At 36.7% G+C, this 72,089-nt stretch overlaps 1 protein-coding gene across 4 annotated transcripts; it reads right to left on the bottom strand.

Moving 5' to 3' along the window:
• Nucleotides 1-47,880: 47,880 nt before the first annotated feature.
• LOC103500073 (transmembrane 9 superfamily member 5) lies at nt 47,881-65,577 on the bottom strand. 4 transcript variants are annotated; one of them, XM_008463271.3, is made up of 7 exons: nt 65,029-65,577; nt 64,415-64,455; nt 63,500-64,091; nt 63,258-63,389; nt 49,140-49,296; nt 48,540-49,024; nt 47,881-48,446 (listed from the first exon to the last, which is right to left on the bottom strand). In XM_008463271.3, exons 1-7 carry the CDS (start codon nt 65,187-65,189, stop codon nt 48,230-48,232), a joined length of 1,785 nt encoding a protein of 594 aa, XP_008461493.2. In that variant the 5' UTR covers nt 65,190-65,577; the 3' UTR covers nt 47,881-48,229. The 4 variants fall into 4 exon arrangements, with proteins under 4 accessions (XP_008461493.2, XP_008461519.2, XP_008461510.2 ...); XM_008463297.3 differs by having other exon boundaries at nt 63,827-64,091; nt 65,029-65,576; XM_008463288.3 differs by having other exon boundaries at nt 63,500-64,098; nt 65,029-65,178.
• Nucleotides 65,578-72,089: the final 6,512 nt, after the last annotated feature.

Below are 72,089 nucleotides of genomic sequence, written 5' to 3'. Positions count from 1 at the left end.
AAGTATAACCCTAAGACATTTGATGGGTCCTTGGAAGATCCTACCAAGGCCCAAATGTGGTTGGCTTCTACGGAGACTACCTTTTGGTATATGAAGTGTTCTAACAACTAGAAGGTTCAGTGTGTCGTATTCTTTTTATTGGACAAAGGCACAACCTAGTGGAGTCTACAAAGAGGATGTTGGGTGGTGACGATAATCAGATGACCTGGAAGCAGTTCGAGGAGAATTTCTATGCAAAATTCTTCTTTACTAGCTTGAGAGATGCCAAGCAGCGAGAATTTCTAAACCTACAGCAAGGCAATATGACTGTGGAGCAGTATGATGCAGAATTTGATATGTTGTCCCACTTTGCTCTTGAGATAGTAATGAATGAGGCTTTCAGGGCCGACAAGTTTGTTAGAGGTCTCAGGTTAGATTTTCAGGGTTTCGTTCGAGCCTTTAGGCCAACCACCCATGCTGACTTACTGTGCCTAACAGTGGATATGAGTTTAAGGGGGTTGGGCTGTAGGGAAAGGGTCAACCCCAGGTTAGAAGTGGAAGGCCGAGTTGCAGCCTGCTCTAGTGCCGCAGAGGAATCTAAGCTCAGGTGGTGTATTTCAGCGGCATTGTCAGAAGATTGCTGAAGTCGGTAAGACCTTGAAAGAACTACCTTCCTCATAGTGGTGGGAGGTCTCATGGAGTATGTTATAACTGCAAGCAACCAGGGCATATAGATGATTTTTACCCTTAGAAACTATTTGGAACTACCTCGAACCAGACTTTCACTTTCCAACAGGGAAGAATATTTGCCACTACTCGTTATGAGGCAGACCACGCTAGCATAGTGGTGATAGGTACACTCCCAATCTTAGGACATTTCACATTTATGTTGTCTGACTTTGGGTCTTCTCACTCTTTTATATCCTCAGTATTTGTTTATCATATGTGTTTAGAGGTAGAACCATTGAGTTGTATGTTATCAGTTTCTACTCCATCTGGAGAAATTATGTTGTCCAAAGAAAAGATAAAAGTATGTTGAATAGAGATAGCAAACCATGTGTTAGATGTAACTTTGCTAGTTTTAGACATGTGAGACTTTGATGTAATTCTATGTATGGATTGACTATCTTCTAACCATGCAAGTATAGATTATTCCCACAAGGAGGTAGTTTTTAACCCTCATTCAACGACTAGTTTCAAGTATAAGAGGGAAAGGACTGTGGTCCTACCTAAAGTTATCTCAGCTATGAAAGCCAGTAAGCTACTCAACTAGGGTACTTGGGGTATCTTGGCTAGCGTAGTAGACACCAGAAAGCCTGAAGTTTTCTTGTCATTTGAACTAGTGGTAAGGGAATACTCTGACATTTTTCCTGATGAGCTTCCAGGACTTCCACCTCACATGGAGATTGATTTTGTTATTGAGTTAGAGTTAGATACCGTTCTCATATCTAAAGCTCCTTATAGAATGGCCCCAACTGAGCTGAAAGAGCTGAAGGTCCAGTTGTAGGAATTATTGGACAAGGGTTTCATTTGATCTAGTGTGTCACCTTAGGGAGCACCAATACTGTTTGTGAAGAAGAAAGATGGGTCGATGTACCTTTACATTGATTATAGAGAGCTGAATAAAGTAAAAATTAAGAACCGATATCCGCTACCCAGAATTGATTACTTTTTTGATAATTTACAAGGAACTACTATATTCTCTAAGATTGACTTACGTTCAAGCTATCACCAGTTGAAGATTAGAGACAGTGATATTCCTAAGACTGCTTTTCATTGTAGATATGGGCATTATGAGTTCATTATAATGTCTTTTGGCTTGACAAATGCTCCTGCTTTATTTATGGATCTAATGAACACGGTGTCTAAGGATTTCTTATACACTTTTGTGATAGTTTTTATTGATGATATCTTGGTTTACTCAAAGATAGAGACTGAACATGAGGAGCATTTGCATCAAGTTTTGAAAACTCTTCGAGCCAATAAGCTATATGCTAAGATTTCTAAGTGTGAGTTCTGACTGAAGAAAGTGTCTTTTCTTGGCCATGTAGTATCTAGTGACGGGATTTCTGTAGATCCAACAAAGATTGAAGTTGTTACCAGTTGGCCTCGATCTTCTTGTAACGACCCAACTCCTTATGCTGAATCGAAGTCGTTACTAAATATAGAACAAGTGGTTTAAGTCTAAAAATTTTATTAAAAGCATACGGTTCAAGAAATTCATTTATAAAAACATAAACAAGGTAGTCATGCAAAAATGTAAAAACGTTCTGAAATCCTACTCGGGCCCTATCTACATAAAAGATAGTGAAAAATAAAAAGTACTCAAACTCAAATGCTAAAATCTGAAATAAGAAATAAGCGGAAGCGGTAGTCCCTATGGCCCTCCTCGGTCTCACTTCGGGTCGCTCGCCAGCTTGCCCTTGCCCTTGCCTCGTCCTCTACCTGAAAACATGAAATGGAGAGAATGAGTATAAAAATACTCAGTAAGGGACCCACTACTAGTCCCACTAGGTGCCTGTTAACTTCCTGTTAGAGTCCTGATAACTGGTACCCAATCTCTGGCACGTTCCCGAACACGTGCAATCATGCGCTCCCGTAGGAACGTAACTCTGGTCTTCGGTGCCCGGGGGACACCTAGGACAGTCGGGATGCGAGGACCCCGTCGAGTCACTCGAGTCATGTCTATATCATGCTGGACTGGCGTCCCGTCGGACCACACAGTCCTCAATAGGTGGTGATCCCGAAGGACACCCATGCAGGTACGACTCTAACAGAATCGAGCTAACAGGTACCCTAATTGCAGTATACATACACATGGCATCAGCATATAACATGTCACATAAATCATTTCTACACTCTCCGTCCCGACATTCGTCGTAACCATAATAAATCTTGCCACACATAACAGGCTATAGCACAACTATATCGTCATTTGCATCATACTAACATTTATTTCAGGCATCATACTGTCAAATTCTCAATATGCAACATAGGGCATACACAGTCTCATACTTCAAACATGAAACTAGTAGTAGAATCTCTTACCTGGAGATCTACTTGTCGAGTCCTAACCGCGAGGCAGTACGCTTTCCAAGCGACGAAGTCCTAACTGTTTAATAAGTCAAAATTCGTAAATAGGTCGCCAACGACCAACGGTTCGAGACTCAATTGAATTTAACTTACCCTAGAAGGAGGTTGCAGTGCTCGAGCCCCTACTGAAGAAATCCCGCGCTGCAGTAATTTCTTGGTCCAAGACGTCCCTTGAGGAAAATAATATAATTTAGATCCTAATTAATTTAACTAACGTCCGAGCATGGAGTCTTACCGGAAAAACCACAATAATTAATTAGCTTACCAAAATATAGGTGGATGGAGCCAATTTAGTCCTGGCGGCTCGGCTGGAAGAAGACAGGACCGGCTCGGCTTGGGCAGACGCGGCTCGGCTCGGTACAGGGATTTCGCGTGCGGCTCGGCTTGCAACAGGGGGAGACGCGGCTCGGCTTGCAACAGGGGAGACGCGGCTCGGCTACACAGAAGCGCGCGGCGCGGCTTCACACGCGGACGCGGCTCTTCGGTTTCGGCTTCGGGCGCGCGGGCGTGGAGCGGCTCCGGGTTCGTTCGTCGGCTGGAGGCACGCGCGGCGGATCGGCTTCGAGTGGCGGCTGCGGGAGACGGCTGGGCGCGGATCGAAGTGGCTCCCTTCGGCTCGATCGGAGCGACGCGGCTGACGGAGCTTCTCGGATCGACGCGGCTGACGGAGCTTCTCGGCTACACAGATCGGCTCGATCGAAGCGACGCGACGCGGCTCGGCTATCCGCCTGATCGGAGCGGCGCGGCGTCGGCGGTCTTCCTTAGGTCGAAACGGCGCGGCGGGTTCCGGCTCGGCTGGCGGCTGCGGATTCGGCTGCAGACGCGCGGAGGATGGCTCGGCTTCCACTCGGCTTGCAGACGCGCGGTGGGTCGGCTCTACTACGGCCGGCTCCGAGGGTTATTCTTTCAGCTGGCGGCGGCGGCGTGCGGCGGCGTGCGGCGGCGTGCGGCGGCGGCTAGGGTTTCCTCTTCTATTATTTTTTTTTTCTTTCTTTTCTTTGGGAAGGTGAAGAGTCTCACACTTCCCCATGCCTCTTTTTAAAAGAAATAAAAAAAATAATTAAAAGAAAACCCTAAAACCCTCTTTCCTCTCTCCTCCATTAACCACCTTTGACCCTTTCCAAGGCCATTTATTTGCTAAGCCATTAATTTATTTCACCCCCTAACTTCAAAATTAATCCATAAAAACTTTAGTTTAATACTAATAATAAACACACTTAGTATTAACATTAATGGTCAAAACAAAAAGGAAACCGAAATTGTCGGGCGTTACAATCTTCCCTCCTAAAAAAAAACTTTCGTCCTCGAAAGTTCTAATCCTCGAACAGCTCGGGGTACTGGGCTCTCATATCCTCTTCTTTCTCCCACGTGGCCTCTTCCACTCCATGGTTCTGCCAAAGGATTTTGACCAGTGGAATTTCTCGACTGCGAAGCTTCTTGACCTCCCTTGCCAGGACCTCGACAGGCTGCTCCTCGTAGCTCAGGTTCTCGCTAACCTGCAGTGGCTCGAAGTCCACCACATGTGTTGGGTCTGCGACATATTTCCTCAGCATGGAGATATGGAATACGTCGTGCACTGCAGCAAACGATGGGGGTAGCGCCAAGCGGTAAGCCACGGGGCCAATCCGCTCCAATATCTCGAACGGCCCTACGAAGCGTGGGCTCAGCTTCCCCTTCTTCGCGAACCTCAGAACACCCTTCATGGGTGCAACCTTCAGAAAGACCATATCTCCCACTTCAAACTCGAGGTCCTTACGTCGTACATCAGCGTAACTCTTCTGTCTGCTCTGGGCTGTCAGCATACGAGCTCGGATCTTCTGTATGGCTGCGTTGGTCGTCTGCACTAATTCGGGGCCTAGCATCCTCTGCTCTCCAACCTCGCCCCAGCAGACAGGGGATCTACAGCACTTGCCATACAGAGCCTCGAACGGTGCCATACCGATAGTAGCCTGGTAGCTGTTGTTATAGGCAAACTCCATCAGATGCAGATGGGAGTCCCAACTTCCTGAAAACTCTAGTACGCAGGCTCGGAGCATGTCTTCCAAAATCTGGTTCAATCTCTCTGTCTGACCATCAGTCTGAGGGTGGAATGCCGTGCTGAAGTCCAACCTTGTACCTAGTGCAAGTTGAAGTCCTTTCCAGAACTTCGATGTGAAACGGGCGTCTCTGTCTGAAGTGATGGATACGGGTACTCCATGTAGTCTCACAATCTCTGTCATATATAGCTGCCCCCACTTACTGGCAGTGTAAGTGGATTTCCCTGGCACGAAGTGGGCCGACTTCGTGAGTCTGTCGACCACAACCCAGATCACCGTGTAGCCCCTTAGGGTCTTGGGCAGTCCCGTAATAAAATCCATCGACACACTCTCCCACTTCCACCCTGGCACACTCAAGGGTTGCAACAACCCTGCTGGATGCTGCCTAGGTGCCTTCACCTGCTGGCACACCAAGCATCTACTGACAAAGTCTGCCACATCCCTCTTCATGCCCCTCCACCAATAGACACTCCTTAAGTCCTGGTACATCTTCGTACTCCCAGGGTGCATGGTAAACGGGGAACTGTGAGCCTCAGTCAAAAGCTCCGTCTTAACTGCGCCGTCTTCCGGCACACACAGGCGTCCCTCAAACATAAGGCCATCGTCAGAGGATATGGAGAAGTCTTCACCTTGCTCTGTCTCTACCACACGACGCTTCTCTGCCAAGTAAGGGTCATTCAGCTGAGCAGCAATGATCTTTTGCCTCAAGGTTGGCTGAACTGTCAACTGAGCCAACTGTGCGGTAACCTCACCTACTGAGACTGCAATCTCTGCCCTCTCAAAGTCCCTGAGTAAGGGGGTCTGCTTGGTGATTAGCGCTGCTGAATGTGCAACTTTCCTACTCAGCGCATCAGCCACTACGTTTGCTTTACCTGGGTGGTATAGGATCTCGCAGTCGTAGTCTTTCACCAACTCAAGCCACCTCCTCTGCCTCATGTTCAACTCCTTCTGGGTGAAGAAGTACTTCAGGCTCTTATGATCGGTGTAAATCTGAATCTTCTCACCGTACAGATAGTGCCTCCATATCTTCAGTGCAAAGACTACAGCTGCCAACTCCAAGTCATGGGTAGGGTAGTTCTGCTCATGGATCTTCAACTGGCGGGAGGCATAAGCAACTACCTTACCCTGCTGCATCAGGACACAACCTAGTCCCTTCTTGGAGGCGTCACTATAGATTACAAAGTTTCCCGAACCATCGGGCACTGTCAGGACCGGTGCAGTCACTAGCTTCTGTTTGAGCTCCTGAAAGCTCCTCTCGCAAGCTGGGCTCCAGACAAAAGGGGTTCCCTTCCTGGTCAACTGGGTCAACGGGCTGGCTATACGTGAGAAGTCTTCCACGAACCTCCTGTAGTAACCTGCCAAGCCCAGAAAACTTCGAATTTCACTAACCGTGGACGGTCGGGTCCAGTTGGTCACCGCTTCAATCTTTGCGGGATCTACTGAAACTCCCTCACTGGAAACCACATGGCCAAGAAACGTCACCTTCCTTAACCAGAATTCACACTTGGAGAACTTGGCATACAACTTGTTGGCTCGAAGGGTCTCCAAAACTTGGTGTAAGTGCTCCTCGTGCTCAGCCTCAGTTTTTGAGTAAATGAGGATGTCGTCAATGAAGACTATGACGAACGAGTCTAGAAACTCCTTAAACACCCTGTTCATCAGATCCATGAATACTGCAGGAGCGTTAGTCAAGCCGAAAGACATCACAACGAATTCGTAATGTCCGTACCTCGATCGAAAGGCCGTCTTGGGGATGTCACCGTCCCTAATCCTCAACTGGTGATAGCCTGATCGCAGGTCGATCTTGGAGAAGACGGTGGCTCCCTGCAACTGATCGAACAGGTCATCAATCCTGGGCAAGGGGTAGCGGTTTTTGACTGTCACCTTGTTCAGCTCTCGGTAGTCAATACAAAGGCGCATTGACCCATCCTTCTTCTTCACGAACAATACTGGGGCTCCCCAAGGCGACACACTGGGCCGGATGAAGCCTTTGTCCAGCAACTCCTGTAACTGGACCTTTAACTCCTTTAGCTCAGCTGGAGCCATTCTGTAAGGGGTCCTCGAGATAGGAGCAGTGCCCGGCTCTAACTCGATGGCGAAGTCTACCTCTCTGGGAGGCGGAAGTCCTGGGAGTTCGTCTGGGAAAACGTCGGGGTACTCTCTTACCACTGGTTCGGAAGATAGGGAAACTTCTGGCTCTCTCACATCCACTACGCTTGCCAAAATACCCCAAGTACCCTGGCTGAGTAGTTTACTAGCCTTCATGGCTGAGATGACCTTGGGTATACATACCATGCCTGCCCCCCTGAATTTGAAACTAGCCTCGGAGGGAGGGTTGAAGACAACTTCCTTGCCATAACAGTCTATATTGGCATGGTTGGCTGACAGCCAATCCATGCCTAGTATCACATCAAAATCCTGCATGTCTAACACTAGTAAGGTCACGTCTAACATACGATTCGCTATCTCTACTCGACATGCCTTTATTTGTTCCTTGGATAACAGGACCTCCCCAGATGGAGTAGAAACCGACAAAACACTACCCAAAGGCTCTACCTCTAAACCCACATGCTGAACGAAAACGGAGGATATAAACGAGTGGGATGACCCAGAGTCAAATAGCACAAAAGCATAGTGCCCCAAAATTGGGAGCGTACCTGTCACCACAGTGCCAGCTCGCTCGGCCTCCTGCCGGGTAGTGGCGAAAACTCTCCCCTGCTGGGCCGCAGAAGGCTGGGGCGGTGTCGTCTCAAAGGGTTTCCGAGGACACATATCAGCAGTGTGCCCCGGCTGTCTGCACCTAAAGCAGACTCCACTTCCAGCCAAGCAACGACCTCCGTGGACTCTCCCGCAGGTAGTACAAGCGGGTAGCTCTCTCAGAGTCCTCCCGGCTGCTGCAAGCTCCCGTCGGTGTCTCTGGAAGACACCTCCTGACCTCAGTGTTCGCTGCGGTGCTACGTCAGGCTGCGTCTCAACCTTTCTCTTCTGTCCCAAGGCTGACCCTCTGCCGGCAGCCTTAGACGCATCGGCTCTCTCAGGCAGGCTCAAATCCAGTGCTATACGTAGTGCATCAGCATGCGTGGCTGGGCGGAGGGCTCTGACAATGCCCTGAAGGTCTAGCCTGAGTCCTCTAACAAATTTCTCCGTCCTGGCAGCCTCATCTCTTACCATATCGGGAGCAAAGCGGGACAGCATATCGAACTCGGCGTCGTACTGCTCCACCGTCATGTCGCCTTGCTCCAAGTTTAGGAACTCTTGCAGCTTGGCGTGCTTCACATTGGCGGAGAAAAACTTAGCATAGAAGTTCTCCTTGAACTGCTCCCATGTTATCTTGCTTACATCGCCCCCTAGCATTCTCTCCGCGGTCTCCCACCAGGCGGTGCCCCTGTCCTCCAAGAAGAAGACTGCACACTGCACCTTCTGGTCTTCTGGGCACTTCATGTACCGGAAAATAGTCTCTATGGACGTCAACCACATTTGGGCCTTTGTGGGGTTGTCCATGGATCCGTCAAAGGTCTTGGGATTATACTTCCTGAAATCCCGTAAGTGTTTCGCCTCGGCCGACAGTTGAACTGGTACTGGTTGAGCTTCCTCAGGGGCTGGAGGAGCGACGGCCTGAGCCTGAACAGGGGCGGCCTGGGCCTGAGCAGGGGCGGCCTCGGCCTGAACAGGGGCGGCCTGGTTCTGCTGGGCGGCAAGGAAAGGCGCCAAAGCGGCTTGCAGCATGTCCTGATAACGCTGCTCCATCGCGGCGAGATCCGCCTGGGTGACCGGTGCGTTTGGGTCGACTGCCGGTGCAACAGGTGGCGCCTCCGGCTGGCCACGACCGGCTCCTCTGCCTCCCCTACCACCTCCTCGGCGTGTACCTCTACGTGGCGGCATTCTCCCTAAAATTCACCAACAAACTTTTCACCACAAGAACTTAACACCCTATATCTAGGTCTTAGACTATTCAGGCAAAATTGTAATCTTAACATTAGCAAGGCTTTAGACATACCTGGCGAGTGCCGAAGGACCGTATAGCCATAGGGTGAAGTAAAAACCAAAACAAAAATGACTTACATCGTAGGTCAGTCTACAGAACCTAAAACACTGTGCTCTGATACTAACTGTAACGACCCAACTCCTTATGCTGAATCGAAGTCGTTACTAAATATAGAACAAGTGGTTTAAGTCTAAAAATTTTATTAAAAGCATACGGTTCAAGAAATTCATTTATAAAAACATAAACAAGGTAGTCATGCAAAAATGTAAAAACGTTCTGAAATCCTACTCGGGCCCTATCTACATAAAAGATAGTGAAAAATAAAAAGTACTCAAACTCAAATGCTAAAATCTGAAATAAGAAATAAGCGGAAGCGGTAGTCCCTATGGCCCTCCTCGGTCTCACTTCGGGTCGCTCGCCAGCTTGCCCTTGCCCTTGCCTCGTCCTCTACCTGAAAACATGAAATGGAGAGAATGAGTATAAAAATACTCAGTAAGGGACCCACTACTAGTCCCACTAGGTGCCTGTTAACTTCCTGTTAGAGTCCTGATAACTGGTACCCAATCTCTGGCACGTTCCCGAACACGTGCAATCATGCGCTCCCGTAGGAACGTAACTCTGGTCTTCGGTGCCCGGGGGACACCTAGGACAGTCGGGATGCGAGGACCCCGTCGAGTCACTCGAGTCATGTCTATATCATGCTGGACTGGCGTCCCGTCGGACCACACAGTCCTCAATAGGTGGTGATCCCGAAGGACACCCATGCAGGTACGACTCTAACAGAATCGAGCTAACAGGTACCCTAATTGCAGTATACATACACATGGCATCAGCATATAACATGTCACATAAATCATTTCTACACTCTCCGTCCCGACATTCGTCGTAACCATAATAAATCTTGCCACACATAACAGGCTATAGCACAACTATATCGTCATTTGCATCATACTAACATTTATTTCAGGCATCATACTGTCAAATTCTCAATATGCAACATAGGGCATACACAGTCTCATACTTCAAACATGAAACTAGTAGTAGAATCTCTTACCTGGAGATCTACTTGTCGAGTCCTAACCGCGAGGCAGTACGCTTTCCAAGCGACGAAGTCCTAACTGTTTAATAAGTCAAAATTCGTAAATAGGTCGCCAACGACCAACGGTTCGAGACTCAATTGAATTTAACTTACCCTAGAAGGAGGTTGCAGTGCTCGAGCCCCTACTGAAGAAATCCCGCGCTGCAGTAATTTCTTGGTCCAAGACGTCCCTTGAGGAAAATAATATAATTTAGATCCTAATTAATTTAACTAACGTCCGAGCATGGAGTCTTACCGGAAAAACCACAATAATTAATTAGCTTACCAAAATATAGGTGGATGGAGCCAATTTAGTCCTGGCGGCTCGGCTGGAAGAAGACAGGACCGGCTCGGCTTGGGCAGACGCGGCTCGGCTCGGTACAGGGATTTCGCGTGCGGCTCGGCTTGCAACAGGGGGAGACGCGGCTCGGCTTGCAACAGGGGAGACGCGGCTCGGCTACACAGAAGCGCGCGGCGCGGCTTCACACGCGGACGCGGCTCTTCGGTTTCGGCTTCGGGCGCGCGGGCGTGGAGCGGCTCCGGGTTCGTTCGTCGGCTGGAGGCACGCGCGGCGGATCGGCTTCGAGTGGCGGCTGCGGGAGACGGCTGGGCGCGGATCGAAGTGGCTCCCTTCGGCTCGATCGGAGCGACGCGGCTGACGGAGCTTCTCGGATCGACGCGGCTGACGGAGCTTCTCGGATCGACGCGGCTGACGGAGCTTCTCGGATCGACGCGGCTGACGGAGCTTCTCGGATCGACGCGGCTGACGGAGCTTCTCGGCTACACAGATCGGCTCGATCGAAGCGACGCGACGCGGCTCGGCTATCCGCCTGATCGGAGCGGCGCGGCGTCGGCGGTCTTCCTTAGGTCGAAACGGCGCGGCGGGTTCCGGCTCGGCTGGCGGCTGCGGATTCGGCTGCAGACGCGCGGAGGATGGCTCGGCTTCCACTCGGCTTGCAGACGCGCGGTGGGTCGGCTCTACTACGGCCGGCTCCGAGGGTTATTCTTTCAGCTGGCGGCGGCGGCGTGCGGCGGCGTGCGGCGGCGTGCGGCGGCGGCTAGGGTTTCCTCTTCTATTATTTTTTTTTTCTTTCTTTTCTTTGGGAAGGTGAAGAGTCTCACACTTCCCCATGCCTCTTTTTAAAAGAAATAAAAAAAATAATTAAAAGAAAACCCTAAAACCCTCTTTCCTCTCTCCTCCATTAACCACCTTTGACCCTTTCCAAGGCCATTTATTTGCTAAGCCATTAATTTATTTCACCCCCTAACTTCAAAATTAATCCATAAAAACTTTAGTTTAATACTAATAATAAACACACTTAGTATTAACATTAATGGTCAAAACAAAAAGGAAACCGAAATTGTCGGGCGTTACACTTCTACAGTCAGTGATGTTTGTAGTTTTCTAGGTTTAGTAGGTTATTATAGAAGGTTCATGGAAGATTTTTCTCGTATAGCCAGTCCTTTGACTCAGTTTACCAAAAAAGGGACTCCTTTTGTTTGGAGCCCAACATGTGAGAGTAGTTTCCAGGATCTTAAGTAGAAGCTTGTTATTGCACAATTTACAGTGCCAGATGGATCTGGAAGCTTTGTGATTTACAGTGATGCCTCTAAGAAAAGACTGGGTTGTGTTTTAATGCAGCATGGTACGGTGGTTGCTTAAGCCTCTCGTCAGTTAAAGATTCATGAGCAGAACTACCCTACCCATGATTTAGAGTCGACAGTAATGGTCTTTGCACTGATGATATAAAGACACTATTTATATAGCGAGAAGATAAAAATCTGTACTAAACATAAGAGCCTGAAATACTTCTTCACTCAAAAGGAGTTAAACATGAGAAAAATAAGATGGCTTGAGTTAGTAAATGACTATGATTGTGAGATTTTATACTACCCAAGAAAGGCGAATGTGGTAGTTGATGCTCTTAGTAGGAAGGTATCACATTCAGCAGCACTTATTACTAGGCAGGTTCCTTTGCACAGAGACTTTAAGAGAGCTGAGATTGCAGTTTCAGTAGGTGAGGTCACCTCATAGTTGGCTTAGTTGTCAATGCATCCGATTTTGAGACAGAGGATTATTGTTGCTCAGCTAAATGATCTATATTTCGTTGAGAAGCGCCGCCTAGCAGAAGCAGGGCAAGATGAGGAGTTCTCCATATCTTCTAATGATGGACTTATGTTTAAGAGACGATTGTGTGTGCCAGCAGACAGTGAAGTTAAGACAAAGCTTTTGACTGAGGCTCATAGTTCTCCATTTTCAATGCATCCTGGCAGTACAAAGATGTATCAGGACTTGAAGCGAGTTTACTGGAGGCAAAATATGAAGAGAGAAGTGACAGACTTTGTTAGTAGATGTTTGGTATGACACCAGGTGAAGGCACCAAGACAGAAGCTAGCAGGTTTGTTACAATCCTTGAGTGTGGTAGAGTGGAAGTGGGAGAATGTGTCTATAGACTTCATCGCAAGACTGCTTAGGACCCATAAGGGTTATCCCATTTCAATCTAGGGAAATCCACTTATACTGCTAGTAAGTGAAGATAATTGTATATGACGAAGATAATGAGGCTACATGGAGTACCTGTATCGATTGTTTCTGACAGAGATTCTCGTTTCACTTCAAAGTTCTAGAAAGGACTTCGATTTCCTTGGACACAAGATTAGATTTCAGCGCAACCATTCATCCTTAGACCGATGGTCAAATAGAGCGTTTGAACTAAATTTTGGAGAATATGTTGCAAGTCTCTGTGCTAGAGTTTTTAAGAAGTTGGGACTCCCATTTGCATTTGATGGAGTTCTCTTATAATAACAAATATTAGGATACCGCTGGCATGGCACCGTTTGAAGTTCTGTATGGTAAGTGTTGTAGATCCTTTACTTGTTAGGGTGACGTTGGTGAGTAGAGAATGTTAGGCCCTAAGCTAGTTTAGACCACTAATGAAGCCATACAGAAGATTAGAGCCTGTATGTTGATAACACAGAGCCGAAAGAAGAGTTACGTTGATGAATGGTGTAAGGATCTCGAGTTTGATATATGAGACATGGTTTTTCTGAAGGTAGCACCTATAAAAGGTGTTTGGAAATTTGAGAAAAAAGGAAAGCTAAGTCCATGTTTTGTGGGACCATTTCAGATACTTGAGTGGATTGGCCCCGTAGCTTATCGTTTGGCATTGCCTCCGTCATTCTCCTCAATTCATGATATACTCAATGTCTCTATGTTGAGGAAGTATGTAGCAGACTCGACACATATAGTTGACTTTGAGCCATTGAAAATTTAATGAGAACTTGGGTTATGAGGAGCAACCCATTGAGATTTTGGCAAAAGAGGTCAAGATGCTCTGTAGTAAAGGAATTGCACTAGTTAAAGTTCTTTGGTGAAACTACGAGGTTGAACAGGTCACATGAAAAAGAGAGGATGACATGAGAGCCCAATATCCCGAGTTGTTCAAGGATTAAAACTTTCGAGGACGAAATTTTTTCAAATGAGGGAAGATTGTAATGCCCAAAAATAAGGTAATTTTAAAACTTAATTATCTTAACTTTGATTTAATTATGTTGGAATTATTGGGATGTTATTTTGAGGTATTTGCGGAGAATTATTAATTTAGTGGAAGTTAGAATTAGTTAAATGTTTTTAGAAGAATATTTAATTAATTGTTGTAATTTGGAACTTTTGGTGTTGTAAAGTTTTGATTTAGGTTGTTTGATATTGATTAATTTAAATTGGTGAGATTATGGGTAGTTATATATATATATATATGTGATTATATAATTAATTAAGTTATGAAGGTTAAGGATAATTATATTATGAATATAATATAATTATTTAAGGAAATATATATTATTTTGGTAGAAGAGAAAAAGAAAATAGAAAGAAGATTTGATAGGAAGAGTTAATGAGGAGAGAGGATATTTGATTTTTGAAAGGAATGATTTGATTGGTATTTAAGTGAAGAGAGAGAAGATATGACTAGATTTATTTAGAAAATGTTAAGGATAAAAATAACAGTGAAAATAATAATAATAATAATAATAATAATAATAATAATAATAATAATAATAATTATTATTATTATTATTATTATTATTATTATTATTATTATTATTATTATTGTTATTTTTATTCAAATACATCCCTTGACGAGCGTGTCCATTCATCCTCTTCATTGTGAAACCTTAGTTTTACCTTCACCAAAACCCTAGTTGTCATTCAATCGTTGCCCTTTCTTTTTTGTCAACCCCTCTCCACTGTTCTCTTTGTTTGCTTTACCGTGAAGCCGTCGCAAAAATCGAGTTCTCCCTTGCATCGTGCGTCCCAAGTTGGAATGGTCTGGATTGAAGTTCGTCGCGCATCACATTCTCTGTCGTTTCATCGCCTCTTCGTCTTGTAGTCGTCGATCATCACGTGTTGTCAGCCATCCATTCTTTTCATCAAAGTCGTCCTTCGTCCAAGCCATGTGTGTGTAAGCAAGCCACCCTTCATCCCTTGATTCGAAGCCACGTCCTAGTCGAATTGCCAACCGAGCTGATCAACTTAGATTTAAGCCGCACGCGAGTCGCCACCCCTTAACAAACGCTTTCTCTAACCACCCGAGTTGTTTTCCTTAAGTCGAGCCGCACCTTGTTTTAGTCATTTTTCACCTATTTTGGTAAGTTTTTGTAAGTTTTAAGAGGTTTTGGATAATAAATTTTAAACCCTAAATAATCTAATTTTGGGATTTTAAGATGGAATTTCATTTAAGTTGGATTATATTTTTATGAAGGCTCAGTTAGAGTTTATTGGAGGAACTGAGTACTTTGATTTTTCTCCAATTAAGGTTGAGTTGGAATTCAATCTCAACTTTGGGTAAGTTGAATTAAATGGATTTTTTTTTTTAATCCTTAAACAACTATTAAGTTATTAAACTTAGTTATTTTTTCCCCTTACTGTTTAGGATTTATTCTTGGGAAGCTTGACTGTTGCTGTTAGGAGTATTTTTGGTTAAGCTAATCTCCAGGTAAGAGATTATCCTACTAGACCTTCGTACTAAAGTTAAGGGTGTACATGTGATTTCTCTATTATACATTGATGTAGCTAAACTACATAATGTATTGATGACATATGTTGATGACTGATAGTTATGACTGAGTTATGTTGATAATGATGACTAATTCATGTTAATGATGATGAATGAAATATTACTCTCCTGATTAAGAGCGTTATGATTAATATTCATGCCAAGTTTATGATGTGTGCTACATGCTGTGGATTGGATGTTCTGTTAACTTTGTATGTTAGGGTCGTACCCATATAGGTGTCCCTTGGGATCACCACCTTTTTATGATGTGTGGTCTGACGGGTTTACCAGTCTCATGAGATGTTATGTATATGAGTGGTCCGACGGGTCACTTACAGCTCGATTGTCCTAAGTGTTCCTTCAAGTTCACTGAAGATCAATTTGTCCTACGTGTTCCTTCGAGTTCACCGAATACCAGTTTTGTCCTAGGTGTTCCTTTGGGTTCACCAAAGATCAGAGATGTTTCTACGAGATCATTAGATTGCGTGTGTTTGAGAACACGCCAGCTTAGGGGTACTTCTTTACAGGACCCTAACGGGAAGTTAACAGACACCTAGAGGAACTAGTAGTAGGCTACTAAGTATACTCACTTTTTCTATGTTTAATTTTTCAGGCAGAGGTAGAGGAAAGCTGGTGAATGACAAGAAGTGGTCGTGACTTGCCATAAGGAAACTTTTTTCTTTCGCTTTTACTCTGCAGTTATGATTTCAGTATTTTTTTTTCTTTTTTTGTATTATTTAATTATTTTTCTTTTACAACTAGATAGGGTTCGAGTAAGATTTTATTTTTAGAGATTTATTGCTACATACTTTTATTTATTTAAAATGTTAATGAGTATTTGAGGTTTTGAGTTAAAGTAAATGTTATTTTCCATTTTGGTTAAGAAAGTTTTTATTTTCTTTTAGTAGTAATGACCTCAGCTTAGTATAAAAAGTTGGATTGTTACATTATTAATAAGAGTTTCAAAGCTCATCTCATCCTTGGTTTATTAGATCATCTAAAGTAATATGTAATCTAGCCTATCTTAATAGTTCTGATCAATTTGGTCTTGGATGTTATTCTTCGTATTGAGTTCTTTGGACCTTGTTTTTTCAACATGGTTCTTAGACTACCCGAAATCTAAGGTATGCTTAACATTTCGATACCTTCATCCAATAATTTCTTGTGTTTTTGACGACTCATTGTAGATATGACGATCAGAGACCAACATTCTACACAAGAAGTTCATATTTCATTCAATTGATATTGTTACAATCCATGTGTGTTTAAACAAAATCAAGGTGACGATTAAAAAGTTGTTCTACAAGAAAATTTAGAGAACGAATCTTCTTAAAGAATGGGAAAATGATAAAACAAATAATTTGTAATGATTAACTGAAACACTAAATAAGCTACTTTCAAACTAAGCTTCCAACACATGGTGAAAAGTTGCAACCCTGGAAGCTCCAAAAGTCCTTGGACATGTAAAAGTCATAATGAATTTGAACATTAAGATATATATTTACATAGTTAACACTAGAAGGATTAATTTATTTCAATGTATTTTATATTTATTAATATTTATGTATGAAATTGAATAATTTTTATGAATCTAGATAATTTAATAGGATGAAAGATTGTATCCTTTAATAGCTTCTTTTCTATTAGTTTAAATAAAGTTATAATTCCACGTTTCCAGAAGAGACAAAGAATCTGAATGAAGTTTCGGCCCCATTTGATTCATGGGAGTTGAGTTGGGTTCTGCCAAGTTTAATAACCGGAGATCTCTACATTAATGGAATAGTTATACACCAAATTATACAAGAATTACAACCTAATAATAGTTACAACCTAATATGTTACAATATACAAAAAAACCAATCCCATAAATTATACCATATTACAAGACCAACTTAATTTCACCCTTTTTTTTATGAATAACCTAATATATTACAATGTTACATAAAAATCTAAGCCCAAATGTTCATAATTTTCCATTAATTTCTAGCTTCTTATCAAATAATCGAAAAATAAATTATGGAAAAAAAAGAGTACGGAAATCATTTGTCTTAAAAGTAGGTAGTTCTTAGGTTAATTTTCATAAATATAACAAACCACTAAAATATTTGAGGACCGTGTAACAAAGCCCATAAAAGTCAGCTATTTTTTAAATATTTCAGTTTGCGCTTCCATTTATTTTCTCCTATTCGCGGCCATTTATTTCTATCGCCTTTCTTCTTTTCCTTTTCTTTTTTTTTCAATGTGATTTCTTTCCATCATCTTTCTTTTTTCCTCTTCTTCTTTTTTCCTTTGTGATTTCTTTCCAAATAGCAAAGTCTAAACAATTGTGTACAAAAAATAGCAAAATCTACAAAATCGTGTAAAGAATCTTAAAAAAAATCGTTTAAATTGGAGTAGCTAAATGTAAACGATCATATAAAAAAAATAAACCATCGTGAAAAAAATGATCATGTAGACAAATCTAAACGATCGTGTACCAAAAGAATTAAAAAAAAAATCGTTTAGCAAAATCTAAACGATTGTGTATCAATGAATCTTAAAAAAATAAATGATCTTGTAAATAAATCTAAACGATCGTGTAAAAAAAATAAACAATCGTGTAGACAAATCTAAATGATTGTGTACCAATTTTGAAAAAAAAAATCGTTTAGATTTGACTACCCAAATCTAAACAATCAAATCTAAGCGATCATGTAACCAAATCTAAATGATCGTGTAACCAAATTTAAATGATCGTGTAACCAAATTAAACAATAAATTGAAAAAAATAAATCGTTTAGATTTGACCCAAATATAAACGACCAAATCTAAACAACAAAATCTAAACGATCGTGTATAAACAATAGTCAAATCTAAACGATCGTGTACCAAATATATTACGCATGTTGTTGATGGCGTGGTTGACGGAACATTTTTTATATTTTTTATTATAGACTTGTGGATTTTTTCTGTTTTCAAAATTGTTTTATACAATGTAAATATTTTGCTACTTTATTTTTTAAATACACTAGTTTTTATTCTAAAATATTTAAAACTCAACATAAAAAGAAATTTTCAATACCATTAAATTTAGGAATTTTTTTCATTTTCTTACTTTGTCTTACAAAATTTTCTTTTTAAAAATTTTGAATTTTGACTTAAAATTTAAAATCTAAAAATGTAGTGGATTGCATTTAATACGTAATTACAATAACAAAATTTGGTTCTCATCTGCAATTCTTTACCATGTTTATTTCAAAAATATATACATTGCACTTACTTTATCACATATATATCCATGTATATTTAGTCCTTTTGCAAATATATATGCCATATTATATAATAAATATGCTAAGAAAATTTGCAAAATTTATCATTAACCACCCTAACATATTTAGTGATACATAACATATTTGTTAACGAATAAAACAATAAAGAATTAAATGGAAACCATTCATTAATGATGATTAGTAAAAATATAAAGAAAAATTGTAATTACTAACCTTTTAAAATATGATATAACAAATATACCCTATTGTTTCATAATTTTATAAATATGGAAAAATTTTACTTTTAAAATACTCCCCATCTTAAATTTATTATTATTCGCAAAGTACCGTTCAATAACCTATTTCTTCACCCATTTTTAATGTCATAATCATCCTATATTTTTCGCCCATTTTTAAGGTTCTAATCATTCTTTTTCTTAGAAAAAAAAACAATTCGTTTCTTCAATAACGTATGTATTTCTTCTCCCCTTTTTGAAACCCTAATCATCTTTTCTTGTACAGGAGAAACAATTTGTTCTTCCTCGTTCTTCCTCATCTATAGATTACAATTGGTTCACAAATTGGTAAGGGAGTTTTCATAATCATTTTTTCCTTCTTCTTCTTTTGCAAATCGCTCATATGAAGATTTTCTAAGTTTTTTTATTGTTTTGTTTTTTTTTCTTGGCTTTGTAGTGGGTGTACTGCTATTATGCATCCACAAATTCTTCTATTTTATGTTGTATTAATCTTGATTTTATGATTTAAATGTTACATTAATTGCAATAATAAATATAATGGTTGTTGATCGGAGTAATTTAACTTCGTTTGTGATTATTCTCTACTTTCTTCCATGTGTATTTTGGAGTTGAATCTAATTTCAAATGATTTTGTTTTATTTTTCTACATTGGTTTTGTTTTGGTTTACTTTGTATATTAGTTTTGTATACCGGTATTATATGTATTAGTTGTGATGTACTTATATTATATGTATTAGTTGACTGAAACACTTACTACTTGTTTTTCATTTTCCCAAAATTTTTGTAGTTTATTGTAGTTATGTTTAAGCTTGTACTAATTGTTTTTCATAGTGGTCAATGGGATGAGCGACAGTGCTATGTGGATTACAAAACAAATTGTGTTTTGGTTGATGGAGTGATGTCTTTTGATTCTTTTATGAATTTGATACGTAATGAAATTGAGCTTAACGATTGAATCTATTATTGTCAACTAATTTGCATAGTAATGAACTCTATTTCCAAGGTTCTCTTCAATATTAATCTATTTAAATAAATTGGAGCACAATTCATTCAATCAAGTTGATCATGTATACAAATCAATGCATCATCAACATATATGATATCAAGTGTATCAAATATATAATATGTATCAAAGTGTACTAGCGATGATATCAAGTGTACCAAACATATAATATGTATCAAAGTGTACTAGCGAAGTATATTAAGTGTATTAGCAAACTCTCAAGTGTATGAAGTGAATTTAATCAATCGAGTGTATCAATAAACATAGAAAGTGTACCAACAGTATATCAAGGGTATCAAACATATGAACTACATCATATGTATTAAATCTATCAAGTGTAACAGTAAAGTATAAAAAGTTTATCAGTAGTGTATCAAGTGTATCAAACTTATTAAACATATTAAACCCATCAAGTGTGTGAGCAAATCATAACAAATGTATCAACGACAATACAACAAGTGTATCATGCTTAGTGCATCAAGTGTATTTAATTGATTTAAATGTATTTGCAAAGTTTGACAAATATATGAACAACATATCAAGTGTATCAAACCAATGATGTGTATCATGTGTTTTTTAACTCATCGAGTATATCAGCAAAGCATAAATGTATAAAAAACACAAGTGTATGAACAACATATTAAGTGATGCGTGAAAATGTTTATAATTTTAGAGGGTAGGTTTTAATTTTATATTTTTTTAAATGTGAGCTAAGCTTGAATTTTGTTCATGGACCTAATTTATCAAACTAATTTTGTTAAATCTGCCGAAAAATGACAAAATTTATCACTAACCACCGTAACATATATTTAGGGATAACATATTTGTTAAGGAATAAGACAAGAGAGAATTAAATGGAAAACATTCATGAATGGCTATATATTTTTGTAATTAATGATTACTAAAAATATAAAACTATATAAATAATTAATAGGAATCGTCCAAATATTTACATTATATAAAACAATTCCAAAAATTGAAAAAACTCACAAGCCCAAAAAGAAATATAAAAAATGTCTCGTCAACCACGCCGTCAACAAAGCACGTAATATATTTTGTAAACGATCATTTAGATTTGGTTATTGTTTCATACACGATCATTTAAGTTTTGATCGTTTAAATTTGGATAGTCAAATCTGAATGAATTTTTTCAACATTATCTATACACGATTGTTTAATTTGGTTACACGATCGTTTAGATTTGATACATGATCGTTTACATTTGATTGTTTTATATTCGATCGTTTAGATTTAGATTTGGGTAGCCAAATCTAAACAATTTTTTTTTCAAGATTCTTTGGTACACGATCGTTTAGATTTGACAATCAAATAACTGTTTATTTTTTTCAAGTCTTTTATATTTAGTACACGATTTTGAACAACCAAATAATATTTTGAAAAAAAAATTATATTTGATACATGATTTTGAACCAAATAACAGTTTGGAAAAAGAAAAAAAAAATACGACGGAAAGAAAAAAAATCAAATCACAAAGGAAGAGAAGAAGAAAGACAATAAAAGGAAAGGTCAAACCTGAAACATTTAAAAAATGACTGACTTTATAAGTTTTGTTATATGAGCCGTAAATATTTTATCAGTTTATTATATTTATAAAAATTTTCGTAATCAATATTAAGGGGACATTTTTAAATATAGTAAAATAAACTAAAATATTTACAACATATAACAAAATTTTGGATTGTATCAATGATAGACGCTGATAAACTTCTATTACTATCTATCAATATGATTGATAGAACCATATCAGTGTCTATCGATGTCTATCATTGATAGAATCTGAAATTTCACTCTATGTTGTAAATATGTTGTCAAATTTGTTATTTTTGACAATTCCTCTAAGATTAATTCCGTTTTGATTTTACTTAATATTTTTATTATAAAATACTAACAAAATTAAATAAGAGGGAGAATGTACTACAATAATGTTAACGTTAGGTCAAAAAAAATCTAATTATGAAAAATGGTTGCTATTAATAAAAGATCGGTGGTGAAGTAGGTTGATTATTTAAATCTTTGTAATAATTATCGATGGAGATGTTTGGTACATGGATATTAAAAGTGAAAAAGCAAGACAATAATTCTACATGTATAAAAAAAGTGCCTCCATCCATAGCATTTTTAAACTTTCTTTCTAGACATTTTCACATGGAAAATTTATTGCATGAGAAAGAGAAGAAAAAATCATATTAAAGCTTCTTCCTTCTTCCTTTCACAAAACTTCATTTTCTTTCATTTCTCCTACCTTGTTTCTCATTTCAGGATACCAAAAAAGTTTCTTGCAAACTAGGTGAATGCTTTCTTCTGTTTCGTTCTTTATTTCACTTTTTTTTTTAATTGGGTTGTAAAGTTGTTCATATTTTTTCATATATTTTTTATTTTGACTGATTTTACCTCAATCTAAATTGATAACTATATTGTAAAATAAAGAAAAAAAACACAAAAAGAAGAATAGAGAATAGAGGAAGTAGAGACGACAATTAAACTCAATTATCGTGTATTTACAAATAATCTCTACAACCTATATTTATAGGGTTATGAGAATAATGGTTACAAAACCAAACATAAAAAGTGGACAAGAAAATTATGAAAATTGATAGGGTTGCTAATAAATAAATTTGTAACATAAAGAGGTTATGGACATCTAATAATATTAAACTTTAATTTAGAGTATCCATAATACTCTCTTTTTAGATGTTCATATTATATAAAATAAATGTCTAGTTAAAACCTTACTAGGAAGAAACCCAGTGGAAATAAAAAATCCCACTGATGGAAATAAAAAAACATCATTTTATATACTTTAATAACTGCCCCATTAAAAATCTTGCTAAGAAAACTCAATGGGAAAAACCATAGTCAAGGAAAAAAAGTACAGATTTTTCACTCCCCTCACGAGTACATCACTTGAGTTATCTGAGTATCACATTTCAATGTTGTGTTTTAGCTTCTCAAATGTTAGTGTGGGTATGTTTTTGTAAATAAGTCTGTCAAGCTGTCTTTTGAAGAATTTTGTTGAATGTTGATGTCATCATTTGATTTGATGCTTTGTCTTCATATAAAAAATATTGGCTAGTTTTGTACATCATCAATATTTCACCATGATTTAAAGTGGTTGTTCTAATCTGTTTCATAAACTGCCATAATATATAAAAAAATTTATATGTACTAAGTAACTTGTGTAAAATCTACCTCGCATGTGTTAGATAAATAACCTGCATTTTCATGACCTAGATCACAATTAGATCTATAATAAAATAAATTCATGTGAGCTAATTCTCAAATTAAACATAACATAGTTTAATTATGCTTCAATATCTTTGGGAAAATATTATTTTTTGTGTAAAAAAATTACTAAAGATATTATAATAGGTAGTGTATAAACTAGTAAAGATATAGGTGCACTTATTTCTCAAAATTATGGTTCTTCTAGACCACAAGTTCTTCATTATCTTTTTAATACTAGATGATTTTTTTTTTTCACACGCCCACGAGAATGAACCACTTTAGTAAAATTCAATGATATAACTACTCTATTTGCAACCTAAGGCGAAACATATAATCTCAAATTTTTTCTAGAGAAAGTATATTGCCTGTCAAATCTTTTCAGGAGTGTCGCCACGTACCCGAGACGACGCGGAGCGGCCGACATCCTTAAGAAGGGTTTAATTTTAAAAACGAAAAAAAAGAGAAGTCGCCACCAATCTTTTTTACGGTGTAATTGGACACCGAAATAAAGTGAATCATTTTAAATAAAATAAAAACTGGTCTGCGAAAAAAATTAAATTTGAGTTCGGGAGTCATTTGTGTACGGGGAAGGTGTTAGCACCCCATAACATCCGTTTTAGAAAACGGTGGCCAAATTTAATGTCTTGAATAAAATTCATGTTTTTTTTTTAAGAACTATGTCTTATTTCATTGCTCACTACTCCAATATTTGGAGCAATGATCCCATAAAATAAGTGGGATACACCCATTAATTAGACTATATTGGGGAAAAATTCCTCACCTTAAGAGAATGAGAAATTGTTACAATTCCTCAAATTCTATCATAGGCTAGTCTTCGAATAAATTTTTTTTTTTTAAACATTGATTAAATATATTTTCTCTTGGGATCAAATCTCGGACTCCCTAAGATATTGATCCCTCACCTCAAGAATCTAGAAATAACGGACTCCCAGAAATTTCTAGATTCCATAGTAGGATTTTTTTATCGAAATCGGCGTGGTTATTATAAAAAAATGTAGATTAGGAAACCTTATGAAATATCTATTTAATTTTGAGTTTTAAAATAAATAATTTTAAAGCAAAAAAAAAAAAGATTCTAAATGGTTTAAAGAGAAAAAAAAATTAAAAAAGATTTCAAAATTAAATACAATTATGATTAAAAGTATTTTAAAATTTTCAAGAAATTTTTAATGAAAGTCAAATAGAAACAACAAATATACCACACAATAAATTAGAAAAATAATTTAGGATATCAATGTATGCATATACTAAATATAACAATAATAATAAAAAATAAGTTAAAAGAAAAGGAAAAAAAGATACATAATAACGATAAAGAAAATAAGAGAAAAAAATGAAAAAAGAACTAAATGAAATAATAAACAAATTAATATGTAAAAGATAAATTAAATAAATAAGTGAAGAAAAAGAGGATATAGGGATAATAGTAAATTAAAAGAGATAAAAAAAATTATAAAAGGAAATAATGATAGTGGTATAAGAATAAAAATAACAAAAAGTTTTAAAAAAAATCATAACTATAAAAAAAACTAAATAAATAAATAAATAAATAAATAAATAAATAAATAAAGTTATATAGAAAATACAAAAACAAACAGAAGTTTAAATATATATATATATATATATATATATATATAATAATAATAATAATAATAATAATATTAATAATAATAAAATAATAATAATAAAATTACAAATAAAATTAAATTTAAACAAGTAAATAAATAAATTAAAAAAAGAAATAAAGGGTGACGGCAAGGTTTGCCGCCACCCTAAAAGAAAAAAAAATAAAAATAATAATACTAATAATAATAATGATGATGATAATGATAATAATAGAATTTTTTTTTTATCTTTTTCTCTATTGTTTTAGAGAGAAGAAAATGTTAAAAGATTTTTTTTTTAGCATGATGATAAAAAGGTAGTAAAAATGAAAAAGAAAATTTTCCTTATACATTTTTTTCTTTCTCTCTACATTTGAAAAGAGAAGAACAAAAATAAGGATTGAATCCCGAAGAAAATTACTTGTTGTATGAGGTGCGGATCATTGGGAGTAAACCCTACCTAATGCAACCTCCAACTAAGTTTTTCCTTCCTTATGGGATTAGAATTAGGGTAAAAAAAAACGATATGAAGATAAAAATAAAAACAATAAAGCGAAAAAGCTAATGACCCACTTTTTTGCAGAGGAATACGTTTCTTCGAATTCTCTCTAAACATTTTTTTTTTCCGTAGAGATTCTCTCTAAAACAATTTTTTTCCTCAAGAATTTCTCTAAAACCATTTCTTCTCCCCTTTTCCAAATGACAAAGGATCCTATTTATAGACCCGGGGTGTGCCACAAATTAGGAAAATTTAATAAGTATAAAATCAAATTAGATATTATGTAATATTATTAATTTTCTTTTTTCTAAAATAGTAAAAATATGATATTGAAAGATTTTGTCCAAAATAAATTTTTTGTTTTTTTCCTAAAGTGATAAAGATAAGTCAAATATGTTATTAAAATTTTTTGTATAAAATAAATTATCTTGCTTTTCCTAATATGATAAATCAAAAGAGATTTTGTATAAATAAATTAATTTGTTTTTTTTCCTAAAGTGATAAGTTAAAAAAATGATTTGAATTTTTTTTAAAATAATAGATATTCTCATTAATGACTTTATTTTCCATTTTAATAAAAAGATAAGAAAAAACATAAGATTTCATATTATTACAAAAAGATTTTACCTTTTTCTTTTTTTAACAAAATAAATTAATGAAATATCTTAAACATTGCCACAATTAATAATTTAAAGAATAATAAAAAAATGTAGGATAAAATTAGATGGCTACAGCATGCCCCCCTTCGTGCATCCTTATAGAAATAAAAGGTGGACGAAGGTGTAGCCACTAACTCATCAAACTAAGATATTTTAAATAAATTAACAGCGTCAAGGGCTAAGGATTAAACAAGTGCCGCATTACAAAAGAATGAATAAACTGGAGGCAAGGGATAAAACAAGTGTCATCTCAACAATACGGTATCAAGGGCCAGGGATAAAACAAGCGCCATCACAGCAACATGGTGTCAAGGGTCAGGGATAAAACAAGCGCCTCATGACAAAAGAATAAATAAGTTGGAGGCCAAGGATAAAACAAGCGCCATCGCATCAACATGGTGTCAAGGGTCAGGGATAAAACAAACGCCTCATGACAAATGAATAAATAAGCTGGAGGCCAGGGATAAAACAAGCGCCATCGCAGTAACATGATGTCAAGGGCCAGGGATAAAACAAGCGCCTCATGACAAATGAATAAATAAACTAGAGGCCAGGGATAAAACAAGCGCCATCTCAGTAACATGGTGTCAAGGGTCAGGGATAAAACAAGCGCCTCATGACAAATGAATAAATAAACTGGAGGCCAGGGATAAAACAAGCGCCATCGCAGCAACATGGTGTCAAGGACCAGGGATAAAACAAGCGCCTCATGACAAAAGAATAAATAAGCTGGAGGCCAGGGATAAAACAAGCGCCATCGCAGCAACATGGTGTCAAGGGCCAGGGATAAAACAAGCGCCTCATGACAAATGAATAACTAAACTGGAGGCCAGGGATAAAACAAGCGTCATCTCAGTAACACGGTGCCAAGGGCCAAAGATAAAACAAGCGCCTCATGACAAAAGAATGAATAATCAAGCTAAAGGTCATATATTAAATTATCATATCAATAATGTATATCATGCCATCTATGGAAATGTAGACAATGCAGACAATGTGAAAAGTCATGTATGCATGAACATGTTAATTATGTGTATAAAAGAAATTGAATCATTGTTTACTTTTCTCAAGAAAGAAAAAAAAACATGCGTAATAGCCCAATAACGTTCATGAGTACTGAAACCTCAAGTACAAGCCCATATCCTTGAAATATTAGTGACTTGATGAGATAATGTTAGAATCAAAAGCTAATCGCCACTCTATGCATAGTCCACGCTTAACGGATTAGGCAAGTCCTCTCTGTCCATCTGAAAGCTCCTCCTAAGAAAGCTTTTTTTATTACATACAGTCCCTCGTAATTAGGATTCTATTTCCTTTATGATCATTTTGAAAAGGTAGGATCATTTTAAATACTAAAACTCCCTTTTGAAAACGACAGTGTCAAACTTTCTTGTCATACACTCGTGCAATTTTATTTTTGTACAACTCTGTCCTCTACATAAAGCAGTCAGTCTCTTTTCTTCTATGAAATTCAATTGCCCGTACCTTACTTGAGCCCACTTTGCTTCATCTAGTTCTACCTCTTGGATTACCTCAAGGGATGACACCTTAACTTCAATAGGTAAAACTGCTTCGAAACCATACACCAGTAAAAAAAGGGTTGCCCCTGTAGACGTGCAAACTGATATTCTATATCCATGCAATGCAAAAGGCAGCATTTCATGCCAATCTCTATAAGTGACCGACATTTTCTCAAGAATCTTTTTGATATTTTTGTTGGCTGCTTCCACTGCCTCATTCATCTTAGGGCGATAAGGAGTGGAATTATAGTGTTTAACCTTGAACTGACTGCATAACTCCTCCATTAATTTATTATTCAGGTTTTTTCCATTATCGGTGATGATGCGCTCAGGTAAACCATACTGACATATAATGTCCTTTCGTATGAACTTGACAACAGCCTGCTTGGTGACACTTTTGTATGAAGCAACCTCTACCCATTTCGTGAAATAATCTATGGCTACCAAAATGAATCGATGGCCATTTGATACCTTTAGCTCAACTTGCGAAGCTTTTGTCGTATAGGTTTACATTCTAGTTTAAGTGGTAATCAATGTGTTACAATCTCTGTATCAAAACCAGGCATATTTCGATGGGACCATGCAAAATATTTTTGAACTCGTGAAGCAGGATCACCTGATCTGATTGATCATGCTCTTGAGCTAAAGTGTCAATTCACACTTCTTTCACTTCTTCTGGTATTCCCAAATTGGTAACCTTCAAAGTCTCTTGATATGACATAGTATTTTTTTTTCTTGCTCTATCAATCTTAGTAATCCAGGAGATATATCATAATCATCCTCTTCGATATTCTTCTTAAGATTATAGATTGAATCCTCAAAATCAATAACGTCATCGATGTCACCTTCAACTTTGGTGCCCCTTATTCTTGAACTCACAACAATCCTCAATGAAATGGTCATCTATCTCGGGGTGGAATAAACACTGCTTCTCGTTGATGCATCCAAACTTCTCCTCCTCATCATTGCTAAACCTTGGTGACAAATATCCAGCTCCACGAAGGATTTGGAAAAATGTATTCATTGAAGTAGTCACAACACACACCTTATTCTTGTATCTTTCCATAAATGTGTCAACAACATTTATGGCCGGACCCTCATGATTTGGTAAAGGGTTCTAATTAACGTTGTAATCTTCTTTTGTCTTCTTGAATTTCAACCATCCGGCCTTGACTAGACTTTGCACTTTAGCTTTCAAAGGAAAACAGTTACCCCCAACTTAAGACTTGTTCGTCCCGAGCAAGAAAATTAAAAATATGCTAACATTCAGTCATTCATCATGCAAGGGATTCAACATTATTTTGCAAGAATTAAACTCAAACAATCATGCAAAAATTTTGTTGATGTTTTCAAACAAATATGCAAAGGATGTTACTCATGCCTTAACAATTCAACAAAGTAATTTTTTATTAAATATTCGAGAGAAGCAAGTAGTCAATTTGAGGTTGATTTTTAATAATGTTCATTTATTGAAATCATGTTTAGATAAAACATCTAAGTCTTGCTATTTCGACTCATTAGACATGCTTCGAAAGAATTAAAAAATGCCCTAGGCTTGTTTTCCCTCTACTCTGAAGCGGGAAGGATCCCTCCTTAAACTCGGCCCTCGGTCAAAACATTGAAACTAGCTAGAAAATTCTAAGATAGAATTGTATGGGTTTTACTAAGGCAAAGGATAGACTTTTTCCGTAGGGATTCGTACCTCACTAACATCGAGTAATCCTAACTGATCACGGAAAAAAATCCTAATGTTCGACTTAATCGTACTCTTTCTTTCTTTCTTTCTTTCTTTCTTTCTTTCTTTCTTTTTTTTTTTCTGATAAAAGTATTTTGCTAAAAGTATGCATTTTGCTACTTTTTTTTATTGGGATTCTATTTTTGGTAGCAAGCTTTTTGCTTAGCTCCAGCTTGGCTAATTCTAATCTTGGATTTAATCTATTAGGTTCTATGATTGACCGTTCTTTCGAGGTTACAACAAGCGAATTTAAGCATTTTATCCTTTTCTAAAGACTTCTAGGTTCGTCATGGCTCGACAAAGGGTTTTTTTTTTCTAATTCATGAGTCAAAGAGATGAAAAGTTTAAAAATTAACCTCAATTTCATAAATGGTTCTTTATCCTATTTAAATTACAAACAAAAATTGCTGAGAGAGGTGTATCATAGGCAATCATCATAAGAAACTTTGCAAAAACGTTAACATCTATGCATTTTCTTTTGCAAGCATTCATTCAAGCAAACATTCATTTCATTCATGCATTCAGAATAATAAAAAACAATTGGTCAATTTTAATCTACCCAAGTCATGCAAATGCTTAAACGAAGAAAAAAAATTAGCACCCACCCCCAACTTAAAAACTTTGCATTGTCCTCAAAGCATATTTATGTAAAAGAAATGTATGAACGTACCGAGGAAAAGCTTGCTTCAAAGCGAAGTGGTTGCTTCCTTTTATGATTCTTTGATTTCTTCAAGTGAAATTGCCGACAGGGGAGAGGCGCGTCCGAAGAGGGCTCAACACATGGCGGACTAGGCGCAAGTCGCGAATTGGTTCGTGGATCGGGTTTCCAGATCATGCTTTCGGATTGTGCGAAAAAAAAATGAAAGAAAAAATAGGGGCGCGCCTGGAGTTCGGACACTCGACTTCGAGGCAGACGCATGGCATTGTGCATATTCCTTAAAAGTTTCAACATTCTTTTTTCCATCATTTGAAGATCCAAACGGTCAGGTGCCATATCAATGTTGTACTTATATTGTTTTAAGAATGAATCGGCAAGATCCTTCCCCCCTATGCACTTGTGAACCATCCAATTGCATGTACCAGCGAGAAGTTGGGCCGACTAAGCTGTCTTGGAAGCAATGAATCATCAATTTATCATCATGAGCGTAAGTTGACATTTTCCGACAATACATAACTAGATGACTTTTTGGGCACGTGGTTCCATTGTACTTCTCAAAATCTGGAGTCTTGAATTTGGGAGGGATCACCACATCTGATATCAAACATAGTTGTGTTGCGTCGATACTCCCATACATGTCTGCACCTTCAATGACGCGTAATCTTTCTTCTAGAAATTCTAGTCTTTTTCTACTACCTTGCTCTTCTGAAATTTTCTTACCACATTGGATCGCTCACATGGTCTGCCTGTTGGGTGATCGGATTAGGATTTTGTGTAGGATAAGTCATGCGAGGACTAGACGACCTTTGCGGAGTAAAACCTAGAGGGTATGCAGGCATGTCTTCTAGCACCTGGTTCAGATCTACTTCCACTTGTGATGAAATCCCCGCAACACTCTTTCCTCTTCCAGTAGTGAGCAGTTCTAAGATCTTCGCCAATTGATCTTTCAATCCTTTATCGTCTTGACGAACTGCTTGAACCTGATCATTGGTTTGCTCATCCATTATTCGAGCCTTTCTTCTTGTCCAATATGGATGCTGAGGAGCTGAACTTTAAGCTATTTTGCAAGTTTTGGCTTTAATCTTTTCCAAAAAGAGAATAATGATTCAATTAGGATGAGTCTAGATGTAAATGCTAAATGTGAGAAAGAAAAACATCAAATAATGCAATGGCTCAAACAAACTTAGTGAAGTTAAAGGTAGTATCCTATCTGACACAGGCCCTCAAAATGGTGTATAGTCTACAACCAAATTGAGTGAGAATTTTTCGTGTGCCTGCACGGGAGCAACAACTCCTCGAAGGTCAAACACTACTACATCCTCGAATCTAATCCTACAGGTACAACCCGGGTAGAGGGCTTGTGCTAGTGTGTGAGAATAATATAATAAGACAAAAAAAAAATTAAAATTCTAAAACATATGAATTAACATGATATGAGAATCATAATGAGTGAAGCTGAATATAAGTCCTAAAGGATAAAAGGTCCTCAATTTGATCACAACCGTCACATGTGATTGTATGACTAAATTGAGTGAGAATTTTTCGTGTGCCTACACGGAAGCATAAGCTCCTCGAAGGTTCGACACTACTTCATCCTCGTTTCTAATTCTATATGGTAGAGCCCGGGCAGGAGGCTTGTGATTGTGTGTGAAACAATAATACTAAAAAGAAAATAAAACAAAAAAAATGTACAAGATCAAGACGAAGAAAAGGCCAAACTCTCAAGGTGGAACCCATGTCCCTAGCGGAGTCGCCAAGCTGTCGCCACGTACCCGAGACGACGCGGAGCGGCCGACGTCCTTAACAAAAGTTAATTTTTTTTTAAAAAAAGGAGGAGTCGCCACCAATCTTTTTTACGGTGTAATTGGACACCGAAATAAAGTGAATCATTTTAAATAAAATAAAAACTGGTCTGCGAAAAAAATTAAAGTTGAGTTCGGGAGTCATTTGTGTACGGGGAAGGTGTTAACACCCTATAACACCCGTTTTAGAAATCGGTGGCCAAATTTAATGTCTTGAATAAAATTAATGTTTTTTTTTAAGAACTATGTCTTATTTCATTGCTCACTACTCCAATATTTGGAGCAATGATCCCATAAAATAAGTGGGATACACCCATTAATTAGACTATATTGGGGAAAAATTCCTCACCTTAAGAGAATGAGAAATTGTTACAATTCCTCAAATTCTATCATAGGCTAGTCTTCGAATAAAGTTTTTTTTTAAAATATTGATTAAATATATTTTCTCTTGGGATCAAATCTCGGACTCCCTAAGATATTGATCCCTCACCTCAAGAATCTAGAAATAACGGACTCCCAGAAATTTCTAGATTCCATCGTAGGATTTTTTTATCGAAATCGGCGTGGTTATTATAAAAAAATGTAGATTAGGAAACCTTATGAAATATCTATTTAATTTTGAGTTTTAAAATAAATAATTTTAAAGCAAAAAAAAAAAAAAAAGATTCTAAATGGTTTAAAGAGAAAAATATTTTAAAAAAGATTTCAAAATTAAATACAATTATGATTAAAAGTATTTTAAAATTTTCAAGAAATTTTTAATGCAAGTCAAATAGAAACAACAAATATACCACACAATAAATTAGAAAAATAATTTAGGATATCAATGTATGCATATACTAAATATAACAATAATAATAAAAAAAATAAGTTAAAAGAAAAGAAAAAAAAAAGATACATAATAACGATAAAGAAAATAAGAGAAAAAAATGAAAAAAGAACTAAATGAAATAATAAACAAATTAATATGTAAAAGAGAAATTAAATAAATAAGTGAAGAAAAAGAGGATATAGGGATAATAGTAAATTAAAAGAGATAAAAAAAATTATAAAAGGAAATAATGATAGTGGTATAAGAATAAAAATAACAAAAAATTTTAAAAAAAAATCATAACTATAAAAAAAAAACTAAATAAATAAATAAATAAAGTTATATAGAAAATACAAAAACAAACAGAAGTTTAAATATATATATATATATATATATATATATATATATATATATATATAATAATAATAATAATAATAATAATAATAAAATTACAAATAAAATTAAATTTAAATAAGTAAATAAATAAATTAAAAAAAGAAACAAAGGGGTGACGGCAAGGTTTGCCACCACCCTAAAAGAAAAAAAAATAATAATAATACTAATAATAATAATGATGATAATGATAATAATAGAAATTTTTTTTGTTTATCTTTTTCTTTTTCTCTATTGTTTTAGAGAGAAGATAAATGTTAAAAGACTTTTTTTTTTAGCATGATGATAAAAAGGTAGTAAAAATGAAAAAGAAAATTTTCCTTATACATTTTTTTTCTTTTTCTCTACATTTGAAAAGAGAAGAACAAAAATAAGGATTGAATCCCGAAGAAAATTACTTGTTATATGAGGTGCGGATCATTGGGAGTAAACCCTACCTAATGCAACCTCCAACTAAGTTTTTCCTTCCTTATGGGATTAGAATTAGGGTAAAAAAAACGATATGAAGATAAAAATAAAAACAATAAAGCGAAAAAGCTAATGACCCACCTTTTTGCAGAGGAATACGTTTCTTCGAATTCTCTCTAAACACTTTTTTTTCCGTAGAGATTCTCTCTAAAACAATTTTTTTCCTCAAGAATTTCTCTAAAACCATTTCTTCTCCCCTTTTCCAAATGACAAAAGATCCTATTTATAGACCCGGGGTGTGCCACAAATTAGGAAAATTTAATAAGTATAAAATAAAATTAGATATTATGTAATTTTATTAATTTTCTTTTTTCTAAAATAGTAAAAATATGATATTGAAAGATTTTGTCCAAAATAAATTTTTTGTTTTTTAACTAAAGTGATAAAGATAAGTCAAATATGGTATTAAAATTTTTTGTATAAAATAAATTATCTTGCTTTTCCTAATATGATAAATCAAAAGAAATTTTGTATAAATAAATTAATTTGTTTTTTTTTCCTAAAGTGATAAGTCAAAAAAATGATTTGAATTTTTTTAAAATAATAGATATTCTCATTAATGACTTTATTTTCCATTTTAATAAAAAGATAAGAAAAAAACATAAGATTTCATATTATTACAAAAAGATTTTACCTTTTTCTTTTTTTAACAAAATAAATTAATGAAATATCTTAACCATTGCCACAATTAATAATTTAAAGAATAATAAAAAAATGTAGGATAAAATTAGGTGGCTACAAGGAGTTTCTACTCAAATAGGTCTCAATTTGTGATTTCTTTTAAAAATATATGAACAAATAGAGGTTATCTTTATACCCTCATATCAACAAAAAATTAATAAGATGATTATATTCGTCTAGAATGTTTTATTATTTATTAATTACTTGAATCATATGATTTTGGTTCCTTTAGGGATATAATTATTAATAGATTCATATAAATGTATAATAACTACATCCATAAGGTGTGTGTTAAGATTTTTTTTTAATACACAATCAAATATTTTAAATACACAGTCAGGTATTGTGTCCACCATAGAAGAACATGTCTCTTTGTATAAACCAATACCAATTCTTTATAATATTTTTGTGGAATTTGTCTTGGTTTATATAATTCACTCTTATTCTATTTGTTTTTCTTATTACAAATATTCGTATCCCGCATGTTTGATATTCTCTAATGTTTGAGCTACTAGTTCTCACGATTTGAAAAGTAAATTTATTTTGATTGAATTGTTTCTTTTCACATAAGTCAATCCTTTATGTGCCACGGCATTGTTCAATATGTCTAAGTTCATATTACTTATTTTCTTAAATAATATCGTGAGCAACATTGTATGCAAAAATGGTGTCAAGTTATTTAAGTATGGTTCCATCTTTTTCTTGTCATGACATATAATTTTATCAATATCTCTTTACTATCCTCATTAATTACTTTAAGATTCTTATGAGTACTCATATTCAGGATTTCTTCTAGAATATCAATATTCTTAATTAAGGCTTTAATTGTGACTACTTTTTCTTTCAGGATCTTTATCTTTGGAACTCATTTGTCTATCACGTTTAAAGCATGTGGTAGTGACAACTTATTGCACTGGGACATCATTTTTAGATGGTGTCTTTGTAACCACTATAACTCGGCCAATTTCTTATAATTGTAAATGCATCTGAATTTAATTTGTAACATTCTACAACTGAGTTATCTTTTGAATTTCTAGTTCAAAGTAATCTATATCATGATCAAAATAAGATAATACTTGTGCATTTCATTCAATTTATTTTTTCAACACTTTCTTAATTTCTCCCCCTAATGTTGCAAAAATTGTCTCATTAATGAGAACAACAAATTGCATAGTAAATATATCATCCATCCAAAATTTAAAGTATTTATTAATTGATATGGTATTAATTTCAACATAGATTTTTATTGTTCCATCATCTTAAACATGAAGTCATACAGATTAGAAGCTTTGCTATTCAAACATAAGCTACAAGATGTTCATTCACTTATCTCAATCAATTATCAAATGTTTGGGATGTAAACTCACTAGCATTTCTAAAACAAAATAATAGGTATATCTATGGTCATCAATAGGATGCACCAACAAAAATCAATAAGCCATGAATCTCTTCTAGAAGCATGAGAGATTCAATTTCAATTTTCGATGCTTAGAGTTCAATAACTAATCAAGACCTTGACAATTTACTACATTAAACAATTTTCTAGTTCTTCAATGGGCATCAATGAATATTTTCAATCGTTAATTTCATTATTGACCCAAAATGACTCTCATGTCAAATAAAATTATATTTGGAACAATGAATTTCCATATATATCAATTATACAAAAGTGTGTGTAATATAATTTATAAGTAAATGTAGACAAATTTTCTATATACATTACCCACAGAAGATTATATATAATATATGCATATCATATATTACTCTTATAATCAATCTCTCTAGATGATATCGATTACAACCTATACCTTCACAATTTACTAAACTTCTCTTTGATAGATTTACAAAGATAGTAAGTTATATCGATATAAATTTTGTTCTTTTGGGTAAAATAATTTCTTTTCCAAAATCTTTAATCAAAACTATTAAGTCTTGAAGACGTATTATTTACTTTTAAGTATAATATGCAGATGTACTATATGAAACATATAAATATCGAAGGAAAACGCAACATGGGCAATGAAAATTCGATCTATTCTACTCTAATTGCATTTAAACAATTTAGAAACTAACATGCTTTAAAACTACCTTAATTATATAAAATTAGGGTTAAAAGAAAAACTCACCTTTGAAGTTTCTCGATCCTTGTAATCTCCTTACGAACTCGAATAAAATATCACCACTAATGTTGACTCGCTATTCTCAAAACTTAGAAACATGTTGTGAGACCCATAAGGTAGAGGAAATTGAGAGAGATGGAATTTGGAGGTGGAGATTTAGGATCATGAGATTAGGAAGTGAAATTTGTAATTCCAAATTACAAAAAAATGGCCAAAGTTTTTCACAATTTGGAAAAAACAAAACCTATTTAGAAGCAAATTACATGCAAAAATGCATTTAATTTGTTCATAAAATCTCAACACCTAATATTCCACTAACCATTAGTGGAACTTAGTGGGCTAGGTGTTTACATCTCATGTAGCCACCTATCCCACTAAGTGTTAGTGGGATTATTCAACAAAATGTTGGATTCTCCCATTAACTTTAGTCCAAGGGCAAATGGGCGATTAAATTGTATTCCCTAAAAGGTTTCTAAATCACTCACTAAGTATTTGACTTAGGTTTTATATTTCCCTTTCCTAAGGGTTAAGGACTTGAGGTCAAGTAAAGAAGGTAAGGCGAGGTGCTACTTGTTTAGATGAACAAGTCAGGCGTTCTAAGTTGTTTCTAAGTGGGAAGCCTTTTACTTATAATTATCTGTAATTGAGAAAGCTTGTATTGTATATTTGGATCACATGTTGCTAAGTAATAAAGAGAAGTTGTTGTTCTATGTTGCGTTGTGATTCTTGTTGCCTATTAACTTAAGGTTGTAAAGTCTAAGCTAAGGGTTAAGGAAAAGTGTAAGTTTCAAGCTGCATTAAGATTGAGGTTGTTAAGTTAATTTTTGCTTACTAGGCATTCAACGTGCTATCTCACGAGGGATATGCCTTGAGTGTAAACCCCGAATCTTAGGAAAACTTAAGTCTTTTGAAGAGCTTGGAAGAATAAGAGTTGATTGGGGTTAAGGTTGAAAAGTAACTCAAAGTGTTATTAAAGGTGTGTCGTGGTTATTGGAAAACAAGGAAAAATTTTGGCTAAGTGTTGGGGCTTAAAGGCTAGGCATTTTTCAGGTTATTTTGGTGTTGTGTAGGCAGCCAAAGAAGGAAGAAGAACCTCTAAATGGGTGGCTAAGCTTGAATATATGCTTGTATAGATGAGAAAAGCTGTCACTTAGAGGTTATACAAGGTGTTGATGGGCTAAGGAAGAAGGCAAAGCAACATAGAGTTGGGCGAGAAGCATTGTACGCGAAAAAGGATTGGAGGTTAGCAAGGGTTTGGCACAAGGCGTTTTGGCTTGTTGTTGAGTATTGGCCATTTTGGTTAGGAGAGATGATGAAGAGGTGGAGTCGGTGAAGTGCTTTATAGGTGCCCTTGTATGCTTAATTTAGATTTTGGCTAGTAGGTGGTGTCAATAAAGGTTCGTGCAGGATCCAGTATAAAAAAGTCACTTCATATGGACATTGCTTCCAAACCACTCATGCATGTTTGCCGAAATTATTCTTAAAAGATTAAATATTGAGTTTAATTTTTAGATTGGAGCTGCCAAATGATTTTGAGCAAGCGGGATTGAGTTTGAGTTGAAGACAGTGAAGAAGGTCAATTCTCGAGTAAATATGAGCAAGACGCACTTCTAGAAGGCTACAAAGCTCATCCTTTGGAATTGTAAGCCGAAATTTTGATGTAAGAAATTTAAGATATTTTTAAGCAACTTGTTAGAAGGAAATTTCTTCAAAAGAGTTGTGAACTTTTAGTTATGAGTTGTCAAACATGTGTTATGTTTATGTATGAGAAATAAGTTTCTGGACAAGTTGGTGGGTAGCCGAATGACAAGGTAAGTTAGGCAAGATGGATGATCATGGAGGTCAGTGTGCGTTGAGGATGGCATTGGACACACGACTTGTACGCAAGGCGCGTGCGGCCAAGGAGGCACGCGGCAAGCCCTACGTGCAATAGGCTACGTAGGACGCCAGACACGCAGCCAAGTGAGGCACTCGACGTGCTTGTGCATGAGGTTAGCATGCAGGCATGCCCAGTGTCACAATCGTTACCTTTCAAACACGATTGTGCGGCACTTGTTCTGCTTGATCAACAAGTTAGTCATTCAATATTCAAAATCCGCGGACAAACTCACGGTATGATGTAGCCCCCCTCCACATTCTCGGGAAAATGTTTTTATAAAATGGGAGAGAGAAAGTAAATTGTTAAAAACATCATAAAAGAAAGCATTGAAGACTGTCAATTGCAAAGAAAATAGCTTAGCTTGTAAAGAGTACGACAAGGCTTGGACGGGGGTTAGACTACTCAGATACCCCCTGTAGTACATATTGAGATTTTTGGCCATGGTAGGCTTGTATATGAAAAAGCCGAAATGTCACACTGTGGCTCGGCGACATGAAAATGAAAGAAATAACCTAGACTACTTATAAGACATAAAGACAAAGGGATTTAGGGGTATTCGGGCATACGACCATAGGTAAACAACACTTGGACAAGTATGTCCGTGACATTCTCGCCCACTTAAACGGTTGACATCCTCGTCAATTGGTGAAGCTGAAGCTCTTCGGTCTTCTGCGTCCACACTTCAAGGTCTTCAACATGTTCTCCGCTTGTTACCTGCACAAAGGCTTCTTCCACTTCACCAGGAATTTATGTATCTCCCTCATGGGCCTTCTACCAGTCCTTTCCCCATTAGCAAGGACTTCCTTGACTTCTCTATCTTCCTCCTGTTCCAGGTTGACAGATAATTGTACGACGTTGATGCACTGTTGATCGAAAACTTGGTCATCCACTCAAACTCAAAAGGGCATCGCTTTTAATCTACCCTCTCCTCCATCGGCCTCGAAGCTTCTTCTAGGCACACTCGAGTGATGTCAGCCATCTGTTCCCATTCCTCTTCAACTTTGTGAACTTGAGGGTCGTCTTCTATATAAGGGCCATCAGCAAGCGGCGGCAATACAAAATGTCTATTACCCTTAATCTCAAACTGAATAATTCTGATCAACGAATCTGTCTTAGTGTTGTGTCCGAACTGGGCTACATTCAACAGCTGAGCCCAATTCCCTTGTCTGCCATAAAAAAAATGATGCAGATATTCTTCAAACATACAATTGAATTGCTTGGCCTCAACCTTGAGAGGCTTGATCGCATTGGCGACCCTAAGACTTAGCCCCTCAATTGTGGCTTACTTCGGACCATCAAAGGCGGATTGACACTCGAGGTTCCCACCCCACTGAATGTCTTCTTCTTCCAACAACTTAGTCATCGAGCTTGCTCATCTTTGTAAGAATCCATCTGTGAACTGCCCGTTACTATTGGCCAGTTCGGGGCATGAGCGTAACTCTATGACTGATTTTGGTATTCTCTCGTCAGACGTTGCTGTAATCTTCTTCTTCCTCCCCTCAATCTGGTGAAACTCCACCACATGACCCAGCAGATTTATCTGTCTCTACACAGAACAACACTTTCCTCCCTTGGCATCGGCAAGGTTAAATGGCACCACGAGGAACTCGTATGCTCTAAGTCCCATGACACAAGTTGCTTGGAGTCCCTTTGCCTTTGTTGCTCTTACTAGACAGTGCCTTGGATGAATGCCTGACTTCGAGAAATATTTCACCCCACATGGGCGGTTAAAAAGGTTGGTGGACATGAGAAGTTGATAGTTGCAACAAACTATGAATTTATTCTAGATACAATGGTCAATACACCGTCGTAGGCTTCTATCCTTCTTCTTTAAAGAAAGGACTGGGGCTCCCCATGGAGCTTGTACAGATCTACTAAATCTTGTACCCGATAAAATCTTCGACTGTTTTCGAAGTACAGCTAACTCTGGTGACGTCGTGTGATAAGCATTCTTCGCAGGCGCTTTTACCTCTGGTAGCAATTCTATCCCATGGTCGGTCATCCTTCGCATCGACAAGGACTTGGGCCAACTTTTAGGCATCCCACCATGGTACTTCTGAGGGACACACAGAGTGTCTTTGGGGACTGTCTCCTCCATTTTTCCCAACGCCCCAAGCGGGATCTCCACAAATGGTAGTTCCTCTTAGGCGAGATTCTTATCTAGTTGCATGGTCAACATCATTTTAAATTTGTTAGACTGACAAATATCTGCTTGCACTACTATGGGGAAAGATCCGGTAATCACTAGACATTTGACTGAGGGCATTGGTATAACTTGATGTTCAAGGAGGAACTCCATTCCCAGCACTACATCAAAGTCGTCCATCTTTACAACCAAAAAGTCTACGGGGTCTTTCCATCCTCCCAACTTTATCGTCGTTCGTTTCACTAGTTCGACGATAGGTAGGGGAATAAAATTCACGACCTTCATTCTTCTTGAATCTTTCTCCCAACGGAGCCTTAGGCGTCTGGCTTCTGCCTCTGTTATAAAGTTATGGGTTGCACTGGAATCAATCATAGTGCTCTTAGTTTGTTTTTTGTTGATCCAGGTGTCAACATACAATAAGCCCCTTTCCGTTGGTGCGTTTCTCTCCCCTGACTTTTTCTGGAGAGACGACAGATACTTTATGGCCCCTATTCTAGGCTTCTCGCATCCTTCTATTTGGTTGATTTCACCTTTGGCTTGATTTGACTTATCGTCTGAATCCGAGATTAATGAGGCCTGAAAAAGCATGGAAGTCGACTTTATTCGAACATTCTCTTCTTAGATGTGGCCCCTCACATATGAAACAATTGAGAGGATGCTTGGGTAGGCTTCGATTATTCGGCCTTCGTCATGTGTTCTCTGTGTTTGATTGGTAAGGTCTGTGGTCTTTACCAGAACGTTTATCTCCCCCGACAGCTTTAGGAGAACTCGAGCGACTATTCCTATTCCTTCCAAGTAAGGAACTTTGGTGACGTCTCACATCTTGAAAGTCACTGATCAGATCAAACAACCGTTCGGCTACTGCATACGCTGACGTGAGGTCTTGGACCCTTTGTTCATATAACTTGGTCTTGGCCCACAGTTTCAGCCATTCGACAAAACAGAAGACTTTGTCTTTCTCCCACATATCGTGAATGTCTAACATCAAGCCCGCAAACTGTTTCACGTACTCTCGAATACTACCGGTGTGTTTCAGCTCACGCAACTTTTGTCGAGCCAAAATCTCAATATTTTCAGGGAAGAATTGTGAGCGGAGTTCTTTCTTCAAGGCATCCCAAGTATCTATCGTACGTCCTTCTTGCATGTTCACATATCGGGATCTCCACCATAACTTGGCATCCTCGGATAGATGCATCGTCACCAGTGTAACTTTGGCTTCTTCAGTAATTGTGTTTGTGGCCCTAAAGTACTGTTCGAGGTCAAAAATGTAGTTCTCCAGGGCCCTTGCATCTCTTGCCCCACAGAAGGGCTTTGGTTCTGGGATCTTTACTCTGCTAACCGAAATTGCTGCTCCAGCTGGAGCTTGGTTTGCTATTGCTTGCACTGTGAGATTCATTCTCACGTTCACATCTGCGATTTCATTTCTGACGACATCGAGGGTGGCTCAAAAATCCTCCAACATGTCGTTTATCATCTCTAAGAGTGTCTTATGAGAGCTATCTAGCTCATTGACACGTTCTTCCATGTGGGCAACAAAGCCCGATGAACTGTCCCTATATTCGTAGTTAACAGTTCTTCCAACGTTTCCTTCTAGAGTGTCGACTCTTGCCAACAACTCTTGTATTGGTAATCCTTTAACACGACTAGCTATCGCATCGATTGTGTCAGTTTTCTCAACAATCTCTTTGAGACGGGACTCCAAGAAGCGGATGGAGTCAGGAACTTCAGCTAGGTAGTGCTCTTCTAGCTCTACTAGTCAGTCTTTCTAGGCCTTGCCCGATGGATTCGCCGATGACATACTTCAATCTTACTGTCAATTAGTCGATTTGGCCCGATGGATTGTGCGGTACTTGTTCTGCTCGGTCAACAAGTCAGTCGTTCAATATTCAAAATCCGCGAACAAACTCACGGTATGATGTAGCCTCCCTCCGCATTCTCGGGAAAATGTTTTTATAAAATGGGAGAGAGAAAGTAAATTGTTGAAAACATCATAAAAGAAAGCATTGAAGACTGTCAATTGCAAAGAAAATAGCTTAGCTTGCAAAGAGTGCGACAAAGCTTGGGCGAGGGTTAGACTACTCAGGTACCCCCTATAGTACATATTGAGATTTTTGGCCTTGGCAAGCTTGCATATGAAAAAGCCAAAATGTCACACTGTGGCTCGGCGACACGAAAATGAAAGAAATAACCTAGACTACTTATAAGACGTAAAGACAAAGCGATTTAGGGGTATTCGAGCATGCGGTCATAGGTAAACAACACCTTGGACAAGTATGCTCGTGACACCCAGCACACAAAACCAATGCCTGCTGCCCACCCCCTGTGTGCTAACATGTGTCAAGACATGTTTTTCAGCCTTTTTGGTGGTTTTTGGAAATTTCTAAGTACACTTTTGATATTTTCTTAGTTAAGGGAAGTTAAATGGATTATTCTACCATTATTTCAGATCAAGAAGAGATCGGAAAAATTTATAAACGGACTTGAGCTTGTATCTGTGAATGAAAAATGGATTTATTAAAGTGATTTCAAGCATGTTCTTAAGCTATTGTCATGAATAATTTATCTTAAATGTTTAAGCTATTTTATGAATGATTTTCAAGCATGTTATTGTTTAAAGTATTTATTCAAGAATATTGTTTACTGAGGAATGTTTAAGGTTCGAAAAATGAGTTGATCGAGTATTAGGAGATTTAAAGGCTCTTTATGCAAAGAGGTTTGTTTAAGGAAGCTTAAGGTTATGGTTTTATAAATGTTTTTCTTGGAATCAAGATGTCTCAAATTATCCGCTAACAGAGCGTTGAAGAATTCAGGTAAGGAGCCTTATCTTTAGGATTGGAGCTAGGGATGCCTACTTCCCAAGAACAGGGATTGAGGATGCCCATATATGAGGTTTGAATTGGTATCGAGTAATCTCTACCACCTCCCAGTAGTAGATACTTGGCTTTCAAGTAGGAAAAACAAGGATTTATGTTATTGTTTCCTAAATGCTTTAAAGTTCAAGCTTTCATGTTATTATTTATCGTTTAATCTTTTAAAGGATTTATGAATCACTATTCTAAAAAGTTATATAGAAAAACTATCACTCACTGGGCTCATTTAGCTCACACTCTTTAAAATGTTTTCCTACTTTTCAGGTAGAGACCATGTCCTTGGAGCCTAAATCCCTGCTAATCAATATTCGTTAACTGACGAGTTATTCCACTAAAGTCTCGTAGTTGCACTCCCCTCATTGTAGATATATTTGTGTTCATCTGATATAACCATGATTGTTAAGTTAATCCTTAATAGGTTGTTCGTAACCTTGACTGGGTCAAAATATCGTTTTACACTTGATACTACATCTTACTTCTTAAGTCCCACTAATCTACTACTGAACAATTGGTTTAAGGTGCAACCTATAAATCGAATCCCTCTCGAGCCAATGAGAGGATGGGGCCCTTGTTCAAGATTTGAATTTAGTCATTAAAGGAACAACATATCTACTAACCCAAAAGCGAGTTTGAGTAAATTTTGCCTTGCACCTTATATGTTCCCAACTATCCACTCAGTCTTACCCTCTGAAATGGGAAGCTTATTGGACCAGCGCTAATGAGTTGCCCCACCTATGTAGATCTAAGAATAATCTTGTGTGAAAATTAATCAAAATAATCAATTTTAAATAATAAACGGCGTTCTAACGTAAAAGTGACTTTTCATGGTTCAGTCTTATGTAAACTCTTTACATATAAGATGTCCTCACTTTTATGTCTCTACATAAATGATTAAGGATCATATCGTTTGTACTAGCTACAAAGTAGGCCACATTCATAGTGTTCCTAGAATAAGGCACCCAACCTTTATTTATATACTATAGACCATTTAGGCGATATGCTCGAACTTGATCCATGTTTATATCTCTACATAAAATTCAAGTTTACTCAAGATAGCCTCATGACATTAGTTTAGTAGATTCAAGATTATATATTCAATTTTACTAACAAATTCTCAATAACAACTTTATTGAATAGAATATAGTTTTGAATAATAAACTACGAGTTTTAGGACATAAATTCCAATAAATTAAAACTCCATTGTTAAATACTCAATTAAAACCCCGTTGTTAATTATTGAAAATGTTCTTTCCTGTTATGTTCCCTGCATTTCTCATGATTCATTCTGTTAGTTTGTATACCAAATTAAAAGACACTGAATGAAAGAATATTTCATAAGAATAATATTCCCAAAAATCCTCTAATTATGTAAATACATTCAAAACAAAGTGTAGCATCAAGTTTGAAAGATTTGATCAATGAAGAATGGAGAGGAAGATTCAGATATGTAGAATGTTGGTTTTTAAACCTTGAAAGCTAGTTTTTATTCTTTATTTCTCGTGTGTTCTTATGGTGATAGATGAATTTTTGAAGCACTTCGTGTGGATTAATGATCTATCTTACTTGGGAAGTGCTTTGAAGATCAAAGATCCATCAGAGTTTCAAAGAATCTTATTAGATCATCTAACTAACTTGTTTTCTAGCCTATCAAAGGTTAAGATCAAATTGGTCTTGAGGTTCTTGGGTTGACTTTTTTGGATCTTGTTTTTGCAATACGGTTCTTAGATTCGACATTGAAGGGTTTCTTAACATTTTGGTATCCAACATCCAATCGTTTCTTGTGTTCTTGATGATTCATTGACGACACTATAAACAAAGAGCATCATTCTACACAAGTTCATATTTAATCCAATTGAAACTGTTACAATCCTAGTGTTTAAATATGCTCGAGATGACAACTATAAAGTTGGTTTAAAGGAGATCTTTAAGCAATAATGAATTTGCTAAAAAATGACAATGATAAGTATATTACAAGTGGTAATGATTAGCTGGAACGTTAAATGAGTTACTTCCAAACTAAACTTCCAACCCATGTTAAAGAGTTAGCAACCTTTAAAGCTTTAAGAGTCTTTGACACCCAATGAATCGAAAGATTCATTCACATATTTAATATTAGAAGGAACAATTTATTTCGTTGTATCATTATCTTTTATTTTATATATTATTAAAATTAATTACATGAAATCTCCTCTCCTTTAATACATTTATTTGTTTTTTATTTTATATATTATTAAAATTAATTATTTTAAATTAATTACATGAAATCTCTTTCCTCTTTTAATACATTTCTTTATTTTTTTATTTTATATATTATTAAAATTAATTATTTTAAATTAATTATTTTTATTTTTATATATTATTAAAATTAATAATTTTAAATTAATTACATAAAAATTAATTTTTAATTTATAAAAGGAACGTTTTCAAAAATATCAAAACATTGAAACTATTTACAAAATATAGCAAGATTCTTCAAGTTCTTTGTATCTCTCATTTAAATCTTTTCGTTATGTTTTGTAGATAATTTCTTTTTGGTGTTATTTATAACAATAGTGTATAAATTAAGGAGTATTTTAAAAAATATAACAAAGCGATAAAATATTTACACTGTATAAACAATTTCAAAAACGGGAAAAAACCCACAGACTCACCATGGAAAATACTAAAAATGTCTTATCAACTACACTGTCAACAACACGCGTAAAATATTTGGTATACGACCGTTTATATTTGATGATTGTTTGGTACACAATCGTTTAGATTTAGATAGCCAAATTTAAATGATTTATTTTTTAAATTATCTGTACACGATCGTTTAATTTTGTTATATGATTGTTTATATTTAGTTACACGATTATTTAGAATTGATCATTTAGATTTTGATAGCTAAATATAAATTTTTTTTTTCAAGATTTGGTATACGATTTTTTTTCAAGATTTGGTACACGATCGTTTAGATTGGTTAAACGATTTTTTTGTAAGATTCTTTTGCTACACAATTGTTTAGATTTGCGTCTACATGATCATTTATTCTTTTTGTACACGATTATTTAGATTTGGTAACCCCAATCTAAACGATTTTTTAGGATTTTTTTTGTACATGATCGTTTAGATTTGGCTATTTTTGTTGTATATGATCGTTTAAATTTGGCCATTCAAATCTAAACGACGTTTTTTTTTTCAGTTTTTTATATTTAGTACACGATTTTGAACAACCAATTGAAAAAAAATATATCTTTTATATTTGATACACGATCTTAGAAAAAAAAAAAGAATGAAAGACGATAGAACAGATGAAGACGGAAAGAAAAAAAAAGGAAAAAGAAAGACGATGTAAAAGACGAAGAGGGAAGAAAGACGAAAGAGAAAACCTAAAATATTTAAAAAATGGTTATCTTCATGGATTTTGTTACACGTTATATTTATGAAAACTTCTTTAAATTTAAATACCTCCAATTTAATAAATTAATATATATACTTTCTTTTATTTTAATTTAATAAATTAGTTTATATATACACATATGAATACTCGTACTTATTTTTAAATAAACTATAAAGAATCGATGCAATAAAACTATCCATGATCAATACAATTAATATAATATCAATTTATTTCTTAATAATTATAGGGAAACTTTCTTAAATATAACAAACTACTGAAATATTTACGGCCCGGGTAACAAAGCCCATAAATTTAGCCATTTTTAAATATTCCAGATTTGCCCTTCCATCTTTTTCTCTTCTCTGTCATTTTTGATTTGCCCTTCTGTACTCTTCATGTGATTTCTTCCATCTTTCTTTTTTAGATTTGGGGAACCAAATCTATTTCTTTCTAACATTTTTCTTGTTTTTCTCTCCTTTTTTCTCTCTTTTTTTGGGTACGTGCATGTCTTTCTTTCTCTTTTTTCTTTTTCCATTTTTTTTTCATCCACTACATGCATCCTATCGTCCTCTTCTTTTCCTTTTTACATTTAGATTAGGTAATCAAATTAAAGAATCTTGAAAAAATTGGTTAGACATTTAAATTAGGATAACCAAAACTAAAAGACTGTGTATAAAAAATATTGAAAAAAATCGTTTATACCAAATTTTGAAAAAAAAAATCGTTTAGATTTGGAAGCCCAAATATTTCAAATCTAAACGATCGTGTGTAAACAAATCTAAAAAATCTTGTAACCCAATTAATTAAACGATCATGTAATCAAATTAAACTATAGAATTGAAAAAACAAATTTAAACGATCGTGTACTAAATCGCGTTACCAAATATATTACGCACATTGTTGACGGAACATTTTTGGTATTTTACACGATGGGTCTCTAGGCTTTTTCCATTTTCAAAATTGTTCTATATAGTGTAAATACTTTGCCGTTTTTTTATATTTATGAAAAGACTCCATGATTATAACTAGTTTATCACTAATTAAATAAAATTTATTAATCACTTTATTTACATCATGATCATCAAATTTACCCATAAAATTACTCATTATACAAATACTTGTGATTAATAACTTAGTTAATGTTATTATTGATTGCTAAATAATTAACTTTTTCAAATTTTTGGATTGGATTTATTGTTTATCAATTATTATACTAAAAATTTATAGAATTTTCATAATTAGTTTTACAAATAGAATACAAAAAGAATGTATTCGGATACATTCTTAATATATTCTCATACACCACTAAATATATCCACTTAATTCCAAGAAATTTTATTCTCAAACTTATTATTTTTAGACTCCTTAATTTCAATCTTATTCTCATCCCAATTTCCTGTGATCTTAGTCTTATTTCAATTCCCATTTTTCAAACAATTCAATCAAAATGACCCAAACAATATAGTATATCAAGGATGATATTTTTTTCACATCTAGAAACATACATCAGCAATTTTCCTTTTATAATTGAAACACGAGCATACGACTTGGAGCTTGTAGTTTCAAATCTGCTGACTAATTTGATATTCATCAAATAAAAAAAAGCTTATGCAAATAATTGATATGAAATATACAAAAAGGAACATGGTGGAATTATTCTTTCAAAAAAATGGTGGAATTATTTCATGCATCTTAATCCATGGATGGATATTCATTCAACCATTCGGAGAGTTCAAAATCATAAGAATTAATATTGTTCCAAATAAAGAACAATGCAAAATCTTGTTCACTTTGATTCTTTGTCTAACAGTTTTTTTTTCCTACAAGCCAAAGAAAGGACGATCTACTCAATTACTAACATCTTTGCTTTCTTACTTACCATGAATTTCTTCAAGTGGATGAAAACATCTTCACAATCATCGTGGTCCTACGAAAGTTAGCCAATTACTGCTTCCTTCTTCCCTCATTATGATGATAGAAATGAAGACATCATCAAATGAATTCATTCACTTTTGACAGCATCGTAAATACGACGAACAAAAATCAAGGAAACACGAAAACTTATAACTCCTAGCATCAGGAAGAATGCGTAGCATATACAAGCATTATACCCTACGAAGAAGCATAGCTGCAAGAAACCATTCATATTTGATCTGGCGTAGAAGTATATGCAATATCCAAACATAAAAATGGCAGCTGAACCACCGGAGAACACAGATCTGAAAAGTCAAAAAGGCGGTAATTATAAAATGGATGACAATCTCAAAAAGAACAAACATGCATCATGAAGGTTGGACATAAGTAGTAGATACCTCCACCACCATTGATGATCTTCAACTGATAGCTGAATGTAAGTTAAACCGACGCTTAAGATTGCAGTGAGTATGATAAGGATGATGAATGTGATGAACAAAATGCTAGGAAGAGTGAAAATTTTGAATCCCCACATGCTTGCATACAAGTGATGTAATTCAAGAACAACCGCACTGAATGACAGCAGACCACTAATGAACATTTGACATGGAAGTTTTCTGAACCAAGCCAGAGGAGGAATCTCTCGTGGGTTTCGCTTGGTGGCGCAAGGCGCTTGAAACTCAGATCTAAAGCGGTGTCCTATTATACCACCAAATACAAGCAATGGGAGGCTGATAAAAACATATATGAGCAGAATCACTATGATGGTGCCGATAGGCAATGCTGCAGTAGTTCCATTAGATATAGCAATGATATTTAGGATAGAAATTATGACGAATGATGGCCCCAAATACAGAATCCCGGATAAAATAACACTTCTCTCCTGCAAATACAAAGTTGAAATCAAAAGAGAGAAGGAAATGGCAAAAGATCACATGTCATTAAAAGAATATGGCAAAAAATTATATCAGAGTTTAACACAGAGAAGGAAAATTTACCCATCCAATCTCGGCAAACTGGCAGTGGAAAGAAGCAGATACATACCCAGATACCGCAGATGTAAGAGAATAGATCAAAATAATGGAAGTGAATAGTGATCCTCGATTGTATGGGTAAAGGATCCCCAGAAACGCAAGAAGAAACAAACAGCAAAACCTGTTGGAGAAATTCCACAAAATGAGGGAAATAAATTCTAGATTTAATGATAAACACACTTAAAATGACTACTGTGATAGCCTTATAAAAATAGGACTTCGGTATAATGGGTCAAAACACTTTTCTCTCCACAATCTGTTGTAATTGCACAAGTAACGGACTCTTAACATAACTTGAAAGGAAAATTTCACATAACTATGGCATAACTTATTTGTTCCTAGGAATATACAAGAAGCTCTAGATGATCCAAATTGGAAACTAGCAGTTATGGAAGAAATGAATCCTCTAAGGCAAAGTGGAATTTGGGAAATAACAAAATCAACAAAAGATCAGAAGCTTGTGGGGGTGTAAATGGGTGTTTAGAGTAAAGTGTGATGTTATGGTAGTATTGAAAGATACAAGGCCAAACTAGTAGCTAAAGGCTTTATTCAAACCTATGGAATCGATTACCAGGAGACTTTTTCTCCGATTGCAAAAATCAACTCAATCAGAGTCCTTTTGTCTCTTACGGCTAATTGGATTGACCTCTTCATTAATTAGACGTTAAGAATTTTTTTCTCCATAGTGATTTAGAAGAAAAGTGTTTATGTGTTTACAGCCAGGATTTGAAATGGAACTGGAAACTAACAAAGTTTGCAGATTAAAGAAATCATTAAATATTGTCTTAAACAGTCTCTAAGAGCATGGTTTGAACGCTTTGGAAAGACAATCACTAGTTAGGGCACCAGTTAGGGGTCCAACAAAGTCAAGCAGATCATACAATCTTCTATAAACACTCTGAGAATAATAAAACTGCTATTTTAATTGTCTATGTTGATGACATTGTTCTTACAAGAAATGATGAAGGTTTAGTTGATCTTAAGAACAAGGTAGCGAGTGAGTTTGAAATAAAAGACTTGGGAGCCTTAAAATATCTTTTAAGGATGGAAATTGCAAGGTCTAAGAAAGGGATTTTTGTTAATCAAAGAAAATATGTTATCGATTTGCTTCAAGAGACGGGCTTACTTGGTTGTCGGACGGTAGAAACCCCTATTGAACCAAATCAGAAATTATAAGATTATTCTTTTTATCTATGTCTATTTTTTCCTTTTTATTCTTTCCTTATTTGTTGATCTTTCTCTATATAAGAAGACCTTGTATTTGGTTCAATGATGTAGAGGAGTAATATTACATTATTTTTACTTCCCATTTTTAAGTCCAGTTTATGAGAGCGAACCTATGGCTGTAGTTACAGAAGTAGGAGTGTGTTAGTACAACAACAAACGTGGATTGCTTCTATGGTCATACATTATCTATGCATGATCGTGCTAAACCGGTTTATGAGAGGAAGCTTATGGTCGTAGGCAGTTCTACGTTGGAGGCCTTATTTGTTGGGGAGAAGGTTTGTAGTAAAAACAGATCAAAAGGCATTGAAATTCTTATTAGATCAAAGGGTTAGACAACCACAACATCAAAAATGGATAGTTAAGGCCATGTTTGGCAGTCTGGTAATCTTTTTTTTTTATTTTTTTGAAAATTAAGATACACTATTTCCACTTCCAACTTTCTTCTTTGTTATCTACATTCTACCAATGGTTTAACAAAACCAAGCCAAATTTTGAAAACTAAAAATAATAGCTTTCAAAAAGTTGTTTTTGTTTTTTAAATTTGGCTAAAAAATCAACTATATTTAAGAAATATGCAAATCATTGTAAGACATGGAAACAATATGCTTAATTTTCAAAAACAAAACCAGAAAGAAATAGTTACCAAACAGGGCCAAAGTTGTTAGGCTGTGATTTTGAAGTGGTTTGTTAGCCGGGGCCTGAAAATAAACCTGCTGTTGCTTTGTCTCTGAGTACCTCCTACTGTATATCTAGCTCACTTGTCAGCTCCTACATTGCGATGTGCAGGTAATCAAAGCTGAAGTGGAGAAGGATCCTAAGTTGTTGGAGATAATTAACAAGCTAAAAGAAGATGCTGAAAGTGTTCCAAAGTTCACAATGCAGCAAGGCATATTGAAGTACAATTCCTGGTGGGTATTATCCAAGACTTCTACTTTGATACCGATAGTTTTACATACCTAACATGACTCAGTTTTTGAAGGACATTGGGGCTTTTTACAAACGTAGAAAAGGTTGACAGGAGAGCTGTATTGGAAAGAAATGAAATCAAATGAGAAGAAACATGTTGAAGAGTGTAGTTGTCAAAAGAACAAGACATTGGCTCTTCCACCAGCAGGATTGTTAATGTCGTTGGAGATTCCTAAACCCCAATACTATTTGGAATGATATTTCAATGGATTTCATTGAAGGCTTAACCAAGGCAGAAAGATATGACATGATATTTGTAGTACTCGACAAATTAAGCAAATATGCCTATTTCATTGCACTTGCAAAATCAGTGGCCGGAGTTTTTGTCAAAGAAGTTATGAGGCTGCACAAGTATCCTACTTCTATAGTGTCTGATTGTCATGAAGTGTTTTTTGTGTATAACATATGGGATGGGATATTGAATATCTGATCTTTTAAGATGGAAGTCATGTCAATACCATTGAGCCAAGCTAACTCTGGTAATTGTCATGAAGTGTTCTTAAGTCATTTATGGCAAGAGACTTTTGGCCAATGCCCAATTCAATAGGAGTTTGGTGGGTCATCCTCAGTCTGTTGGACACAAGGAAGTTGTTAATTGGAGTGTTGAAGCTTATTTACGATGCTTCTGTGGAAAAAGACCAGAGGAGTGGATACCATAGCTGCACTGTGCTGCATACTGGTACAATACTATGTACAGTTCTCTATTGGCGTTACTCCGCTTCACACAGTCTATGGTCGCTTACCACCTCCTTTGTATGGTGATTCTATGACTTCAAATTCTACTCAAGATCACCAGTTAAAGACCGTGATGTAGCATTGAGGGTGTTGATGGAACAGCTAGAGTTCACAAAAGAGGATAAAGAAATATGCTGATCAAAAGAGTCGTGATGTGGAGTTTCAAGTGGACGATTGGGTATTTTTGAAAATACAGCATTATGGACAGTCTTCCTTGAGGCAGCTAGGAAATGAGAAGCTGATCTCCAAAGCTTTTTGGGCCATACCAGGTGCTGGATAAGGTTAAAGCAGTAGCTTATAAACTGGAGTTGGCACCAGAAGCTACAATCCACCCTATCTTTTAAGTGTCCCAACGGGAGAAGTCACTTGGACAACATCATGAGATACGGCCTATGCTTCCCTACTTATCTAAAACACATGAATGGCTTGATGAAATTTTTGGCTATCAGGAGAATCCTTCAACTAAAGTGTGGGAAGATTTAGTAGGTTGGAAAAGATTGCCAAGTCATGGAGCCACGTGGGAGCTATTTGACAACTCCAAGCAACAATTTTCAAACCGTCACCTTGAGTACAAGGTGTTCTTAAAGTGGAGAGTAATGGTAGACCACCTATTGTATTGGCATAGTAGGAAGGGTAAAAAAAGGAAAAGAACTTGTGTGTGGAAGTATGGTTTCCGGTGTTAATTTGGAGATGGAGAAGGGGGAACCACAGTTAGTGGGTGGAATGGGGAAGTCTGAAGAAGGATCATTGTTGAGTACTTCCTTTCTGTTATATTTTATTGTATTGGTTGTATTATATTTGTCAAATTTATTTTTTCCTTCTTTGTAATAGGTTGTTCTTCCATTTGAAAAAACTCCTCTCATTGTGAAATATACAAGAATTATATTATTTTGGCATGGTATCAGGAACAAGTTGCTTTAGAATATCCTGGATTCAAGCTTTTGCATTGATGTTTCCTCCCCATTTAATATTGATTTTTACTTGTTGAGTCTTTCTTCATATTTCAAGCCCACAAGTGAGGGACAACATTAGATATCATATTAAATTTACCCATAAGCTTAAGCTTTTGTGTTGAATTGGTGATTTAAGATGGTATCCGTTAGTCGACACAATACTTTCACTCCCAAAAAGCATTTGGCAAGACCTGAATCTCTTTGATGCATCCGAGTGGAAGTCTACAGATGATCAAAAGCACTGCAGGAAAATTGTAGAAGACAGTCATAGTTACAAGATTCTTGTTGGCCTCAATGTTCAATGTGATGAGGTTAGAAGTCTGAATACTTGGGAAAACCTCTCTTCCATCTATTAATGACATGTCTTCTAAAGTTCGCAAGGAAGAAAACTGCAAGAATGTTATAATTGGAAAACAACCTTTTTTTATGAAATCGACGACTTTCATTGAGAAAAAATGAAAAAAATACAAGGACATGCAAAAGAAACCAGCCCACCAAAACCACTCCAATTAAAAAAAGGGGATCAACTAAGTAAAATATTGCCTTTGGAATAGTTACAAAAGAACTTCAAAATCGAAGCCCAAAAGGACACATCAAATCTAACCAAGGACCAAATCTCACGATGCCCCTCTCTCTACCCCAAAAGACCCTATCATTCTTCTCTCCCCAAATATCCCAAATAACCACACACACCCCAGGAAGCCATAAAAAACCTCCTTTTATCTTTGAAAGGCATGGATGGAGGAGGATCTTCTCCATCGTCGCTCTAACACTCCACATGCCAGAAAAGCTAACACTAAACCCCTAAAGGAAGGAACACCACAAGACCCTCGCAAACTGGCAATCCCAAAAAAGATGATCAAGACTTCATTTGCCTTCCAACACAGCATGCAACAAAAAGGTTTGACAAGCGAAGTCCTCCTCCTAACAAACCTATCAAGTATTAACCTAACCAAGCAAGACTTGCGAGATAAGAACCTAACTTTTTTAGGAACCTTATCCTCCATACCACATCAAAAGCCGACTCCTTAGGGGTGGCGGGATCCAACAACAGACTAAACAGAGACTTACAAGAGAACACCCGACTAGAATTAGAATTCCAAACACAAACATCCCTTCTCCTCTCTCTAAACAAGCACCCCTCAAGCAAGGAGAGAAGAGAAACCACCTTCGTTGTTTCCCTATTGGTCAAATTACGACAAAACTCGAAAGAGAAAGACGCATAATTCTCAGATCTCACCAAGAGATTTGAAATAGTATAGTTTTTGGAAGAGGATATTTGAGAAGGAATTGAATTTTTATGGGTCTTGTCTTTTTTAGAATCCATACTCGAATAAAACACAAAGGAATTGACAAGGATCCACACAAGCGGTGGAGCATGTGGTTTAATAAAAAAAAAAAGCAATGAACCTTACCAAGGCTTGACATGTCGTGAATCCTCTTGAAAGAGGGGTGCCTTCGAGAACACAGACACAGGTGGTGCATGGTTGTCGTCAGCTCATGCTGTAAGGTGTTGGGTTAAGTTCAGCAACGAGCGTAACCCTCGTGTTTAGTTACCAACCGTTAAAGTTGGAATCTTGAGCAGACTGCCGGTGGAAGGTGAGGATGACGTCAAGTCATCATGCCCCCTATGTCCTGGGCAACAGACGTGCTACAATGGCCGGGACAAAGGGTCGTGATCCCACGAGGGTGAGCAAACTACAAAAACCCATCCTCAGTTTGGATTGTAGGCTGCAACTCACTTGCATACAGTGCCCGAATTAGCTCTTGAGGACGCTCTTATCCGTGATGATGCTTCAAAGTCATCCCTTGTCACAGTTCTTCTTTAAGAAGTGGCAGATGAAGAAGCTCTTGCTTAGTTTCGCCAAATAGAGATTGAACCTCTAACTAAGAAGGATAGAATGTGGATAAATCGAACAAAGGAGATTATCCCCCACCCATTGATCCTCCCAAAAGTAAGTGTCCTTACCATCCCCCATAAAACAAGTAAATCGCTAAAAAGAAGGGAGCTCGAAAGAAATATCCTTCCAAGGATTTCAAAAAGTGCCTTTAACCCATATCGACATCCACTCAAAAGGATGGGGACCATGCTTGCTCACAATAATCCTATGCCAAAGAAAATCGGATTCAAGATGGAAGCACCAAAGCCACTTTGCCAACAAAGCTCTGTTACAAATTCTAAGGTTACCAATCCCTAGTCCCCCTGACTAACGGGTCGCCCCACCACCTCCCAACTAACCAGATGGGATTCATGACCCTCACCCACCCCTCCCACAAAAAATCTCTCATGCATTTTTCAATGGAACACACCAAGCTCGGCCCTGAACAGAGAAAGATAATACACCGGGATACCAGTCAACACGAATTTAATTAGAGTTAATCTGTCAGCTTTAGAGAATAACCTTTCTTTCGCACCACCAATCTCTTACGAATTTTCTCATATATAGGGTTCCAAAAGGACACAAATCTCGAATTACCCCCAAGAGGGAGCCCAAGGTAAAAAGATGGAAAAGAACCCACCCCATAATCAAACACCTTTGCCCACCTCTATAAATTAGCTGATTAGAATTAACGCCAAAAATAGGGCACTTGCTTCTATTGATTTTCAGCCCCGACATCTCTTCAAAGAACTCAACCATATGTTTGAGAATGTGGAAAGACTCCTCTTTTCCAGAACAAAATAACATTGTATCATCAACCAATTGAAGGTGCGGTAAGACTACTTCTCATCTCTACCAATCTTAAAAGGCTCAATAATGTTTCCATCAACACCTTTACTTATCATCCAATTTAAGACATCCACCACGAGTAGGAAATGGAGACAAAGGGTCCCCTTGTCTTAGAACCCTAGAAGCTTGAATCAACCCTTTTGAGGTTCCATTGATGAGAATGGAGTACTTAACGTTTCTAACACACCCCCACATCCACATTCTTCATTTATAACCAAATCCTTTCATGATCATTACTCTATCCAAAAAATTCCAATCCACATGGTCATACACTTTCTCAAAGTCAAGCTTTGACAGAACACCCTCCAAGTTCTTCGATCTGTACTCCTCAATAGCTTTATTAGCCATCAGAGCTTGGTCAAGAATTCACCTTCCAGTAAAAAAAGCCTCTTAAGTGTTGGAAATTGTCGACAGAAGCACTTAAACGATTAGCAAGATTAGCCAAAATCTTATAAACACTAGTAATGAGGCTAAATGGCTGGAAACTCCTTCAGCTATTCATATTTTCCTTTTTAGGTATCAAACAAACTGAGGTTTTAACCAATCAACTGTTCAAGATCCCTCTTGCAAGAATTCCTTGAATACCCCCTCCAAATCTCCTTTGATGAGACCAAGTTCTCCTGAAAGAATGCCATCGATAACCCATCAGCACTAGGAAACTTGTTACCATCACAACTGAAAACAACCTTTGTAATCTCTTCTAAGGTAAACAGGGCCACTAATTCCTTATTCTTCCTTGGCGATATAAGCCTCCAATCTAAGCCCTCCACAAATCGACTTATCCAACACCTCAGGACTATAGAGATTAGAGAAAGAATTTATGATTTCCTCCTCAATTTCCTTTCTATCTCTAGTACAAATCCCATTGTCTAAAAACAAAAGACCAATATGATTCTTGTTCCTTCTTCCATTAACCACTCTATGAAAAAAACCCATATTACAGTTTCTTTCCTTGGCCCACTTGATTTTAGACTTTTGATACCACCTTACATTATCCTTTCTAATCACCTCCTCTAGATTTCCTTTTTAAACTAAACCTCTCCTCAGTGAGACCATAGTCAAAGGGGCCCTCCAACAGGAAAGCATCAATCTTGTCAATCTTGTCAATCTTGGCAATAATCTCCTTTTTAATACGGATATCACCGAAAACCCCTTTATTCCAAACTCTAAGCAGACCTTTAAGAATTCTCAGTTTCTCCATAATTCTAAAACCCTCCCACCTTCCTTGAATCGCACATTCCACCAAGAAGCAAGAAATGGAAAGGAATCGAACCCCAATTCAACCTACTATTAGTCAAAATAAGGGGCCAGTGATTCTAGACCCTCTAACCTGCCTAGGGTTCCCAAACCTCTCAACCAAACTTCCAACATAAGGACCCTATCAATTCTCGTAGTCACCCTACTATTGGCCCAAGTAAATTTACCCCCAACAAGAGAAGCGTAAAATAACCCGCAATCATCGATAAAACTGTTGAAACATCACATACATCTGGTAATTCTCCCTCCTGAACCTTTCTCATCCGAGGACCAAACGAAATTAAAATCACCCACCACACACCAACTCGACCCACAATAACCAAAAAGATCTCCTAGCTCCTCTCAAAACAAATTCCTACCGCTAATCCTCAAGGGGCCATAAACTCCAATGACCCAAAACTCTTCACCACACCATCCAAAAAAACAATAGTAATGGAATGTCTACTACGAACCACTTCAAAGGTAACACATGATCTCGAGTTCCATAGCACTAGAATCCTGCCAGACAAATGCTCAGCCTTAAGAACCTCCTACTCCACCCTCCTACGCTTCTAAATACTAGCAATCCTCCAACAGCAAAACTCACTTCTTTTGGTGTCCATCAAAATAACAAGGTAAGGATCTTCTTGTCTAAGCACATCCTTCACAAGCTTTCTTTAAGACTTAACCCTCCAGGCCCTAACATTCCAAGAAACAATCTTTCACATAACGACTTAGACGACCGTGCCTCCTTTAAGGCTTTCTTGCCCCCACAGTTCACTGAACTGTCCAGTTTCTTTAATTCCCTAGACAACCTGTCACTACCCTCCTTACATTTCAGCTTAACCCCTCCTTCCGCCACAGATAGGTTAATGCCACCCTTATCATTTTTTCCTACTTTAGCCTCCACTTCTTTTAATACTTATTGAACCCAAAACGTTCCACCTCTCATCAATTTTAACTTCACCAAGCAGGGCACCCTGCATTTCAGAGAGGGTTTAATGACCTAATAAAATCCCCATAAAGTCAATATCGGTAAGAGGCCCTCCACCGCCTCCTAAACCAACACCCATCGCTTGAACAATATGATTGAGCACCAGCTACCACTCTACCAGGAAATAGACAGGCGCAAGGGGTAAGGCACAACCCGAATAATCTTAATAAGGATAAGGATTCAAAAAGACAGAAGGAGAGAAAAAACATTCGGCTCCGGACTGACCAACACCCCCACTCCAATTACCAATTCTTGGAGACACAAAATTAGGAGAAAAGACACCACCTCCCCTATTAGACTCTCCTAGACTCCTTGGAGGACAAGGAACCAAAGAAAGAAGACTTACCTAATTTGTCCTACCGCATGAGCTCTCCACCAGATAGGAGTTTAGAGGAACCCACTTGCCTAACTTGCAAGAAAAATGCCATCTAGAGACAATTCCAACTTCTTCATGGTGCTATCTTCCACCCTCGACTCTTCCTTTTAAGGAGTACAATTTACAGGATCACCCTCTGAAGCTATCTTGAAACACATAAACAATTCAATAACCTTCTTGATCGGAACCAGTGAAGTTGGACACTCTCTTGAACCATCCCCTTCTTCGAAAAAATCTCCCAACTCCACCTCCTCAAAACTCTTTCTAATCGGAGTCAACAAGAACGAATCATCTGAATAATTTACAAACGATGAGTCTGAACCGAAATCTCCGAACATCTTTTCAAAAATGAAAACCCCTTTGATGCATGTCACCTTCCTTAGAATTCCTTTGAACCTTGTCTTGGGCCTCAAGTCTAGACCTCAGCAACCCTCTTTTAATATTTCCTTTGCTCAGCATGGAATTCTTAAGAGAGCCCAAAGAATGATCCGATAAGTTACTCTTGTCTGCTCCAACACGGCCCTTCTTCACTCACTCCCACCTCCCAAATCAACAATGCCCAACGACTTATCTAGACCCTTCTCAGGTCCACTATATGCTTTAATCTCCGACAACCCATCACAATTAGTGGATTTCAAAATATTCACGTGACTTCCATTATCCTTTCTCCTCTAACCCAAAGACAAACTAAAAGAACAAGGGGCTACTAGGTTTGTACTTTCTTCTAACAAGTTATGACTTTCTTTTTCTCCTTCTCCCCAGCCAACATAGAACCTCACCGGAAAGGAGAATTCTTGGTGGTTCACAATGCATCCCACCAGGATAAACTCATCTTCACAATGCTTGACCAGGAACTCCTTCCTATCAAGCATGAACTTACCCATCTCTTAACGGAACTCACATTTTGAGAGAAAAGTTAGAGAGAGAAAAGTTACTTCGTTGATTGGAAAAAAGCCTATTGATTCAATAAAAAGTTTTGCACAGGTGATCGAACAAACAAACATAAAGACCTCTGATCAATCCGACAAGATACATAAAAAGTTTCGAGTCTAGTGTGACCATTACAATAAACCCCGATATAGATGTGAAAATATTGGAATTTTTATGGAAAAACTGCAAATAGGAAAAGTTCTAAGCAAAGGGAGAGAAATTCTTCCTACACATCTCGAATGCAAACATTGGTGATTCCAACCTGTTTAGCAAGGAGCATATTGATCAAATCCCGAAACTGCTAGAGACTACTTCCCCATCTAGTAATCCTATGTTTCTTTGGCACAATCAGGTAGCTTTCCTAAAGCCCATTCTTGCACAATCTCATCTCCATGGATTATAGATGTTGGAGCCTCTGATCATATGACTAGTTCTCTTCCTTATCTGCATCCTCCTCCCCTATATATTGCAATGAAAAAATCTGCATCGTCGACGGTCGTTTCACCCATATTGTAGGAAAAGGAACTATTCCACTAACTACAAAACTTATGTTGCACTATGTCCTTCATGTTCCAAAATTAGCTTGCAATTTGCTATCTGTTAGTAAAATCTCTAAGGATACTAACTATCGCATTATCTTCTGTGACACTTATTATACCTTTTAGGATTAGAACTTGGTGGAGAGACTGGATGTGTTAGGATGATTGGTGGTCTCTATTACTTTGATGAAGTTTTAGCTAGTTATAAACAAGTTCAGAGATTGAGTAATGTTTGTTCTCCTTTTGTTAAAGAAACTATAATGATTTGGCATCATAGATTAAGGCATCCTAATTTCTTTTACTTAAAGGATTTGTTTCCAAATTTATTTAAAGGTTCAATGTGAAAGTTACATTTTTCCCAAACATCATCAATCCACTTATTTACCCAAACCGTACCGGGCTTCAATCAAATGATCAGTTCTATGACTTACCAATAAAATTATTTGGTTGAACTGCTTATATTCATAATCCCAATCCTACTCACGCTAAACTTGGTCCTCGGATGTTAAGAATGTCTTTCTCAATAGGGATCTTGAAGAAGAGGTATTTATGGACTCGCCACTTGATTTTGAGGTAGATATCATCAGTATTAAAAAGTGTGCAAGTTAAAGAAATCATTATACGGTCTTAAACAATCTCCTAGATCTTAGTTTGAACGTTTTGAAAAAGCAGTCACGAGCTGTGGATTTAGTCAAAGTCAAGCGGATCATACTATGGTCTATAAACATAAAATAAATGACAAGGTTATGGTTTTGATAGTTTACATTGATGATATCATTCTTACAAGCAATGATGAGACAGAATTGACTTTCATGAAGAAAAGGTTAGCTGATGATCCAAATCAAAGACCTAGGAACTTTAAAACATTTCCTAGGCATGGAGTTTGTCAGGTCTAAAAGTGGCATTCTTGTTAACTAAAGGAAGTATATTCTAGATCTACTGAAAGAAACAGGTTTACTTGGTAGAACCTGAAATTGGAAGTTGCTACTGAAAAAGAAATAAAAGAAAAAGAAAAGTTACCAGAGACTTGTAGGGAAACTACTTATATCTCTCTCACACACACGTCCTAATATCGCTTTTGCAGTTAATATGGTAAGTCAGTTCATGCATGCTCCTAGACCACCTTACTTTGATGCAGTTTATACAATTCTAAGATATTTGAAAGGTACTCTAGGAAAAGGCATATTGTTTCAAAGACATGGCCATTTCAATGTTGAAGTTTACATAGAAGCCGACTAAGCAAGTAGCACGACTGATAAAAGATCCACTTCTAGATACTGCTCCTTTTTTTTTGGAGGAAATCTTGTTACTTGTCAAAGTAAAAAGCATAGTGTGGTTGCAAGTGGTGCAAAATTCATTCAGAGCTTTAGCCCATGGTATTTGTGAGGGTACATGGACAACAAGGAAGAATTGAGATTCACTCCCACAATGTCCATGCACATTTACTACGATTAAAAAGGCAGCAATTTTCATTGTCCACAATCCAACCCTTCGTGACAAGGCAAAACATATTAAAGTCAATAAACTAAAGGAAAAGATCGATGCGAGAGTAATATGTATACCCTATCTTCCGACAACAAAACAAATTGTTGATGTGTTAACTAAAGGCCTTTCAAAGTGGCAATTCAACAATTGATTGAAAAACTAGCAGGGATTGATATTCTAAAACTAGCTTGAGGGGGAGTGTTGATTATTTCCTTTCTTGTATTATATTTTATTGTATTGGTTGTATTATATTTGCCAATTTTATTTTTTCCTTTCTTTGTAATGGGTTATTCTTCTATTTAAGAAAAACCCTTCTCTCTTTGTGAAAATATATAGAAAATTATATTACTTTGGGAATCATATTATGTTTTGAGTGAGTTGAGTCTTCTCTCTAGTTTAGAGAGAGAGAGAGGGATAGCCATTGTTCTTTGCTCTTGTTTGTGATTAGAGATTGTAACAGCCTTAGGGCTTTTCTCTTTTTCAATTAGAATCTCTTGATTAGATCCCTATCAGAGACACCATTTAGTTTTCTATTTATCCATTATTCTCTGGTTAATAGTCAGTTATATTACTCTTTCACTTTTACAAATGTTTCAAAAATACCCTTGGAGTAGAAATTCTCTAAAATTTTAGACAAAAATTGTCTGCATATGGTTTTAGGTCGCCGTCTATCACACAGTTCCATGTCTCAATTGTTGTTTGAAATTCTGAAGGACTCCTATTCCAAAGGTAGCTTTGAAACATAAAAATTTATGGAATTTCAAGGGTAATATTTCAACTTTTAAAAGTATAGGGGTATTTTTCAAACAAAGGGCAAAGTTCAATGGTAATTGTTATAATTTAGCCTTCTTTTTCTTTGTCCATCTGTCTTGTTCAGTTCATCTGTAGTAAACCTTGCACATGAACTCTAGTCTTTTTATGCAAACGTGAAGCCATTCAGAAATAGTTCAGTATTTTTCTTTTTGTTTTTATCTATTAAGTATTAAATGTGTCCTGTGCAAGTAAAACAGTGTCAGCATCATCATCAACGATGTCAATGACATGTTAAATTATTAGGCTTAACTAAACAAAGACATGGGAAGTCAGCCTACATATTTCCCATTTGTCACTGTCAACAATCATGTTTGCAATTCTTTGTCACTGAAAGGAGAAGCTGCTATCACAATATTAGGCCACGTGTTGACATTTTCCTTTCAATAACATTGACGAAATAAAATGTTTTTTAGGTATATTAACTCTTAATTTATAGATCATTTAGGTGTTTTTTTAAGAAATCGAGAACAAAGTTATACAATCTATAGAACAATACTTGAGAAAAAGCTCATTAAGTGTTTATTTTTAGAATACAATGGCCAATTATACTATCTATAGGACATTCCTTATTCAAGTCATAGATTAATACAATTAGATTTTCTTTAGAACTATATTCCCCTTTGCAGCAGTCGTGTAGTGCCATGTTATTTTTGTCGTTTTTTCTTTTTTCCCGTTTTGAAAAGGAAACAGGTAATTGATTATGTCCAACATGTAGTTAATTGAATCTCAAATAAAATAAAGAGATACAATATTGAACCCATTATACCTTATCCTTGAAGTGCTCCTTACACTCCAATGCATGCACATGTTTCAAATGCATTTAACGTCGCACTTTTGGTGGCACTATGTGTTCAGCATTGACCTTTATAAAAACTAGTTTGCTTTTCCTAGAAAATAAGTGATGGTCTTATTTTAAAATGTAATGGCCAAGGTTGCTTCAGTAAAAAACGGGCAATTAATTGTAGAGCCGATGATGATAATACATGGACACAATTCTTCTATTATCAGAATGCATAATAAAGAAGCTAGTATTGCGGTTGACATATCAATATTTTATGATGAACATAGCTTGTAGAAGAAATAGTTCAAATTAACTTACATAGTCAGCAGCTGTGTACCGACACCCAAAACAGCACTAAAGAGGGGTAAATTTTGAGGACATCTAAATACATCTCCATGAAGATACTTCCAAACAACCTCTTTTTCATCCTCTTCATCACCACCAGAACACCTAAACACACACACACAAAAAAAAAAAATAAAGAAAAGGTCAGCTAATTTACAGAACAAACTTTATTAAAATTTAAAAGACTCGAGCAGAATTTATTTACAAGACATTACTTCCTCAAATCATTCTTGAGACGTCGCATAAAAAGCAAACTAAGCAATCCCATCAACAGCACAATAATAGCAATTGAATTAAAGAATGAAAACCAGTGGATTCTCTGACTGATAGGCAGTAGTGAAGCCCTCGAATACTTATTCATTCTATCTCCATATGGAACTGAAGTTTCATTCCAAAAAATAGAATAAGTGAACTTGACATTGAGTTCAACATCATCATCAGTTATATCAACAACATGGTTTGGATCACTAAATGCACTAACTTCCACAATTTGGTTCCCATTGAAAGAAACGTCAAACTGAATATGTGTGAAGAGAAAATACTTTGGACCCTGCTTGTCTAAGGACCAACTCTGTTCATCAATTTTGCCAACAAAACCCCACACTGGAAGATCATCCCAATACAGTTGGAAGTAAAAATCATTCCTGACAGCATCCCTGAACAATGAAACTTCAGCACCTTTTAGCTTCTTTTCACACAGAGTCTCCCACGGTTTCTCTTCCCTAAATTTTATCACATGCAAGGCACCATTCAGTCGATCACCATTTAAAACCTCCCCCAAGGTTGCTTTCTTTTGGACTACTGGATCTGCAAGCTAAGGAGAAGACCTTCAGACAGACCATTCCATATATAAAGAAAATTTGCAACAAAAGTGATTCTAAAATAGGATACCTTAACAAAATCAACATGTTTACAAACAACTGAATATCCCTACCGTACAGGAAGCTCATACAATCCAAATTATAAAGGAGGAAAACAACGAACAAATTTAAATCTCAATGCAACTTTAGCAATTAAGTAGCATACATTTGAAAAGTGACCTAAAGCCTTGGCGTCCCATATCATCAAATAGCACTAATATCTACTAAAACATGAAAGTTTCTCTAATTACGCTCCTTTGAAAGGCTAACCTGGACGGCAGAACGGTAACTCATAGTATTGGTATGTCTCACTGCAAGCAAATTGGAAATGAAGTAACAATGAGACTGAAGCAGAAGCAAGATACAAAAAGATAGAGAAAGAGAACAAATTCAATATAAGGCTGGACTTGATCTCAAATAAGTTAAAATGGCATTATTGCCCCAATAACAAAGTCAACATTTGTAATGTTTGAAAACTAGTCCAACGAGAAACCTCATTGGTAAAGCTATAAGGATTTGACACAGCGGCAGAGGGAGGAATCCCCCGCTTTCCTCAGTGCATATTGGTTCCAAAAAAATGAGCAATATGTTGAAAATGTAGTTCCAAGAGTTATCCAATAAGACAGGACAAGAAGAATAATATTTTTTCCACATTTGTATCAATTTGAATGTTTCATCTCGTATGTTCATCTAACTTTAGTACAATCCACTCTAAACCTATACACAGATATGATCTTAGTTAAGAACTCATGGACACAACAATTTTCAAAGCAGTTCAAATTTTTCATATCACTATTTCAGAGTCACAAGGCTTACGATGGGTACAAATCAATTAATAAGAAAGAAGGTCAAATTAGTAAAGGAAAGGGATTGCAATGAACTACCTGGGGTTGGTCAAAGGTCCGACCTTGTTGACGAATAACGGAACGGGATCTCCGACATTATACTGATGATTGAGCGGCGAAGCAGTAGAGAGGCGAGGTGAGAAGCACAGGGAATCGAAAAGCACCAAAATGGTAATGAATTCAAGAAGAGACATAGACATTGTTGAAGAAGAAGAAGAATAAAAAGGTGGCGATCAAGTATGAGAGATTGGAACAAGCGAATTGACGGAGTGGAAGGGCTTGGTAGCGTTTTGAGAAAAATGGCGACTCAGAACCATCCTCCACTACTAGCCTTTGACTTCCTTCATGATTCTACTCCATGGACTAGCAGTGATTTTGCAAAATAAAAATTCGGAATCTACAGCCTAAACTCAAAGAATTCAGTGGGATTAACGACGGGTAATTTTGCAAGAAACGGTGTGATTGGTTTGGTAGAAATTGCAACGATCAACTTCCAAAGAGAGGACTATGTAAAGGGTTCTTGCATAAATAACTCAAGTAAGCAAAGTTGCGGTAAATCTACCTAATTTAAAATGGTGTGCTTTGGGTTTTATTTGAACTACACTTTTTAAGTGGTCGTAGAGTGTTTCTTTTTGGGTGATCTCTTGGGAGATGCTGAACCGAAGTTCAATATAATTGTTTCAAATTCAAAATAGAGGCTACCCTACAATTAACAAGATACCTTTGTTTTTTTAAACAAATCCTTCATCTTCACATTTGTGAATATAGGTACTCATTTTGGCCTAGTTTTTTTTTTAGCAAGAAACCAAAGGTAACTATGTAAACACCAACTACCAAGAGAGGTACACATAGAAACCCATATATTAGATATTAAAATTGATACAAAGAGGAGGGCTGGAGGGCAACCCTGAAAAATATAAGGGGTCAAAGCTTATTTGTAAAAGGCTTGAAGGTTGAGGGCAATTTGAGTCGGAGTGTAATCCGTAAGTAGCTTGCTTCTGCAAGACCACAACCCAATTAAGTTACAAGCATTTTCCCAAATATTTATTGAGGAGTTTTGAATACCGCTCAAAGTTCTACAGTTCCTTTCTTTCCAAATAGACCAAAGGATTGTTGCACCACCACTTAATTTGATGACCTTATCTTGGAAGTGGGCTTTAGGGAGCAGAGAGAGGACCCAAGGGAGTCAAAGTTGCTTTTATCTGCTACATCACCGATGAGAGAACTGAGCTTTTGCCAAAGATGATTAGCAAATTTGCAATTCAGAAAAAGATGTTCGATGTCCTCACCTTTTTCCATACACAAGATGCAGATGCTTGGATTGAGACATGAATTGTAAAGCTTTTTCTATAGGATGTCCACGGTATTGATTTTCTTATGGAGCAAAAACCATAGGAAAAATTTGATGTTCATCGACAGCGTGGATTTCCACAAGGAGGGGAAAACCTGATGGAAGCCAATCACTTGTTGGTTTCGAGATCCGTCATCGGTTAAGGTATGTTTGATAGATGCTATTGAGAACGAATGATCCTTGTTTAAAGTCCAGATTGGCTTACCTACACCCTTATCTTTGTTTGGGTTGTTGAAAAGAGAATTGAAACTATTTTACATGCTTTTTCCCTATCATTTAGGGGTCTTCTATGATCTGGGATCCATGATTTGTTTTCCTCATCCCATCTTTCCTTTATGGTCGCTTTTTTATATGTGGCTAGCGCGAACAATCTAGGATAGGCTTTATGAAGAGGACCCCTGTTAGTCCAATTAGCAAACCAAAAAGAAGGGTTCTCGCCATTATTTATCTCCCAATTGACCTTACTTTCGAACCAAACTAAGCCCTTTGTGATAGAGATTCAGGGCGCATTTATGCTGTTGTATTTGCTTTGTTTTTTTTTTTTTTTAATTTCCCTAAAGAAAGAAGATTGGTATTTAGCTGAGATGGCTTTCCTCCAAAGAGTATGATGTTTGGTTTAAAAATGCCACAACCATTTACACAGTAAAGAAAAATTAGTGTCTTTTACAGAGGAGATGCCCATGCCTCCTTTGTCTTTTGGTCTGGTGATATCATTCCAATTAACCAGGTGAGTTGATTTCGATTCTTTGTTGTTTCTCTGGAGGAAATTCTTCCAATGCTTTTCAATATCCATATAAACAAAAACAGGCGCTTTGAAAATTGATAGTTGGTCGGTTGGAATGCTTGATAGAGAAGCTTTGAGGAGAGTGAGTTCTTCACCATTTGATATATGCTGATATTTTCGGCCATTTAGCTTTTTGTGTATTTTCCCAGAGATAGATACCTAAAAGCTTCTAGGTCGTGGTTTACCCCCAAGAGGGACTCCCAGGTAATTGATCGGGAAAGGGATGTAGGGGATATCCCAGGTGTTAGAGAAACTACTAACCACCTTTCCGTTGGGACGTTAATAGGGGTGAAAGATGACTTTCTGTGGTTAATGCTTAGCCCCAAAGCTTTTCCAAACAAAGATAGAGTCATTTGTAGGTTTCTAATTGAGTTATCGTCGTCTTCGGTAAAGATGAGAATGTTGTCCGCTAAAAGGATATGGTTAGTGAGACTTTGTCCATTTATCACAACCCCTTTGATAGCCTTTTGGTCTTGAAGAAAGATTAGTAAACTACTCAGGTAGTCCATGACTAGAATGAAGATGAAAGGGGAGATTAGATCACCTTGTCTAATACCTTTATTGGATTTAATCCTGCCATATGGCTTCCCATTGATAATCACTGAGTATTGACACTTCTTATGCTTTCTTGGATCCACTTTCTCCATTTCCCAAGAAAGTTTTTCTTCATTAGCATGAAATCTCAATTGATTGTGTCAAAAGCTTTTTTGATATCTAGCTTAAGAACAAACCCTTTGGTTTTTCTAACTTTCGAGTAGTCTACAATCTCATTTGCCATTAGAATGGCATCTGTGATTTGCCTCCCTTTGACGAAAACGAGTTGATTTTCAGCTATTTTGGTCGGGAGGGTGACCTCTATTCTTTCAGTCAACATTTTGGCAATGATTTTGTAAAGAGATGTGGTTAGACTAATAGGCTTGAAGTCTGATGGCTTATTACAGCTTTGTCTTTTAGCTATAAGGGTAATGAAAGTGTTATTCATAGCCTTATTGATGATACCTTTTGAACGAAAGTCCCTGAAAACTTTTATAATATCGACCTTAAGCAAGTGCCAGAATTTTTTGTAGAAAGTCATTGAGAAGTCGTCAGGACCGGGGGCTTTGTTGTTATTGAAAGAGAAGATTGTTTTTCTTATTTCATCTTCCTCAAAGGTTCCGCAAAGGGCATTATGTTGATTGTTGTTAATCGACCTCCAATTGAGGTTGTGGATGAGAAATGTAGAGGATTCGAAACCAGTATAGATTTTCTTAAAGTGGGAAACAAAAGATTCTGCAATGGGGATATTGGAATTATGTTTTGTACCTTTGTCGTCAAAGATTTTGGAAATTAAGTTCCTCTTTTTGCTAAAGGGAGCAGATTATGTGAAAGAATCTTAATTTTCACCTCCTTCTTTGATCCATAGCTTTTTTGCCATTTGTAACCAATAAAGGGCTTCTTTCCTTTCTAGATCTTTTAGGTCGGCTTTGAGAGACTTCCTCTTCTCACTATGAGTGATACTAAATATGTTTTGGGCTTCGAGGAGGTCAACGGAGTTGATTTCGTCAATCAAAACTTGTTTTTAAGTTTTTGAAAAACCCAACTTATTGTTCTGCCAACCTCTAATTGTAGATGCTAACTGCTTGAGCCTTTGCATAAAGACAAAACTCGGATGACCTTCATGAGTCGTATTGTTCCACCAACTCTTCATATTATTCTTGAAATCAACATCATTCATGTGAAAGTTGTTAAGACAGAAGGGGGGTAGGGCCCTACCTGATTTCAGATGATTCAAGAACCAATGGAAAATGGTCAGACGTTGTTCTTAAAAGCGTTTTGGAGTAGTAGGCATTGAAAGCTTTTTCCCCATGGGGATTGTATAAAAAATGGTCAAGTTGAGAAAGAACGGGGTTTATCCTGAGGTTTGACCAAGTAAATTTGTTATTGATCAAAGGCGGATCAGTCAACTGATTGTTTTGGATGAAGTTGTTGAGTCTGTTCATACTGAAGGTAGCTGGAGTTTTTGCACTGATTTCCTCTTTCCACCTAGTTACGTTGAAATCTCCTCCAATAAGCCAGCCATTGGTACATCTAGAGGAGATGTTGTTGAGTTCGATCCAGAAGGCATTTCTCTATCTTCTTTTTGCTGGGTCATAGACTACAGTAAGAGACCATTGGGGAATATCCTAATTCAGAAGTTTACCGTTAGAGAGAAATTTCCTTCGAAGAAATTGACCAGATTGTGCTTCATATTGTTCCAAAGAATTAAGATGCCTCTTGATTTTCCTTCTGATTTTTTGTATATGAAATTTAAGCACTTTTACTTCCATATAGATTTGAAAATGGACTTGTTAATGTGGGGCATTTTAGTTTCTATGATTAGAACAAAGTCCAAATCATAGTTGGAAATAACTTTATTTATAAGTACTCTTTTGAGGGGTGAGCATAAACCCCTTACATTCCATTCAAGTACTTTCATAAAAGGTAGTTATTTCCCCAAGATCTTTGTCCCTATCATCCCCAATCCCGACTTGATCCGTAGAAGTTCCTTCAATACCTGCGGGGGATCCATCAAAGAGGTGGCAAGTTTTAGTGTCTTTAAGCCATTGAATTAATTTAACTTTGAAAGCGTCTTCTTCTTCCTTGTATACCGTCACAACCTTAGTTGGAATTGTTTGTACTCCTCTTCCTTCGAAGTCAGTGGAGTTGTCATTTTGGGCAGTATCCTTTTAAGTAGTCAAGTCTTGTGTTTCTTTAACAACGTCTGGGCTAAGTCAGTTAGATCTTCATCCCGATGATTAACCTTTGGGTTGATGATAGAAAGTTGGCCCAGATCTATGGAAAGTTCTTCTCCTTTATTTTTGTCTTCATCAAAAACCATTTGGGCTAGTTTTATAATTAGACTAGGAATAGTGGGGTTTGGTTTATATTCCTTTTTTAGACCTATTTTCCTTTTCTGACTGTTATCCCCATTGTATTTATTTTTCCTTGATGACTCAGCACTGTCGGTTTGTCTAGCTAGAGCGTGATTGGGATTGAAAAAGATAGTTTTATTTTTGGGAGAAATAAAACATACCTTTCTCTTACCTCTCGATATTAGAGATTCGTTATTCGCAACATTAATACCTTCAAATGAATGCTCATGATAAAAAATCTTCTTATCATTGCTTGAAGTAATTGTAGCTTTTTTTTCTATCTATCTTTCAACCAATTTCAGCCTCTTGGATTTCTTTTTGCCCGATTCTAGAAGATCCCTGTCATAAATTTCCTTGGCGCTATTGTGGGATCTTCTTCATTTGTCAACTCTGTCATTAATGCTCTGTTTCTTGGAATTTTGAATTCACTGATCGGAATTGCCAAGTCTCCGGTGAAGTTGAATTACTCTGCTTTTGGATTGAAATTGTCGAAATTAATAGCAGCTTGTCTCCTAAAAGATCCATGGATTTTCACATCACGCTCTGCCAACCATTTGACTAAGCAGATTATGACCGTGTGCACCATAAAGAAATGACCATCTTTGTCTTTGATTCTAATGGCAGCTGGAATGAATCCATTATAGTTGTATCTAACCTTAATCTTTGCCTCAAGGATGTTGTCCATGTTCATCGTTGCTTTTTCGACTTCCAGCAGACCCCTGCATGCATTTCTTATTTGGAGAAAGGTGTCCATGTTCGATGCGTGGATAGGGATACCCCGAAAGGAGATCCAACCACCATAACTTGGGATTAATTTTTGACCGACGTGTTTTCAATGGACCAAAATTCAAACTTTACCTGGAATTTACCGACGGTTGTCCATCAAGGGTTGCTGCATAGAGACTTTGCATTCCAGGGCTCAGAGAAGATGATCAGGGTCTTTTCTGCATGGAAGGAGTGGTTAGTGAAGGACATTTCTGTTTGCCTCTTAAAACTGCTCATGTTAACTTTCCAATCATCGTGAAAGAGCCTTCTTGTTATCACTACTGCATTTTCAAGGGGAAGCAATTTAACTAATCTTTGTTTGTTTGATTCTGAGCAGGAGGTCAAGTCACTTGAATATCCTTCAGAGACAACCCTTGCATACGACTTCCTAGATGAGTCTGAGTCGGAGTTAAGGGATACAATGCTCTTACCCTTTTTGTAGAAGTGTTCTAATGGTGGACATGCCTTTGGTTCAGTATCTACATTCGGGTTGACCCCATGGACAGGAAGGAGACCCAACCACTAGTTGCTTCGCCCTTGAGAACCAGGACACAACACTTCTTTCCTTGTTGATCAATGCTAAAGACTTCGGCAATGTAGCCATTTCTGTTCCTCATCTTTCTGACCCAATAACAAAATTCGTGAAGTCTTTTCTCAATGAAAAATATATTTTGTCTTGGTGTTTCTATGAGAGTTTTCATAGTATGTTTCAGCCAATTCAGAGTGTCCAGTAAGAAAAGGATTGAGAAAGATTTATGGGCCCCCATTTCTGTTATCCAAAAACGTATTGCATTTATGTTTTTGTCCAGTGAAAGTACAAACTCCTTTCTTTCAATCTGACAGTTACGGGGTAGGTGCTTGAAAAAGGCCATTTAGTTGTCACAAAATGGGGGAGAGACTATTTGTGTTGTTGGTAGGGAAGAGTGTATGTAAGAAAAAGTAAGTGAAAGTTACCTTTTAAAGAAGTTGGTAACTGCCTGAAGTTGAAAATGAATGTGTCTAACTGCTTGCTGCATGATCCATTAATGGAAGCCGCCATCATTTTGTTATCAATGTTGGGTGTTTGATTGCCAACGGGGAGTGGAACAGATGGGCAGTTAAAAGCAAACTTTAGAGAAAAACCCATTTTGGCCTAGTTATCAAGTTCCTTGCTCTCAAAATCATTGATTTCGCTTGCACAAAACCTTTTTAGTGCAGCCTCAAGCTTTAATTTATTGAGGTATTCCACTTTGAACGGTTTTTGTGCCTTTAAGTTTTTTTTTCTTTAGGATTTGTTACGAAATTTGACATTGTGGGCCTATACTGTTGG

Source organism: Cucumis melo, chromosome 12 (genome assembly GCF_025177605.1).
Source record: "Cucumis melo cultivar AY chromosome 12, USDA_Cmelo_AY_1.0, whole genome shotgun sequence".
Lineage (NCBI taxonomy): Eukaryota > Viridiplantae > Streptophyta > Magnoliopsida > Cucurbitales > Cucurbitaceae > Cucumis > Cucumis melo.
Note: the sequence above shows the minus strand (reverse complement) of the source record. Positions and strands in the feature narration are given on the sequence as shown.

Excerpts from the sequence above, each read along its gene's own strand:
- LOC103500073 (XM_008463271.3), bottom strand. The coding sequence starts at position 65,189 with ATGTCTATGTCTCTTCTTGAATTCATTACCATTTTGGTGCTTTTCGAT. Across the intron at positions 64,092-64,414 it reads GTTACCGTTCTGCCGTCCAG|ATCCAGTAGTCCAAAAGAAA; the intron begins GTTAGCCTTTCA and ends CTTAGCTTGCAG. Across the intron at positions 49,025-49,139 it reads AGTTTGCCGAGATTGGATGG|GAGAGAAGTGTTATTTTATC; the intron begins GTAAATTTTCCT and ends TTGTATTTGCAG.